The sequence below is a fragment of the Sphaerodactylus townsendi genome, linkage group LG03, assembly GCF_021028975.2.
Source record: "Sphaerodactylus townsendi isolate TG3544 linkage group LG03, MPM_Stown_v2.3, whole genome shotgun sequence".
In the NCBI taxonomy this organism is placed as follows: Eukaryota; Metazoa; Chordata; class Lepidosauria; order Squamata; family Sphaerodactylidae; genus Sphaerodactylus; species Sphaerodactylus townsendi.
In genome coordinates, this window is record NC_059427.1 from 18,380,341 (window position 1) to 18,451,514 (window position 71,174).

Here is a 71,174-nt window from a genome sequence, read left to right on the forward strand (position 1 = left end):
GCCTCCACAACTCAAGCGGCAGAGCTGGGAATCAAACCCGATTCCTCCAGATCAGAATGCACCTGCTCTTAGCCACTGCTCTTAGCCACTACGCCACTGCTGCTCTCTGGTCGTCCTCCCCTTCTCTTTGCCTGCTCCGTCGTCCTCGTCGCCTCCTCCTCCTCCTTGCCTGCTTATCTTGATCCCTTGGCTGCTCTCGCTCACTCTCATTCACTTTCAGTTTTGATTTTGCCTCATGAGGGAGGGGGGTGAAAAAAGGCTGGTATACAGCCAGCTGAGTCAGGAGAGTGGAGAAGAGATCATGCATGCCCTTCTGAAACTCGCATTGGTAAGTTTTGAAAGGAAATATAAGGTGTTCTTTTAGTTTCAGTTTTACAGGGGGCTTCACTAGGGGGCTAATAAAAACAAAAGCTAGTTTGTAGCTTTTACCTGTTTTCTTCCAGCATAAGCACAGTATTACATCTGTAAATTGTATTTGCATGAGATCTTTAGTTACCTGTGGCTATTTTGTTTTTGGTATAGTTTTTGACATGTAATTTTATAATACCGTGTCTCTCAAAGTAAGTGCATAATGTGGTTTTTCACTATGGATGGTGGAATGAATAGTTAGCTAAGGGTTCCAGCCTCCAGGTGGTGACTGGAGATCTCCTGGAATTGTTACCGCCAGGAAAATAGGAAAAATATTTTCCAAAGCCTGCCACCAAACTACACTGGCTAAGGATCAGAACAAAGAGACCAGTGTTGTCCAAAAGCCTCCACAAGGCTCGGAAAGAACGTGTACATACAAATGCGCTGATATTTTATATGGTTTCCTTCTTGCCTTAGTCCCTTTTAAGGTTTAATGTAAGCCCCCTCAATGTTGAATTTATTAGCTGCCCAATGTTTAGGATTATACTTTAGTTAATTTAAGGTTTTGTTACTGTTAATTTAGGATATTCTTGCTTATAGGTATATGTGCTTGTACTGTATTGGAGGTCCTTTAAGATTTCCTCTAATGTTTAAGTTTAGAAATGTTATTTTAAATATTTGTATCTATGGGTAAAAGCAACAGCCTGTAACAGCTGATATTAAGAGTCAAGGAAGCTCGCCTTGGAATTCAGGTTGGACCAACACCCGGTAGATCTCTTTAGCAGAAACAAAGACCCCTTTGGATTTATGAATTGAATCTGATAATGGAACCCCAGATATCCCAGCCGTTGAAGAACGTGCCAAGATCACCATTGGACCATTTGAACTTTCTTTTGTTGCGGGACTGAGGCACGGGAGCCTCAGGTCATAACTCAAGGAAGCAGCCCATCTGATAACCAGATTCCTGGGTGCGTTAAACAGGCTCACCCAGTTTTATGAATGGACTCTCTCCGCTATCCATTTCAGCACTAGCGTAAAGTCTCGCGGGAAGATGCCTGACAGCAAGATTTCATGGTCTCATTCACAAAGTTGTAATTGTATCTTTTCTTTTATGTGTTGATGTTTCTGTATTGTTGTACAGTAAGGGACCAGCCCCCTTACCTGCCCCTTTGCCCCTTTTGATGTATGTGTATAAGAGTTCAAGTGCTTGGCTACGAAAGCATGATTCCCCTGCCCGAGCTGTTATCACCACCTCCGAATAAAATACTTTTGGTTTTGACGAACACCGGCTTCCTGCGCCTCACTACATTGCCTGAGCTGAAATCACTTAATGTTACCTGAGCAGCAGCGGTAACAGAATTACAAATGGTTTCCAGGTACAGAGATCAGTTCACCAGGAGAAAATGGCAACTTTGTATGGTAGATTTTGCATTGCACTCCACTGAAATCTGTCCTCTCTCTGAACCCCCCCTTCCTTAGGTTTCACCTTTAAAATCTCCAGGTATTTCCAAGTCTGGAGCAGGCAACCCTAGTTCTGCACAATGTTGCATGTTTTAATAATAGCTATATCTTCAATGTTTGTGATGTCTACATTGTAAACAAAGGAGCCTAGAAGAAGGAGCAGGGGACACAAACACATAGCTGTGCATCTGGGATTGAAGAGAGTGATGTGTTGGAATGTTTGGAGTAAACTCCCCACAGTAAACTTTCTGAGGTTCAACAAAAAGGCATAGAGGCCAAAGTCTGATGTTGCCTCTTGACACTGGGATTCAGAGGTTTGCTGCCCCTGAATGTGGAAGTTCTGCACAGTTTCAGCACTCAAGACAGATTTTTCAAGTGCAAGTCAAGAAAGTAGATTCTGTGTTTGTGCCCACAGCAGCTCCTGGCCTTGGCTACCCAGGCTGATGAATGCTCACCATATAAATGCAAAAGAATACATGCACTCTTAGCAGTTAGAGGACAAATCTGCAGTGTTTGGAGTTCTTGTAGATACAAGTGTGAAATAGGCATTCAGAGAAAGAGATGCAAATTCAGGCTTGCTTGTACTGCGGCTTATTTGGGCAGGTTTGATATTAATCCAAATTGGCTATTATTTCTGGCAATGCTTGGGAGAAATGCAAAGGAATGAGTGGGGGGTAATAAAGCATTATTCACAGCAGTAATAAATCATTTTGAAAGCATTTTAAGTCATATGACACATAAAATACTTTTAAGAATTATAACAGTTGTTAAACATTTTGAAAGCATTTTGAAAATGTCAAATTTTTGTAATCTCTGCTGCGTGCCACGGCTTATTGCTGTGTTCAGATTTGTGAGTTGAGAAATGTTCTATAATGTGATGACTTGGTGCAAAAAATCATTCTTTGGTTGTAGTGGGGGAGGGTGGCCTTTGGTCATGGGGGAGGGTGGCTGCCCATGGGGGGGGGGGGTGGCAAAATTCAGATTTTGCCCCGGCTCCATTTTCCCAAGCTACGCCTCTGGTCTAATCAAACAGAGACCATGTAAACTTAGTGCGTGATTCTGTAAGACTATTGACCTTATCAAAAAGGACCTGGTAACCAAAATTGTACCTCCTTGAGAGGTAATTTTTCCTAGTCATCTGTCAGCACAATGAGGTTTGAACTGTTTGGCCCCAATCTGTGTAGAAAAATGTACCCCTCTCAGAGGTGTAGCAAGGGGGAAAAGCACCCGGTGCATTGGTGCATTCTCGGCCCCGCCCCACCTCAGAATATCCCTGCCCCGGAACACCCCCATCCTGGAACGCCCCCGCCACACCCTTGCCACACCCCCACAGGGGCGTGTGCGTGGTGCATCGTGCCCCCCACCTCCTTGGAGCTACACCTCTGCCCCCCCACTTCCTCAACATTGGGCAATGAAGTTAGCTCTGAGGCCCTCAGCACTGTTCCAGTCTTTGGGCTGTGTCTTGATAGTGTGCTCCAGCAACTGGCTTCAAAGTCATGAGATATGAAGAGTGTGTGTGTGTGTGTGTGTGTGTGTGTGTGTGTGTGTGTGTGTGTGTGTGTGTGTGTGTGTGTGTGTGTGTGTGTGTGTGTGTGTGTGACCCTGACTCTGCATCAGCCCTGCTCAGGGGACCCTTATGACTGTGCTTTGCTCTTACACCCCACTTTGGCTAATGTTACTTCCTCCTTCATATGACAAACTTTACTGGACTTCCCTTGCTGGGAAAGACTTGTAGGTCTTGTAAACTCTTTCTCCCCTCACCCCGCCCCCAACTCCATTTCTCTATTGATTCATAATATTTGCTTCGATTAGGATTTAGTAGAAGTTGTGATGAGAAGGAATTTGTATTGTCAAAGGCTTTCACGTCCGGAATCACTGGGGTGCTGTCTGGTTTCCGGGCTGTATGGCCGTGTCCTAGTAGCATTTTCTCCTGACGTTTTGCCTGCATCTGTGACTGGCATCTTCAGAGGATCTGATGGTAGTAAAGCAAGTGGAGTATATATACCTGTGGAATGTCCAGGGTCGGAGAAAGAACCATTTGCCTTTTTTACGTGTAAAGGGTGCACTTAGCAAACTTGATTTGCAGGTGTTGGGTGGGATCCACCCATTTAGTATGTGAGTAACCATGAAGATAGCATAATAAATTAGTGATCGGGTGTTTGCACTGATCAACTAATGTTATTTGTATACTTTTTCTGTTATTATCGATGTATCCATTCTTTATATACTATTTTAAAAAATTAAATCTAATGATCTAAAGACATAAGAACATAAGAACTTGCCTGCTGGATCAGACCAGAGTCCATCTAGTCCAGCACTCTGCTACTCGCAGTGGCCCACCAGGTGCCTTTGGGAGCTCACATGCAGGATGTGAAAGCAATATGCAGGAGCAGAGAAGCCATGTGAAATAGAAATGTTATGGAAGGACAAGAAGTAGTTGGCAACAAGGAGGAGGATGAGAGAGAAGCATGTAAAACAGTGTGAGGGAGTGTATGAGTAAGACTAGCTGGCTTGGCTGCGGGGCAGAGGGAAGAGGTCTTGGGCAAAGCTGTTCCCACTGGCAAATCTGTTCCACTCTGGCAGCAAAGCAAACTTAAAATCATGCTATAAGTAGATTTGCTTGCTGCAGACAGAGTGGAAAGTGAAAGCTGGACTAGAGGAAATACATCCATACAAAAAAAATCTTGTTGCAGTGGGCATACCTCCACCATGCAGTGAACATTTTTTTTTGCATAATTGACCATTAATTTCTCCCAATAACATCTCCAAATAGCAATAGTATGCAAAAATAAATAAACGAAGGGACGCTATGCATACCTGGGTGCATATTTATTCTTTCATTTCTCACCTTATCAAGAGCTTAAACCAAATTAGCTGAATACATGAGACATCAGGTAAACACTCTTAAATCACAGCCCTGGTCAAAAAAAGAAAAAGAAAGCCCAGAATAACTGGCAGAACCACGCAGTGAATGACCTCAGAGCTGAGAGAGAGAAAAAAGAACTTGGGCATCTTTGCCATCTCATGCCCCTCTGGCAGGCCTGGTACAGTTAGCAGGAGGAAAGGGAGCGCGCTTTCCATTGCATTTCTCAGTGTTGCAACAATCGATAATATGAATCGCGTCATACTCCATGTAAAATTCGCCACACTTCTGTTCATTCCATTGGTCAACACATCCATATATTACGTAAAGGAATTTTTCACCTGTGAGGGGGGAAAAGAATATTATGAGTATGATTTTGGGGATTGGCGGATGATGTCGCAGAGCGGCACAAGGGAGTGAATGGGGGGGGGGGCAGAAAATACGCAGCCATGGAGGACATTTCACATCCTGATCCAGGATTCTATTTACCTAAAAGTGCCAAATCCAGATGCCTTCATTCCCCAGACAATACCTAGGCTTCCATCAGCAGCAGCAGCACCTCTATGGTGCTTGTCCAAAGAGGGAGCTGAATAATAGTCCGATTTCAACAGTACTGACAAAATTAATAAAAAGACTTTCATGGCCAGACTCAACTGGTTGCTGTGAGCTTTTTGGGCTGTGTGGTGGTGGTCTAATAGATGTTGTTCCTAATGTTTTGTCTGCATCTGTGGCTAGCATCTTCAGAGGTGTATCACAGACAAAAGTGGAGATACCAGCCACAGATGCAGGCAAAACGTAAGGTACAAGATCTACCAGACAACCAGTGGCGTATTTACCTAGGGGACATGGGGTACCCTGTGTTCCCGGGTGCCCCCTAGTGCGGGGGGGGGGGGGCAAAAATTTCTGGTTCATTTGTGTGTTTTTTGTATTTTTAGCATTTTTTCAGTTTTTGGCCTGCAGGAGGTGTAGTGTTTAGGCTAGCAGCACCAAAATTTCAGGGATTTTTCAGGAGACCCTCCTGATGATACCACCTAAGTTAGGTGAGGTTTGGTTCAGGGGGTCCAAGTTATGGACTCCCAAAAGGGGTGCCCCATCCCCCATTGTTTCCAATTTTGGTGCTGCTAGCTTAACGATTGCACCCCTGACAGCAGGCACCCTCCAAATTTCCCCAGATTCTCATTTTAAATCCACTCCCTTTGGCATGGACTTAAAGGGAGAATGCGGGGTCCTCAGTTTAAACATTGAAAGTGATGATGTTTGCGGATGGATTCCACTGGAGGTGTTTTGTGAGAGATGATGCTGACATTTGTTTGGTAAATGTTTTGCTGGGGGTGATTTGTGAGAGCTTTACATACTTAATACCCACTTGCACTGGCTTGGAGCAGTTTCTCAGGCTAACAACCCACCTCATAGGGTTGGTGTGAAGACAAAATTAGGAAAGAGAGTTGGTAGGGGGAAAGCCATTTGGGGGGGGGGGGGGGGGGGGGGGGGGGGGGGAGGGGGGGGGGGGGGCCCCCCCCCGCGGGGGGGGGGGGGGGGGGGGGGGGCCGGTGGGGGGGGGGGGGGGGAGGTGGGGGGTGGGGGGGGTGGGGGGGGGGGGGGGTGGGGGGGGGGGGGGGGGGGGGGGGGGGGGGGTGGGGGGGGGGGGGGGTGGGGGGGGGGGGGGGTGGGGGGGGGGGGGGGTGGGGGGGGGGGGGGGTGGGGGGGGGGGGGGGTGGGGGGGGGGGGGGGTGGGGGGGGGGGGGGGTGGGGGGGGGGGGGGGTGGGGGGGGGGGGGGGTGGGGGGGGGGGGGGGTGGGGGGGGGGGGGGGTGGGGGGGGGGGGGGGTGGGGGGGGGGGGGGGTGGGGGGGGGGGGGGGTGGGGGGGGGGGGGGGTGGGGGGGGGGGGGGGTGGGGGGGGGGGGGGGTGGGGGGGGGGGGGGGTGGGGGGGGGGGGGGGTGGGGGGGGGGGGGGGTGGGGGGGGGGGGGGGTGGGGGGGGGGGGGGGTGGGGGGGGGGGGGGGTGGGGGGGGGGGGGGGTGGGGGGGGGGGGGGGTGGGGGGGGGGGGGGGTGGGGGGGGGGGGGGGTGGGGGGGGGGGGGGGTGGGGGGGGGGGGGGGTGGGGGGGGGGGGGGGTGGGGGGGGGGGGGGGTGGGGGGGGGGGGGGGTGGGGGGGGGGGGGGGTGGGGGGGGGGGGGGGTGGGGGGGGGGGGGGGTGGGGGGGGGGGGGGGTGGGGGGGGGGGGGGGTGGGGGGGGGGGGGGGTGGGGGGGGGGGGGGGTGGGGGGGGGGGGGGGTGGGGGGGGGGGGGGGTGGGGGGGGGGGGGGGTGGGGGGGGGGGGGGGTGGGGGGGGGGGGGGGTGGGGGGGGGGGGGGGTGGGGGGGGGGGGGGGTGGGGGGGGGGGGGGGTGGGGGGGGGGGGGGGTGGGGGGGGGGGGGGGTGGGGGGGGGGGGGGGTGGGGGGGGGGGGGGGTGGGGGGGGGGGGGGGTGGGGGGGGGGGGGGGTGGGGGGGGGGGGGGGTGGGGGGGGGGGGGGGTGGGGGGGGGGGGGGGTGGGGGGGGGGGGGGGTGGGGGGGGGGGGGGGTGGGGGGGGGGGGGGGTGGGGGGGGGGGGGGGTGGGGGGGGGGGGGGGTGGGGGGGGGGGGGGGTGGGGGGGGGGGGGGGTGGGGGGGGGGGGGGGTGGGGGGGGGGGGGGGTGGGGGGGGGGGGGGGTGGGGGGGGGGGGGGGTGGGGGGGGGGGGGGGTGGGGGGGGGGGGGGGTGGGGGGGGGGGGGGGTGGGGGGGGGGGGGGGTGGGGGGGGGGGGGGGTGGGGGGGGGGGGGGGTGGGGGGGGGGGGGGGTGGGGGGGGGGGGGGGTGGGGGGGGGGGGGGGTGGGGGGGGGGGGGGGTGGGGGGGGGGGGGGGTGGGGGGGGGGGGGGGTGGGGGGGGGGGGGGGTGGGGGGGGGGGGGGGTGGGGGGGGGGGGGGGTGGGGGGGGGGGGGGGTGGGGGGGGGGGGGGGTGGGGGGGGGGGGGGGTGGGGGGGGGGGGGGGTGGGGGGGGGGGGGGGTGGGGGGGGGGGGGGGTGGGGGGGGGGGGGGGTGGGGGGGGGGGGGGGTGGGGGGGGGGGGGGGTGGGGGGGGGGGGGGGTGGGGGGGGGGGGGGGTGGGGGGGGGGGGGGGTGGGGGGGGGGGGGGGTGGGGGGGGGGGGGGGTGGGGGGGGGGGGGGGTGGGGGGGGGGGGGGGTGGGGGGGGGGGGGGGTGGGGGGGGGGGGGGGTGGGGGGGGGGGGGGGTGGGGGGGGGGGGGGGTGGGGGGGGGGGGGGGTGGGGGGGGGGGGGGGTGGGGGGGGGGGGGGGTGGGGGGGGGGGGGGGTGGGGGGGGGGGGGGGTGGGGGGGGGGGGGGGTGGGGGGGGGGGGGGGTGGGGGGGGGGGGGGGTGGGGGGGGGGGGGGGTGGGGGGGGGGGGGGGTGGGGGGGGGGGGGGGTGGGGGGGGGGGGGGGTGGGGGGGGGGGGGGGTGGGGGGGGGGGGGGGTGGGGGGGGGGGGGGGTGGGGGGGGGGGGGGGTGGGGGGGGGGGGGGGTGGGGGGGGGGGGGGGTGGGGGGGGGGGGGGGTGGGGGGGGGGGGGGGTGGGGGGGGGGGGGGGTGGGGGGGGGGGGGGGTGGGGGGGGGGGGGGGTGGGGGGGGGGGGGGGTGGGGGGGGGGGGGGGTGGGGGGGGGGGGGGGTGGGGGGGGGGGGGGGTGGGGGGGGGGGGGGGTGGGGGGGGGGGGGGGTGGGGGGGGGGGGGGGTGGGGGGGGGGGGGGGTGGGGGGGGGGGGGGGTGGGGGGGGGGGGGGGTGGGGGGGGGGGGGGGTGGGGGGGGGGGGGGGTGGGGGGGGGGGGGGGTGGGGGGGGGGGGGGGTGGGGGGGGGGGGGGGTGGGGGGGGGGGGGGGTGGGGGGGGGGGGGGGTGGGGGGGGGGGGGGGTGGGGGGGGGGGGGGGTGGGGGGGGGGGGGGGTGGGGGGGGGGGGGGGTGGGGGGGGGGGGGGGTGGGGGGGGGGGGGGGTGGGGGGGGGGGGGGGTGGGGGGGGGGGGGGGTGGGGGGGGGGGGGGGTGGGGGGGGGGGGGGGTGGGGGGGGGGGGGGGTGGGGGGGGGGGGGGGTGGGGGGGGGGGGGGGTGGGGGGGGGGGGGGGTGGGGGGGGGGGGGGGTGGGGGGGGGGGGGGGTGGGGGGGGGGGGGGGTGGGGGGGGGGGGGGGTGGGGGGGGGGGGGGGTGGGGGGGGGGGGGGGTGGGGGGGGGGGGGGGTGGGGGGGGGGGGGGGTGGGGGGGGGGGGGGGTGGGGGGGGGGGGGGGTGGGGGGGGGGGGGGGTGGGGGGGGGGGGGGGTGGGGGGGGGGGGGGGGGGGGGGGGGGGTGGGTGGGGGGGGGGGGGGGTGGGGCGGTGGGGGTGTGGATGGTGGGGGGGGGGGTCGAGGGGGGGGGGGGTGGGGGGGGGGGGGGGTGGGGGGGGGGGGGGGTGGGGGGGGGGGGGGGTGGGGGGGTTGGCATGGATTTAAAGAGAGAATCTGAGGTCCCCAGATCTATCAGATCCTCTGAAGATGCCAGCCACAGATGCAGGCGAAACGTCAGGAGAGAATGCTGCTAGAACACAGCCGTACAACCCGGAAACCACACAGCACCCCTGTGATTCCGGCCGTGAAAGCCTTCGACAATACATTCTCCAAACCAAGGTTGATTTTAAAAGTGCAGCTCTCCTCTGTTCCCTGTACAGAACCAGATATTCTGGGGGAAAAAAAATCTTCTGATGGTGTTATATCTGAATTTGCTGCTGAGAAAAGAAGGAAAGGGGGAAAATGCACAAGTCTGGTGATACTACTGGAACCTTGCAAAAAGCACAAAACAATATGCAAGTTTTCAAGTTCTACAGAGCTCTTTCGGAGTTACAAGTGTACATTTTGCTTCTTGAATCTTACCGTCGGCTAATATCTTATGGTAACATTTTTCCTCTCCACAGGCAGAGCAATAGACAGGGTCACATGGTTCAAAAGACTTGCAGTAGTTAACGCACCACAGTCCCTGTGCTGAGAAAGAGACCGTTGTCAATTCACAGAATGTTCAATATGTTTTCATTGCTTCCTATTATGATTATTTCTTAGAAGCAGAGAGAGAGAAGCAAGCCTTTATTGGCATAGACAGCAGTACAACAATAATAAAAACAGATTAAAAAGCATATACAATACAGGATATACATGTTAGGACGAAGGAAATCTACTGGCATTTAGTAATTTCCAGGAGAAAGTCTGCCACTATCATATTATGATATTATGATTACCGATTTTACCAAATCAGCTGATTAAGAAGAGAAGAGTTTGGTTTTATATCCCCCTTTCTCTCCTGTAAGGAGACTCAAAGGGACTTACAATCTCCTTTCCCTCCCCCTCCCACAACCAACATTCCTGTGAGGTAGGTGGGGCTGAGAGAGCTCCGAAGAACTGTGACTAGCCCAAGGACACCCAGCTGGCATGTGTTGGAGTGCACAAGCTAATCTGGTTCACCAGATAAGCCTCCACCGCTCAAGTGGCAGAGCAGGGAATCAAATCTGGTTCTCCGGATAAGAGTACATCTGCTCTTCACCACTTAGTTGTCTCCACTAAGACAACTTGACATCTCATTCTTCTACTATCAAACGTGATGTGAGGTATTTCATGGTTGCTTTTTATATTTTAAAATTTCACATTATTTGCAATGGACTCATCCTGAAGCAAATCTTTGGGGTGAGGGTTCTTGTCTCTGCTCACTCTGCATATTTGATGGTAGTTTGAAAAGTGGTTAAGTGAAGCAAGCCTTTATTGGCATAGACAGCAGTACAACAATAATAAAAACAGATTAAAAAGCATATACAATACGGATATACATGTTAGGACGAAGGAAATCTACTGGCATTTAGTAATTTCCAGGAGAAAGTCTGCCACTATCATACAGAGAGAAGGATCAGGGTTGTCCAACAAGTAGTGTAATCTAATTAAATCGGGGAGATCGGGTAAATGTAAAGGAGTGAGATTCACATACTTGGATCTGATTTCCTTGAATCTGAGACAGTGTAGTAATTGGTGGGCCAGAGATTCAACTGAGCCATCGTTACATGGGCACAATCTTTTAGCCTTTTCTTGCTTATTAAATCTGCCATGTAACAAGGCAAAAGGCATAACATTAAACCTGGCGAGCATTATGGCTCTCCTTTGAACAGGGTTTATTAAGCAATACAGGTAGTGTGCCAAGTGGCCCCTGATAAGTGGTTAGATGGCCGTCATCTGGAGAACTAGGCTTGATTCCAACGCCTCTACGTGACTGACAGACTCTGATCTGCTGAAATGGGTTTGTTCCCCGATTCCTACATATGAGTCGTGCTAGGTGACCTTGAGCCAGTCACAGTTCTCTCAGAACTCTCTCAGCCCCCCCCCCCGGGGGGGGGGGGGAAGGGGGGGGGGGGGGGTGTTGGGGGGGGGGGGGGTGGGAGGAGGGGGGGGTGGAGGGGGGGGGGGGGGGGGGGGGGGGGGGGGGGGGGGGGGGGGGGGGGGGGGTGGGGGTGGGGGGGGGGGGGGGTTTGGGGGGGGGGGGGGGGGGGGGGGGGGGGGGGGGTTGGGGGGGGGGGGGTGTGTGGGGGGGGGGGGGTGGGGGGGGGGGGGGGTGGGGGGGGGGGGGGGGGGGGGGGGGGGGGGGTGGGGGGGGGGGGGGGTGGGGGGGGGGGGGGGTGGGGGGGGGGGGGGGTGGGGGGGGGGGGGGGTGGGGGGGGGGGGGGGTGGGGGGGGGGGGGGGTGGGGGGGGGGGGGGGTGGGGGGGGGGGGGGGTGGGGGGGGGGGGGGGTGGGGGGGGGGGGGGGTGGGGGGGGGGGGGGGTGGGGGGGGGGGGGGGTGGGGGGGGGGGGGGGTGGGGGGGGGGGGGGGTGGGGGGGGGGGGGGGTGGGGGGGGGGGGGGGTGGGGGGGGGGGGGGGTGGGGGGGGGGGGGGGTGGGGGGGGGGGGGGGTGGGGGGGGGGGGGGGTGGGGGGGGGGGGGGGTGGGGGGGGGGGGGGGTGGGGGGGGGGGGGGGTGGGGGGGGGGGGGGGTGGGGGGGGGGGGGGGTGGGGGGGGGGGGGGGTGGGGGGGGGGGGGGGTGGGGGGGGGGGGGGGTGGGGGGGGGGGGGGGTGGGGGGGGGGGGGGGTGGGGGGGGGGGGGGGTGGGGGGGGGGGGGGGTGGGGGGGGGGGGGGGTGGGGGGGGGGGGGGGTGGGGGGGGGGGGGGGTGGGGGGGGGGGGGGGTGGGGGGGGGGGGGGGTGGGGGGGGGGGGGGGTGGGGGGGGGGGGGGGTGGGGGGGGGGGGGGGTGGGGGGGGGGGGGGGTGGGGGGGGGGGGGGGTGGGGGGGGGGGGGGGTGGGGGGGGGGGGGGGTGGGGGGGGGGGGGGGTGGGGGGGGGGGGGGGTGGGGGGGGGGGGGGGTGGGGGGGGGGGGGGGTGGGGGGGGGGGGGGGTGGGGGGGGGGGGGGGTGGGGGGGGGGGGGGGTGGGGGGGGGGGGGGGTGGGGGGGGGGGGGGGTGGGGGGGGGGGGGGGTGGGGGGGGGGGGGGGTGGGGGGGGGGGGGGGTGGGGGGGGGGGGGGGTGGGGGGGGGGGGGGGTGGGGGGGGGGGGGGGTGGGGGGGGGGGGGGGTGGGGGGGGGGGGGGGTGGGGGGGGGGGGGGGTGGGGGGGGGGGGGGGTGGGGGGGGGGGGGGGTGGGGGGGGGGGGGGGTGGGGGGGGGGGGGGGTGGGGGGGGGGGGGGGTGGGGGGGGGGGGGGGTGGGGGGGGGGGGGGGTGGGGGGGGGGGGGGGTGGGGGGGGGGGGGGGTGGGGGGGGGGGGGGGTGGGGGGGGGGGGGGGTGGGGGGGGGGGGGGGTGGGGGGGGGGGGGGGTGGGGGGGGGGGGGGGTGGGGGGGGGGGGGGGTGGGGGGGGGGGGGGGTGGGGGGGGGGGGGGGTGGGGGGGGGGGGGGGTGGGGGGGGGGGGGGGTGGGGGGGGGGGGGGGTGGGGGGGGGGGGGGGTGGGGGGGGGGGGGGGTGGGGGGGGGGGGGGGTGGGGGGGGGGGGGGGTGGGGGGGGGGGGGGGTGGGGGGGGGGGGGGGTGGGGGGGGGGGGGGGTGGGGGGGGGGGGGGGTGGGGGGGGGGGGGGGTGGGGGGGGGGGGGGGTGGGGGGGGGGGGGGGTGGGGGGGGGGGGGGGTGGGGGGGGGGGGGGGTGGGGGGGGGGGGGGGTGGGGGGGGGGGGGGGTGGGGGGGGGGGGGGGTGGGGGGGGGGGGGGGTGGGGGGGGGGGGGGGTGGGGGGGGGGGGGGGTGGGGGGGGGGGGGGGTGGGGGGGGGGGGGGGTGGGGGGGGGGGGGGGTGGGGGGGGGGGGGGGTGGGGGGGGGGGGGGGTGGGGGGGGGGGGGGGTGGGGGGGGGGGGGGGTGGGGGGGGGGGGGGGTGGGGGGGGGGGGGGGTGGGGGGGGGGGGGGGTGGGGGGGGGGGGGGGTGGGGGGGGGGGGGGGTGGGGGGGGGGGGGGGTGGGGGGGGGGGGGGGTGGGGGGGGGGGGGGGTGGGGGGGGGGGGGGGTGGGGGGGGGGGGGGGTGGGGGGGGGGGGGGGTGGGGGGGGGGGGGGGTGGGGGGGGGGGGGGGTGGGGGGGGGGGGGGGTGGGGGGGGGGGGGGGTGGGGGGGGGGGGGGGTGGGGGGGGGGGGGGGTGGGGGGGGGGGGGGGTGGGGGGGGGGGGGGGTGGGGGGGGGGGGGGGTGGGGGGGGGGGGGGGTGGGGGGGGGGGGGGGTGGGGGGGGGGGGGGGTGGGGGGGGGGGGGGGTGGGGGGGGGGGGGGGTGGGGGGGGGGGGGGGTGGGGGGGGGGGGGGGTGGGGGGGGGGGGGGGTGGGGGGGGGGGGGGGTGGGGGGGGGGGGGGGTGGGGGGGGGGGGGGGTGGGGGGGGGGGGGGGTGGGGGGGGGGGGGGGTGGGGGGGGGGGGGGGTGGGGGGGGGGGGGGGTGGGGGGGGGGGGGGGTGGGGGGGGGGGGGGGTGGGGGGGGGGGGGGGTGGGGGGGGGGGGGGGTGGGGGGGGGGGGGGGTGGGGGGGGGGGGGGGTGGGGGGGGGGGGGGGTGGGGGGGGGGGGGGGTGGGGGGGGGGGGGGGTGGGGGGGGGGGGGGGTGGGGGGGGGGGGGGGTGGGGGGGGGGGGGGGGGGGGGGGGGGGGGGGGGGGGGGGGGGGGGGGGGGGGGGAGGAGGGGGTGGGGGGGGGGGGGGGTGGGGGGGGGGGAGGGGGGGGGGGGGGGGGGGGGGGGGGGGGGGGGGGGGGGGGGGGGGGGGGGGGGGGGGGGGGGGGAGAGGGGGCGAGGGGGGGGGGTGGGGGGGGGGGGGGGGGGGGGGGGGGTGGGGGGGGGGGGGGGGGGGGGGGGGGGGGGGGGGGGGGGGGGGGGGGGGGGGGGGGGGGGGGTGGGGGTGGGGGGGGGGGGGGGTCCTCATAAGGAAGGTGCTCCAACTCATCTGTATGGGGCTGCTAATTTATTTGTTTGTTTGTTTGTTTTCATTCTTATATACCACCCCTCCCCCAAAGGGCTCTGGGCGGTGAACAGCAAGATAAATAAAACAGACCAGTGTGGGAGCAAATAAATACAAGTTACAAGAAGATAGGCTCCACTTAATCATAACATTAAAACCCCATCAAACAGCGCCTCATTCAAAACAATCCAAATTTTGCATAAGTATGCAAAAGTATTGGCGTCCGACTTAAAACTCATTGATTTTAAATGGTTTCTTATATCCTGTTTACTTAGAAGCATAGTACTATCAGCATATTAATGGCACCTCACCCCCAAATTTCCACGTGGTTGCACCCAATAACACCATAGAGCCCAAAACGACGTGGAAAAGACTGGACCGTGTGAAACGTCACAAGAAAAACAAGACAGGGCCAGCCGAATCCAACCAAAAGTGGGAAACATCATATCCTTCATGACTTCAGCCTCAACGACCAGCACTTCCTCTGTTTCGTCAGGATTCGTTTTCAAATTTGTTCACTCTTAGCAATAATAACCACAGTAATACTTAGTTCTCAAACTGAGTGGTTGCTCCTGAGGGTTTTATGGAGAAATAAAATAGGATGGGAGATAGAAGAGCACCTCAAGGAACTCCAAAGGACACATCCCACACTGATATCCCTGGCAGCCACCTTTTGACTCTGATCCACAAAGAGTTTGTTGTATTTAAACCATTACAAAACGCATCCCTTAATATCTGTGTACTATCTGACAAAGACAGCTTTGACTCTTAATAACTTATGCCCAGAGGCATAGCAAGGGGGGAAAGCACCCTGTGCACTGGTGTGTTCCCCGCCCCTGCCACGCCCCCACCCGCCCCGCCCTGTCCCATTCTGGAATGCCCCCATCCCATTCCAGAATGCCCCCGCCATGCCCCCAGAACGCCCCCATCATGCCCTCATCATTCCCCACAGGGGCGCACACCAGGTGCATTGCGTGCAACCCTGCTCCCCCTTGAAGCTACACCTCTGCTTATACCCCAAAATCCTTTTCAGTCTCTTAGGCTGACCAAGGTGGACTTGCGGCCTTCCCTCTTATCCATTCATAGCCACACTGCTGTACAGTCAGCCAGTCTTTCTCACAGTTGTCTACAATCATAGAATCATAGAGTTGATAGTGATCACAAGTGAGTCTACTGCCCTGCCATGAAGGCACAATCAAAGCACTTCTGATGAATGGCCAAAACCTCCAAAACCTCCAAAGAAGGAGACTGCTCCACCCTCTGAGGCAGTGTATTCCACTCTCCAACAACCTTACCTTGAGTCCACCATTACTCCATTTCCATAGTCTCTGGAGCAGCAGAAAACAAGCGTGCTCCCTCTTCAACATGACATCCCTTCAAATATTTAAACATGCCTGTCATGTCACCCCTTAACCTTACCTTCTCTAGACATACCTAGCTCCCTTAACTGCTCTTCATAGGGCATGAAATCCAGACATTTTGGCATTTTGGTCGCCCTCCTCTGGACCCATTCCAGCTTATTTTTAAGAAACCCATGTTGACTTCCAGTGACCACAGCATTATCTTCTAAGTGCTTACAGACAGTTTAATTATCTGCTCTAGAATCTTTCCTGGGATTGATGTAAGGCTGACTGGGTGGTAATTGTTCGGGACATTTTTTTCATTGTTTGAAGTAGTTCTGCTTTTTCACCGTCCTCTGTTAGCAATTTGCCATCTTCTCCATGCAGTAACCCTACCGTATCCTTTTTCTTCCTTTTGCTATGGACATAACCAACAAAGCCTCTTTTATTGTTTTTAATCTCTCTAGCAAGTCTGAGCTCGTTCTGCACTAACTTTTCTGACTTGCTCCCTACACGTCCTGGCTATTTGTTTGAATTCCTCTTTGGTGATTCCCCACTTTTCCCATTTCTGGTACATGTCCCTTTTAAATCTTAGCTTGGTTGAAAGTTCTTTCGACATTCATCCAGGTTTTCTTGGACAATTCCCATTTTTTCCTCCTCATAGGAAGTGTTTGAAATTGTGACTTCAAGATCTCACTTTTAAGAAACTCACATCCATCAAACACTTCCTTCTCTTTTAGTATTCTTCACCACAGGATCATGCCCAGTAGTTTATTAAGTTTACTGAAATCAGCTTTCTTAAAGTCTAGAATGTCTGTCTGACTATGCTTGGCTTCCCCTTTGCACTGCATAACAAACTCCAGGAGGACATGGTTTCTCCCACCTAAGGATCTTACCGCTTCCCCCCCATTAACCAGGTCATCATTGTTAGGAGCAGATCTATAATAGCCAATCCCCTTGGTGCCTCTTCCACTTTCTGGACCATGAAATCGTCTGCAAGGCAAGTGAGGAATTTGTTGGACTTTATAGTCTTGGCACAGTTTGACTCACAACATAAACCATGATGGTTGAAATCTCTCATTACTACTTTGTCTCTCGTTTCTGAAAGTTTGGTCACCTATTCCAGGAAGGCATCATTCAGCTCTTCAGTCTGGCCTGGGAGCCTGTAATAGGTCCCCACAATGAGATCACTGTTGTAATCAACAAGATCACAATGAGATCACTCCCTTAATTTTTACCCAGGTGCTCTCAGCCTGGCTTTTCCTTCTGGTGAGACCAGAGTGAAGTAAAAGGCCAGAATCTCTATCCAGGGCCCTTTCCGCACGGGCCAAATACGGCACCCTGGGGATGGCAAAAACGCCGTCCCCAGGGAGCCGTTCGCACAGGGGGCACAGCTGCTTCGCAGCCGTGCCGCCCGAGCGGTGCGAAACCGCTGTTTTCTGACCTCCCTTCCCCAGCGAGGTTTTCGAAAAATGGCAGCTTCGAGCCGCTGCCGTGAGAACGGCAGCAGCTCAAAGGCGCCCTCCCCCCTTTCCCCCTCCACCTACCGTGTCTGTGGCCATCCAGTGCATCGCCGAGGCCTGGGGACATGCCCCCCTGCCCTGCGACGCCGGAGCAGTTGCGCAGGGCAGGGGGCGTGTCCCCAGGCCTCGGCGACGCACCGGACGGCTACAGACACGGCAAGTCGGTCGGGCAACGGCACTCTGCGGCGCCGTCTTCCCGGCTGTTTCTGGGATCGTTCGTGCGAACGGTCCCGGGGGGGTTGACGACGCCGACCCAGGGGGCGAACGGTCCCAGGGGGGTTGACGCCGCCGACCCAACCCTAATCGTGGCCGTGCGGAAACGGCCCAGGGGAGCTATTTCTTATATAGCTAAGCAAAAAAAAAGAATCTTAAGGATTTTGTAGCCTTTTTGGGGAAAGGTTTTTTTTAAAAAGTACAAGATAACAGGCCATGGTGAAGCTATACGAAGTCATTCAACAACCAGGCAATGACTGCCTATGTGGATATTGTTCAATGTTATTTGGTTGTTGTGAGCCCTTTGTTGTGGGACAATTTGATTTATGTTTCTTTGTGTAAATTATCACACAGCAATAAGCCTGTGTAGATATTGTTTATGTTATGCAATATAAAAGCTTATTTATAATTATTAAAGTATGTGTACATTGAATATTAGAGACACTGGTACATTAATACCACTAGCCACATAGTTAAACTCCAGGTAGGGCCTGGAAATCACACATAATTACAACTGATCTTCAGTCCATATACGTCAGTTCCAGTGGTGGGATTCAACTAATTTAACAACTGGTTGTTTACAAGCACCATTTTAACAACTCGTTCTGCCAAAGTGGTGCGAATCTGCTGAATCCCACCACTGGTCAGTTTCTGTGGAGGAGACGGCTGCTTCGGAAGGTGAACTCAATGGCATTAGACCGCACGTAACTGTATAAAGCAGATTAGAGAAAATGATCTATTGATCACTGGGTGAGGGATGCGGGGTTGGCAGGAATTCAACTGTATCTACTGAGAGACTTCTTATATTCTCAAGCAATTCCTGTTTGATCAGGATCACTGAACGCTGTTCAGTTACTGCTTACAGGTCCTGAGTAGGAACTCCCAATTTTATATATTTATACCACAGGCTGCACCCATTTTTCAGAAAATGGACAAGATCTGGTTCTCACCAACCATTACCCAAAGCTGTGCCTATTCAGCTCTGCTGGAGGGAAGATTTAAGAATATGGAACGTTCTAAAAGAGTTTGTTCATGTGATATGACTACGGTTGAAATACATGATCATTCTTTGTTTCTATGCCCCAAATAAGATACGCATGAAATACATGAATTCCATTTTCTTGCAATGTTCTCAGTGGCATGAGTGTTATAAGATACCCAATCTCCTGAACAGCTCTGATGTGCTCTTTTGTAAAACTGTTGCAAATTTTATACTGGAAATTAGTAATTTTAACTGTATTTCTTAACCTTGTTTTGTTTTAAAATTTTGCCCTGTTTTATATGCCAATAAAGGCTTGTGTTGTGTGTGTTGTGTGCCTATTCAGCTCCATTGTGATCCTGACAGCCATTCATGCTTGCGAGACCAGGAAGGCATCAACGTGTATCATCAACAGGCTTGACGTCTTCCAACAGAAGTGCCTACACCAAATCCTGAAGATCTGATATTAAGACCATACCACAAACGAAGAGGAGCTCCAAAGGAGTGGCATGTGCAAATTCCATACTATTGTTGCACACAGAAAACTTTGACTGACTGGCCACGCCCTTCGCATGGAGAACGGTTGGATCCCAAGGACAGCAACGAGGTGAATACCTCCAGATGCCAAATTACAGCAAGGACGCCCTCAAAACACCCGGAGGAGAACATTTGAGCAAGACCTGAAGGCACTGAATATTGCATAGGAAGAGGCTGAAACACTCGCCCAAAACCGGAACTACTGGAGAGCACTTGTTGGCCAATTTGCTATTTAGCATGGGAGGATCTAACTAACTAACTAACTAACTAACTAACTAACTAACTAACTAACTAACTAACTAACTAACTAACTAACTAACTAACTAACTATGGACCACAGAACTTCTCTGCAGGGTTCGCATACATTTTTTTTCAAAATGAACAAAACTGCAAACTACAAAGACCTGATATCAGGCCTCTCCCATTGTACAGTATGAATATACACAGCATGTCCTGGTAATAGAGTGGGAAGCACCTCCTTGAAGGAAGAAGTGGTGACATAACAATTCTAAATATACACTATTATGTCATCCTTCCACAGGGCTGACGAGTTGTTTCAAAAGAGTTGTTTCAATAGAGGGTGAGGCATGTACAGACTCCCCCGCATTAAACAAAAGGGTTTTTTTTCACTTATTGTCTGACTGTACACTGAGAGGACGCAGGTACAGCAGCCATATCAGTAATTACCTTTTCGACTTCCCATTCATTAACTTTTTTTTAGCAACTCAGAGGGGCAATACCGTGTTTCCCTGAAAATAAGACAGTGTCTTATATTAATTTTTGCTCCCAAAGATGCGCTATGTCTTATTTTCAGGGGATGTCTTATTTTTCTGTGTTCTGTTCGTCAGGCATGCTTCCAAACAAAAACTTTGCTACGTCTTACTTTCAGGGGATGCCTTATATTTCGCACTTTAGCAAAACCTCTACTACGTCTTATTTTCCGGGGATGTCTTATATTCGGGGAAACAGGGTATTATATGCCTAGAAACCCCAAGCCAAGAATATTATTATAAATAATATGTCAGAAGAAGTTTTAGCAAAACCAGCCTGGGACTGGGAGGGTTGGTAATATCTTTACTGAGGAGATTTCTCAATAAAGTAGGGTGTGTGTTGCTGGCTTGTTTTCCTTTGAAATACAACTTTTATTTCTTGACCAGTTGCTATTTTGCTATATTTCTCTTTTAACTGTGTACCTTTTAGCGTTATTTATTTATTTGTTTGTTTGTTTGCTTATTCAATTTCTATACCGCCCGATCCCCGAAGGGCTCCAGGCAGTGAACAACACAATTCAAATAACATTAAGCAGGAGCAAATCATACACAATACACAAATACATAGGCTCCATCCCATTAATAATCAATAAAACATCCTAAAAACTCATATAAAACAGCGGATAATTAATTAATTAATTAATTAATTAATTAATTAAGAAGAAGAAGAAGAAGAAGAAGAAGAAGAAGAAGAAGAAGAAGAAGAAGAAGAGTTTGGATTTATATCCCCCCTTTCTCTCCTGCAGGAGACTCAAAGGGGCTGACAATCTCCTTGCCCTTCCCCCTCACAACACACACCCTGTGAGGTGGGTGGGGCTGAGAGAGCTCCGAGAAGCTGTGACTAGCCCAAGGTCACCCAGCTGGCGTGTGTGGGAGTGCACAGGCTAATCTGAATTCCCCAGATAAGCCTCCACAGCTCAGGCGGCAGAGCTGGGAATCAAACCTCCAGATTAGATACATGAGCTCTTAACCTCCTACGCCACTGCTGCTCCAGAAAGAGGCGTCCAGAAAACCCCAATTAAAACCTACCCCAAGAAGGGGGACGGCGGGCCCCTCAATATGAGGGGACCCTGATGTAACAGCGCCAGGGCAAAGAGCAGTGAGGGGTTAAAGATATTTAAAATGGTAGGATGACTTGAATTTTCTGAGGCAAGAGCCAATGAGGAGAAAAGACCATTGAATGTTCTCTCTAGCATGTAGTCACTGGTTCAATCGGCTGCCTGAAGGGGGGTGAGGCGTCGTTGTTCAGTGTTCCCCGTGCTGCAGGACCCACCGTCTTCAGCATCTCCAGTTGAAAGAATATCACATGGCAAGTCCTAACAAAGACCTTTCTCTTCTGGGACCCTGGAGAGCTGCTGCCAGTCGCCGTCCGAGGGTGGAACTCATTCTGGGCGAAGCCCAATAATCACACCACACAATTTTAGCTGAGGTAAACCAATTGGCCATTCTTTATTAATCAAGCAGAAGCGTGAGGTCCAGCATGGGTCTTGAACTGATCATATAAACATCACTAAGAAGCTCCCGTGGGCGGATGCCCCGTACTTCGCTTCGCTCCACTGTGGGGGCTCTGCCGGGCGGACGCTCCTGGCAAGAGGTGCTTTCCAGGCACCCTGTTGGTAGGGAAGTAGCCCCTTACCTCTGTCTGCCATTCCCGAGGGGAAGGGGTAGCTCGCTAGCTCCCTTCCCCTGGCCCTTCCAGATCAATACCCATGTGCCAAAAACGCTGATGGCTATGACAAGGTAGCATGCATTCACAAGCCAGGCAGTGGTGGGATCCAAAAATTTTAGTAACAGGTTCCCTCGCCAGCCCCCCCTCAGCAAAGGGGGCAGAGGTGTACTTAGGCAAACCTGAGCTCTGGGCAAAACCTGAGTTGGGGCCTTTCCCCACTCGCCCCTATCCCCCTTATGCCGCGCGCACCGACTCTTCAGAGGATCTGATGTTGATGAAGATGCCAGCCACAGATGCAGGCGAAACGTCAGCGAGAGAATGCTGCTAGAACACGGCCATACAGCCCGGAAACCACACAGCACCCCAGTGATTCCGGCCTAAATCCAGCTCTACAAACAGCAATGACAGGACTTCTTAGCTAAAGATAGATTGTATTCTTGGCTACAGACTCTGCCTGCGAATACGGAAGGAGGCCCAAATATGAAATCACCCCTACATTGCAAAACTGTATTTTGGTGTTGGGGTGTTTCCCACAAGAGATGATTCTACCAATTGAATTAATCAGATTTCGGGGCCCAAGTCTCCAGCCACGACGCAGTTGCCATAGCTACCCTAGTGACTCCAAATGGAATGTTCACCTCAGACAAATGGCTTTAGTGTCCTTTGGTTCTGTACATGTATGGTATGCTGTAGGAGTGCAACAAGTCGGGTGCAACAAGAAGTCACAGTGAGGTCACTAGTACTGTAAGGTACTCAATAATTCGGGGTGTGGGACACGGCGAAGCAGCCCTGCCCAGAAACAACAACAATTATAATACCTTAGTCATTCACTGGTTCAGCAAATGTTTTATCTTCATCCCCATTCTCAGGGCTCCCCCAACCCCATTACTCCCCCCCCCCCCGCATCACTGATAAGATCCTCCAGTTGCTACGCAAGGGACACCCTTCTAGCATCTCCCCAACATACCAAGCCTTAAGGTCTCTCCAGTTCTGTGTCAGCCTTCCCAAATCTGGGCCATGATGGGTGTGTTTGGAACAACAACCCGTCCTCCACCCACTGTCACTGTGATGGCCCTGAGTTTTGACAGTGGATTGTCAGTTACAGGAACAGTATATAGGAGTGTGCCGTGATTAATCGCCCGTTTTTGTCCTGACAGGTTGGCTGCAGACATTTCTCCCAGCTTCCAAGGAGGCGTCTTTTTCTGCTTCCCGCTTGCTGCCGTTGCTGCTCCGTGGATATTTGACACTATGGCTGCTGCAACCTGGCTCTTCGCAGTGGCCTTCTTCCAAATGGGTAAGACATTACGGACGGTGGAGTTCAGTTAGATCTGGCTGGCGGCGACTCTGTGCCTGTAATTGTTACCCGTGCGTTGTCAGCCTCCAAGGCTGCAGTTTCTTAAAACCTTGTTTTATCTCAATAGTGGCATGAGAGTTGTTGGAAGAAGCCTACGGCTCTAATTAAACGTGCATGAAAATGTGTGCCAAGAAATCCTGACTGTCCACTTCATTGCTGTGTGGGGAAAGGGGGTGATTTTGAGTGGAGAAGCAGTGGGGAGTGGAAGAAGGCCTGCTTTACACAGACACCAGCACGGGCGACCAAGCACTCACAAGCAAGCAGTGAAAGGGTGTGAGTGCAGGCATCAGAGGAGATGGAGAAGTTGGCAGCCAATAGCAGTGGGCACTGCTGGAATCCATGGACTCTGCAGTATCCCACCTCAGGGAATATTGTTGATCCAATTGGGACTCCCAGACAGTGTGAATGTAACACCTGCATGAAACCTGTTAACCCCTCTGGAAGGGGTAAGAGACTTGAAAGGAAGACGAAGACGAAGACGAAGACGAAGACGAAGACGAAGACGAAGACGAAGAAGAAGAAGAAGAAGAAGAAGAAGAAGAAGAAGAAGAAGAAGAAGAAGAAGAGGAGGAGGAGGAGGAGGAGGAGGAGGAGGAGGAGGAGTTTGGATTTATATCTCCCCTTTCTCTCCTGCAGGAGACTCAAAGGGGCTCACAATCTCCTTGCCCTTCCCCCCTCACAACAAACACCCTGTGAGGTAGGTGGGGCTGAGAGAGCTCCGAAGAGCTGTGACCAGCCCAAGGTCGCCCAGCTGGCATGTGTGGGAGTGCACAGGCTAATCTGAATTCCCCAGATAAGCCTCCACAGCTCAGGCGGCAGGTTCCTCCAGATTAGATACACGAGCTCTTAACCTCCTACACCACTGCTGCTCAGGAGTTGCGAGGGGGGGGAACTGGAAAGGGGGGTAACTGGAGGGGGGAACTAGAAAGAGGAGAGTGGACCCCTTCCCCACCAATTGTTCCTCATCCTCCCCTCCCCCGAGCAGTGTTTTTAGCCCATTGCTTTTCAGTTTTTATGCACTGTTTCTTTAGAGGTGGAGAATAGCAGATTGGAGGTGCAGGAAGGGAAGGGAAAAGCGAGATGAAAGTTGGCTGCCGCTGGCGGGCAGCAGTTTTTAATCACCCTCAAGAGGCAGAAGATGTCCGCATATTTAATTAGCTTTTACATGTGTACTATGCTGCAGGGCAAATTTGTTTTCTGCTTCAGGGCTCCACAGCTCCTGGGATGCAGGGGAAAGGGTAAACAGGGGGGTTCAAAGCAAAATATTTCACTGTATGGAGCATCCTCCCCGCTGTCTGTACTCTGCACCCAAAAGAATCCAGATGTTGGGATGAAATTAAGATACGGGCAGCCCAATCCAGAATGGGGGGGCTGGACCCCTCTCTGGAGCTGGCGCAGCCCTGTGCTGGCATGGGCACCCACCCCGCCAGTGCAAGGGGCAAATGCATTGATGGAGAGGCAATTTACCTGGCCAATCCAGGAAGCCACTGCTTGCCCCTAAGCCCACTAGCACAAGAAGCTGCACCAGCATCCAAGAGAGCATGTCATGGTTGGGCTGGAGGTGGAGCCAAACTTACTCCCCTGCCCAGCAGTCATGTTGTGGTGTATCCCCATGATCCCCTAGGGGGGATTCTCTCAAGGGTTTCTTTCCCATTTGGGGGGGGGGGGGCTTCCTGCTCTGCAGGAAAGCCCTTTGGAGAGGGGAGGGTGGTGCCACAGTAGTACCAGCCCTGCCTGCCAGCACATTCTAGTTTTGTCAAAGGCTTTCACGGCCGGAAGCACTGGGGTGCTGTGTGGTTTCCGGGCTGTATGGCCGTGTTCTAGCAGCATTCTCTTCAGAGGATCCTGTGAAGATACCAGCCACAGATGCAGGCGGAACGTCAGGAAAGAATGCTGCTAGAACACGGCCATACAGCCCCCCACATTCTAGTTGGCTCATATTGTGTGCCTCATTCTGAACCTGATATTTGTGTAATTTAAAAAGGGGCTCCCCCCCCCCAAACACACACAGGAGCACATTGCTAGAATATAGCAGGCTGACAGTTTTGAAGCATTGCAATAGCACATCCATCCTTCAGAGGGAGACTGAGTATTTTGAATAATAACTCTTACCACTTACATTTTATTTATTTATTTATTTATTTATTTATTTATTTATTATTTAGACTTTTATACCGCCCTATCCCCGAGGGTGGTGTACAACATAGAATCTCTGTACAGATATAAATATAATTAAAACCTTTAAAAAACAGCAGTAAAAATAACAAGAGGCGTTCGACAAACCCTAATTTTAAATCCTCCCCAGGAGGGAGGGAGGGAACGGCGAGTCCCATTTGGTGGGAAAAGCCTAGGTATTGAGGGCTAAAGGGGGGGCACCTTCAGTGGCTGGTCCCTCCAAATAATACTGCCCATCACTGACATAATACTGTCAGTGATGGGCAGCTCAATCCGGGGGCAGGGATTGGCTCCTGGATCTGGCATGGTGCCATGCCAGGCATTTGCCCATCCCGCCAGCATAGCTGGCACTTACACCAGCAGGTAGGGTGAACAGGGAGGCAGACAGGCCCCAGGCTCCAGGGCACCCAACCCAGAAGTGCCTCAGAACTGCACCTGCCTAAACCTGGCCACCAGCACAGTGGGGGCGGAAAAGGGACATTCCCAGTATGCAGCTAACCTTAGTTGGAGCCACTTAGCCAACCTTAGCTGGAGCCATTTAGCCAACTTTAGTTGGACCCACTTAGGTCGAATCCCCACTTGAAATTTGCACGCAGATCCAAACCTGTTCGTGGTGAAACCGTGTCCTCTTCATCGGAGTTTCTCCCTCCCCATTGCAGCTAGCACACAGCAGACACACCCGGTTGCAGAACTCTTAGCAATCCCCACTACCAGGCGAGCTCACTTCGCCTGTCTCCCCTGATGGGGTGGGACCTTCTCCCACTGCGGAAACGTACATTGTAGGGGCACGATAAAAAAAACCAGCGTGTAAAAGTTTAACGTTTAACTGCTTAACTGTGCAAACAGTTAATCATCACCTGTGTAAACCATTAACGATTCAAAGTTACACGTTTGACTGTTTAACGTTTGCGTCCCCTTCTGCTGGCTGATCGCAAAAGCGGAAATGAAACCAAGGAAAGACTGCATGCGCATTGCAGCGCTGATTGGTTGCCTGAATTTCACGTCACACTCCAGGGCAGGAAACGAGTCAGGGGTTCAACCCTCATCCCTCCCCTCGGATCAGCCCTGAACCGTGTTAATGGGGTCTATGCCACTTGCAACCAGGTCCTGCCAGGAAAGCGGATTAACGGAAAGAACGAGCAACAGAAATGGAATCTGCCACGCAAGCAATGGGGAGGTCGTCCCTCAAACCTGGTTAGTTTGTGTTCTGAAACCTGGCTAAGACGATAGTGGGGATTCGACCTTAGTTTACACTTGACTTTCTGCCTGGGAATGCCCCCAGCACAGGTGTTGGACTTACGCCCCTGCAACATTTGCCGCAATGCAGGCTTTTTAGGTGGCCGGGGATTTTATTCTTTCCACTCCCTCCCTGCGCCACCTGGATCCCCTCTGGAGGTGAAGCAGCAGTGAAGTCACAACTGGCCATCGCAACCGTCTGGATTGGGATGTGCATCACTTCCTATGTACGATCTTACTGTAACCATTACCTGACCGAGATACGCCAGGACAGCCCGATTTTATCTGATATTAGAAGCTAAGCAGAGTCGGACCCAGACTCCCAAGAAGACCAGGGTTGCTAGCAGAGCTAGGCAATGGCAAACTACCTCTTGCTTTGAAAACCCTAAAGGGTTGCCATAAGTCAGTTGGGTCTTGACAGAAAAAAAAATCTTTGCAGCAGCCCTATAAGATGGGCCAGTATTACATTACAAACTGCCATAAGGCTGAGCAAAAGTGACTCGCTTACCTGGACAACCCAGGGCAAAACTGACAGTAGTGCAAATAACAGCTTGCCTGTTGGATCCGCCTTCTCCCCCAACCTGCAGATCAGTTTATTGCCATGGTGGCGAATCTTTGGCACTCCAGATGTTATGGACTACAATTCCCATCAGCCCCTGCCAGCATGGCCAATTGGCGATTGGCAACAGGCGATACCTCGCTAGTGTTTGCTGGAAAATTGGTGCAGAGCTACCTGAAATTAGCTGAAAAAATAGTGGATTCCGCACAGAACAATTTAAAATCTTGCAAATGTTTTAAAAGGAACCATTTTAGATTTTCACTCCAGCACAGTGTGGGAAAATAAAGCATTTCCGGCAAAAATGGTCCTTTTTCATCCCTTCAAGCTCTCCCTTCTGTTTTGTTGCACCTGCCATTTTGGGCCACCTTAACGGAGGGAGGGGGAGTGGCGGCATGCAAGGGGAGGGTTAAGCAGATAATATTTACCTGATGACATCGTTTCGCTCTATGTTATGAAAAGCTGCAGCTGCTAGTTTCCACGCATTAACAGTGCAGTCTTCGGCCAATCTCCATACATTCACAGTGTAGGCTTCAGTATCCTGTCGACCTCTACTCAATGAGATTTACAGCCAGGAAAAGAGATGTGTACAATTCTGCTACAAGTCTCTACCAAAGGGGCAGGACTTCTTTTTCCCAGACTGGTTGCCAACTTTAACTAGGGTAGAAACACAGTGTGGCAATACAAGACTTGGGAACACAAGGGTGGTATGTTTACTATAGCGTGTGAGGAATGCTTGTTGACTGACAAACGTGGCGAGTGTTGAGACAAGGACCCCAGAGAAGTTTCTATGGGAACAAACAGTAAGAGAGCATCATCCCGACCAATACTTCTTCAAAGATGTCGCAACATTGTGCTCCGCTCCTACTGCTCCCTTAGGGAGTGGTAGATACTTTAGGAATGACTCCCTAGGCAAGCCTTGGAGAAACAGGCAATGCAAATAGTTACTCTGAAAGGGTGCTCTCAAACCAGCCTACAAAAAGCTCCACAGTCTGCGGAAGATTAACTAAATGCCACCCCAGGGAATGGCCACGGCTCAGTGGTAGGACAGGCAGAAGGACCCAAGTTCAGTACGTGGCATCTCCTATTTAAAAAGGATCAGGGAGTGGGGAGATGAAATATTTTAATCTGCACCCTGGACAGCTGCCACTACTTGAGTGGACATTATTGACCTCAACGGACTAACGGTCTGATTTCATTTAAGGCAGATTCATGCGTTTAATTGTTTTGTGCCGCTCCACTTGCAGGCTGGTCTGTCTCTAAAACAGGCAGGTTTAATGAATACTAAGGTTATCTTACTAGAGTGTGCTGTGATTTAACAGCTATAGATTTTTTTAATTTGCAGATCGTATTGTTCCCTTGTGCCTCGTTTCCTTATAATATCTACATTCCCATCCCATCCCCCTTATGTCCCCGTATCTTTTCGTGTTCCCAGTTCTCTTCTGCTCGTAGATTCTTTTAGACATATATTTACAGTTAAAATATATTCTATACTTTTAATTGTAAGTTTCTTACTTACCTTGTGCTGGTCTGTGACCATAATAAAGACTGAGGGATGGATCATGTGTTCATTTGTGTCAAGATTCATCCCTCAAATTTGTGTTTTTTGAAGGTGTGGGTAAAGTAATGGAATGGGTGCTATTTTCCGAACCTTAAATGACTCTAAGGGCGATTCCGCACACGAGTAAAATAGGTTCGACCCAGTTCCCTGAGAAGGGTACTGACCTAGGTCGAAGCCATTGTTGTTCCCCCCTGCAACCAGCTTGATCCCAGCTCGGAGGGCGGAATCATCCTGTGCCTCTTCGCCGCTCCGTTCCGATTGGCTACTGTTCTACGGCCATGTTCCGTCTATCCCCACGCACGTTATAAAAAAACTGCCACAGGAATGGAGGGACGAAGGTGGCGTTTTTTGATTGGCCAGCTGTACGCATGCCCGAAACACTCAGCTGTGATTGGCTGAATGGGGGACTCCTGGCACCAGAGATTCCGCACTTTACTGGAATTGAGCTGAGTTCGAGCGTGGTTCTCTGAAAAAATAGTAGTTCCCAACTGGAGTCGGAAATTTGACCGTTACATGGGGCGAAGCTGGTACAAAACCACGTCGATCCCAGTGGTTGTGCGGAGCACTTAGGTCGAACGCAGCTTGAACTTAGGTCGATAACACAAGTGCGGAATTGACCTAAGGAACTCCTGCTTGCCCCACAGGAAAACAGGGTGTTGACAGGGCCCATGGGTATTGGTGCTCTACATGTTACTTTTCCCAGCTGGAAATATATTGGATGCTCAGGACTGTTTCAGATGGGGAAAATGGCACAGATTGCCCTTCCCCCGCTATGGAGTCATCAAATCCCGGTTGCATACACTTGAGGTCATGAAGGAAGGGACTTCATCTTCAATAGCATGCCTGGCCGTTGGGTAGGGTTAAGGGTTCAGGAAATTCCTGGTGATTTGGGGGCAGAGTTTGGGGAGGAGTGGGAGCTCAGTGAGGATGCCATAAATCATAGGTGTCAAACTCAGGCCCTCCAGGTGTTCATGGACTACGATTCCCATCAGCCCATGCCACCAGGGCCAATTGGCCATGCTAGCTGGGGCTGCTGGGAATTTTAGTCCATGAACATCCGGAGGTCCTGAGATTGACACCTATGCATAAATCCTGTCCTCCAGAGGGCGTTTCCCCACTTACCTGGGTGAGTGGTTGCTGCGCGCTACTCCCAGAGTGCGTCATTTCTGGCGCACTCCCGGGCTTCCCCATGACCCCACGCAGAGTCATCAAAAGGCACCGTTTGGAGGAGCGCCAGGAATGACACGCGCTGAGGGGGCGCGACAGCGGCAGCGTCAGGGCGGCTGCATTGTCGCTGCCCCTGTAGTGGGGAGTGCCGGAGGACCCCGCGCCACTTGCGGAGAGTAGCGCGCAGCAGCAGGTAAGTGGGGAAACGACCAGAGTTTCCATTTGTTCTGAGGAACCGATCCGTGTAGACTGGAGATCAGTTATGATTCCAGATCTCCAGGCTTCACCTGGAAGTTGGCAGCCCTAGCAGGATGATACAACACCCCCCCCCCAATTTATCTTGTTTTAGGCCTGAAGCTTGGCCCTCTTTGTGGCAGAAAGCAAGTGGAGTGTCTGCTCCTTCATGCTTGCAGAGACCAACTTCCCCCCGCCCGATGCAAGACATTCATTCATTTTTCTCCCTAACAGGAACCTGAAACAGCTTACAACAGTGGTGGCGAACCTATGGCACGGGTGCCAGAGGTGGCACTCAGAGCCCTTTCTATGGGCACGCGTGCACAGAGTCCATCATGTGGAGGGGCAGAAAATCACCCCCCTACACACACACACATAGGCTGGCCTGAGCACGATCCTTTACCAGGGAGTAAGCTCAGTTGCTAGCAACAGGGCTTGCTTCTGAGTAAACTCGCCTAGGGTCATGATTCACCCATTTGAAGCATTGCACAGTTGCTTCACCAAGCTTACTCCTGAGTAATGTGCGCCTCGGAGCCAACCGGTTTTTCTAAACTAAAACCTCAGTATTCAGGTGGGTTTTGGGTTGCAATTTGGGCACTCGGTCTCGAAAAGGTTCGCCATCACTGGCTTACAACATAATTCTGTCCTCCCATTTTTATTATCACAACCTTGAGAGATAGGTTAAACTGAGGAGAGCGATTGGCCCAAGGTTATTCTGCGATTGAGTTTCTGTGGCAGGGAGTGGATTTGAACCGCAGACTCCTAGATCCCCCTCCGACCACCGCCCAATATCCTACACTGGCTGATACAGCCTTCCCCCACTCCCTCTTCTTTGCCGCACTTCGACACCATTTAAAAAGAACATTGATTCAAAATAGCAATCTTTTGCGTTCCTGCAGCACCACTTGGCTTCCGAGTTAGCTAAGCGCACACAAGTACATGTGTGTCTACACTCACACGTATGTTTGCACAGCTATGGTTGCGGGGCTCCCACCTTAGCAGGGAGCGAGCTTTAAAAAATAAAGCACTTTGAAAGAAGGTTAGTTAAATTCAAGCATGACAAGATGCCAAGGAACAGCGGTGAGAAAAGAACTGGCAGGCTTCACGGGTGCTGAGTGATGTTTTGATTATTATTTTAAATATGTCTGCCCTGCCTTACCTCCCCCCAAAAAATGCCCGGAGCTGTTTTAACATGAGATATGCACATATAAAAGCGGCAAAGCATTCTGCACACACAAATCTTCGTCCTGCCAGTAGAAAGTGCCGGCAATTCCATCATAATTCCAGGGGATTTTTTTAAAAAAAAGCTTTCTGAAATAGGACAGAAGAATGGGATCAGAAGAAAAGACCACCTACTCCAGCATCCTGTTTGCCACAGTGGCCAGACTAAGGGGCTTTCCCCACTACAGAAGGGAGCTAAGGTCGATTTGGTTCCCTTCCAGGCACAGCAACTGAGTTGGCCCCCTGGAACTGAGCTAAGTGGGCGGGATCATCTTGGTGCCTGTTTCGCTCCTCGATCGTGATTGGCGCTTGTGTTACAGCAAGAAACAGGAGCGTTCTTCTTTTTTTACAGTTTTTACAGTTTACAGGTTACAGTTACATGCGCTTTCTGCCTGCCACGACTTTCCCGTTCTGCGCATGCCACGAAAGTGGCTCGTGATTGGTTGAACAGATGAGGTGTCATTTCTATGCTTCCCCCACTTCGAAGCTTCGAAGCTTTATCGACCTTGTTCCAGCAGAAAAGTGTAGTTCATAACTGCGACAAGGATGTCGCAGTTCGGGGCGGGGGAGGGAACTGAGACAAAACAATGTTGAGCTCAGTGGCAGTGGGGATTCACTGAGGCAAACCTCAACATTGGATGCTCAAGCGCTCAACATTAAAAAGGTGGCAGAACAGCTTTTAAACTGATCCCTGGGGGAAAGCCGACAGGAGCTGAGGTGACTTCGGTTCGGAATACAGAGTCCATGGGGATGCAGACAGAGAAGGAGGTTTTTTTAAATCAACCACATACAAGTGAAGAGCACAGCAATGTGATAAGTGATAGTGTCTACAAAAGGCTAGAGGGCAAAACACATAAATCCCAGGTTAGGGACAGAGACAGAGTATACAAGTGTCTCTATGCTAATAGTAGAAGCATTCGACCTAAAATGGGGGAGCTGGAGTACAGAGTTTTGAAGGAGGACATTGATATAGTGGGCATCACAGAGACATGGTGGAATGAGGAGAACCAGTGGGATGCTGTTATCCCAGGTTACAGGCTCTACAGGAAGGATAGGACAGGGCGTATTGGGAGCCCTCTACATCAAAGAGAGCATAGTGTCACATAAAATAGACAATGCAGGGGGAGCTGATTCCCCTACAGAAGCACTGTGGATATCAATACCAGGGGTGAAGCATAGTTTAACATTAGGAATATATTATCGTCCCCCTGACCAAAGCGCACAAGAGGATTCTGAGATGGAAAAGAAATTAGAGAGGCCAACAAAAGCAAAAATGTCGTGGTAATGGGCGATTTTAACTATCCCCATATAAACTGGAAAAATGCATGTTCAGGTCATAGTAAGGAGAGAACATTCCTGGATATGCTAAATGACTGTGGCTTAGAGCAGATGGTTGTAGAACCAACCAGGGGAGATGTGATCCTAGATCTAATTCTATGTGGGACCCAGGACCTGGTGCGGGAAGTCAGTGTTGTTGAGCCGATAGGGAACAGCGACCACAATGCTGTCAGATTCAGTATCTCAGCATGCAAACAAGTGACAACTACTAATGTAGTTACATTTGCCTTCAGAAAGGGAAATTTCTCAAAGATGAGGGGGATAGTGCGCAGGAAGCTGAAAGGGAAAATCAAGAGAGTCAAAAATGTCCAAGATGCTTGGAGGTTATTTAAAACACAGTCACAAAAGCTCTGCTGGAATGTGTTCCGCAGGTTAGGAAAGGCAGCTACCAGTCCAAAAGAAAGCCACCATGGTTAACAAGGGACGTTGAGGAAATTATTAGGAAAAAAAAGATGTCTTTTAGAAATGGAAGTCCAACTTAACTGATAAAGAATACCAGAGAGAACACAAATGGTGGCAAAAGAGAAGCAAGTTAGCTGTAAGGGAGGCAAAAAAGGATTATGAGGAACACATGGCTGTGAACATCAAAACCAGCAACAAACAGTTCTTCAAGTACATCAAAAGCAGGAAGCCAGCAAGGGAAGCGGTAGGGGTTCAAGTAGGATGACAAAGGAACAAAGGGTGTGCTAAAAGATGACAGGAGATTGCAGAAAAGCTGAATGAATTCTTTGCATCTGTCTTCACCCAAGAGGAGGTGAGGAAAATTCCTGCACCTGAACCAAGCTTCTTAGGAGGCGAATCCGAGGAACTAACAAAGATAGTGGTAGACAAGGAAGAAGTTCTGGCAGCCATTGATAAACTAAATGATACCAAATCCCCTGGCCCAGATTGCATTCACCCAAGAGTTCTTAAAGAGCTCAAGCATGAAATTGCTGATCTTCTCACTTTAATATGCAACTTATCCTTGAAATCAGGCTCCATCCCTGAAGACTGGAAGATGGCCAATGTCACACCAATCTTTAAGAAAGGATCTAGGGGACCCGGGAAATTACAGGCCAGTCAGTTTGACATCTGTTCCTGGTAAATTAGTAGAATCTATCATAAAGGATAAAATTATAAAACATGTAGAAAAGCAAGACCTGCTGAGAAAGAGTCGGCATGGCTTTGTAGAGGCAAATCCTGTCTTACAAACTTACTAGAGTTCTTTGAGGATGTAAACAGGCATGTGGATAAGGGGGAACCAGTGGACATTGTCTACTGGATTTCCAAAAGGCTTTTGACAAAGTTCCTCACCAGAGACTATTGAGAAAACTCAGCAATGAAGGAATAAGAGGGGAAGTCCTCCTATGGATTAAAAACTGGTTGAGAAACAGGAAGCAAAGAGTGGGTGTAAATGGGAAATTCTCACAATGGAGAGATGTAGGGAGTGGTGTCCCCCAAGGATCCGTATTGGGACCAGTGCTCTTTAACCTATTCATAAATGACCTGGAAGTAGGGGTGGGTAGCATGGTGGCCAAGTTTGCAGATGATACCAAATTATGTAGGGTGGTGAGAACCACAAAGGATTGCGAGGAGCCCAAGCGGACCTTGATAAATTAGGTGAGTGGGCTAAGAAATGGCAAATGCAGTTCAATGTAGCAAAATGCAAAGTGATGCACATAGGGGCAAAAAATCCAAACTTCACATACATGCTACAGGGGTCAGTGCTATCAGTCACAGACCAGGAAAGGGATTTGGGCGTCTTAGTTGATAGTTCCATGGGAATGTCAACTCAATGTATGGCAGCTGTGAAAAAGGCAAACTCTATGCTGGGGATAATTAGGAAAGGAATTGAGAATAAAACTGCAAAGATTGTCATGCCCTTATATAAAGCTGTGGTGCGACCGCACTTGGAGTACTGTGTTCAGTTCTGGTCGCCACATCTCAAAAAAGATATTGAAGAGATAGAAAAAGTGCAGAGAAGGGCAACGAGGATGATTGAGGGACTGGAGCACCTTCCTTATGAGGAAAGGCTGCGGCTGTTAGGACTCTTTAGTTTGGAGAGGAGACGTCTGAGGAGGGATATGATTGAAGTCTATAAAATTATGCATGGGGTAGAAAATGTTGACAGAGAGAAATTTTTCTCTCTTTCTCACAATACCAGAACCAGGGGGCATTCATTGAAAATGCTGGGGGGAAGAATTAGGACTAATAAAGGAAACACTTCTTCACGAACGTGTGATTGGTGTTTGGAATATGCCACAGGAGGTGGTGATGGCCACTAACCTGGATAGCTTTAAAAGGGGCTTGGACAGATTTATGGAGGAGAAGTCGATTTATGGCTACCAATCTTGATCCTCTTTGATCTGAGATTGCAAATGCCTTAACAGTCCAGGTGCTCGGGAGCAACAGCCACAGAAGGCCATTGCTTTCACATCCTACATGTGAACTCCCAAAGGCACCTGGTGGGCCACTGCGAGTAGCAGAGAGCTGGACTAGATGGACTCTGGTCTGATCCAGCTGGCTTGTTCTTATGTTCTTATGTTCTTAAACCTAGGTAGAAACCAGTTCAACTCTGTCAGAGGGGAAAGCCCCTAATTAAGAGTTATTAACCTCAGAGTTCTCCCAGATTTACATGTGATCTCCAGACAGCAGAGATCAGTTTCGCTGGAGAAAATGGCTCCTTAGAAGGGTTTACTGTATGCAGTGGAGGGATCCAAAAATTTTACTAACAGGTTCCGATGGTGGTGGGATTCAAACAGTGGCGCCGCCGCACACACGCACCTCCAGTCCCTATTGGGCAGGGAGGTTGCTTTAGTAACCCCTTCTCGGCACTCATAAAAAATTAGTAACCACTTCTAGAGAAGTGGTGAGAACTGGTTGGATCCCACCTCTGACTGCATGGCATTATTGGTCGAATCCCCACTACCGTCTTAGCCAGGTTTCAGAACACAAACTAACCAGGTTTGAGGGACAACTTCCCCGGTCAAATCCCCACTACTGTCTTAGCCAGGTTTCAGAACACAAACTAACCAGGTTTGAGGGACGACCTCCCCGGTCGAATCCCCACTACCATCTTAGCCAGGTTTCAGAACACAAACTAACCAGGTTTGAGGGACGACCTCCCCGGTCGAATCCCCACTACCGTCTTAGCCAGGTTTCAGAACACAAACTAACCAGGTTTGAGGGGCGACCTCCCCGGTCGAATCCCCACTACCGTCTTAGCCAGGTTTCAGAACACAAACGACCTCAAACCTGGTTAGTTTGTGTTCTGAAACCTGGCTAAGACGGTAGTGGGGATTCGACCATTATGGCACTGAAGTCCCTGGACTGAGTGATGGCTGACATGTGGCCCCTCCCCAGCCATTGGCAGAAGATGAGGGGGTTGGGTTGCCAGCTCCAAGTTGGGAAACACCTAGAGATTTGGGGATGAAGCCTGGGGAGGGCAGGGAGGGCAGTGGGGTGAAATGCCACAGTCCACCTTTCAAAGTATCCGTTTCCTTCAGGAGAACTGATCGTGATCTGGAGATGAATTGTAACTTTGGGGGATCCTCAGGTCCCACCTGGGGTCTGGTTCCCCGACTTCTGTCTCCAAACCCTGCTCTCCCCAGGCTGTACCCCAAAATCAGCACAAAAATTCCTGACCCAGAGCTGGAAATCCTACCCCCAGTGGAATATCTGAGGTATGGCATGCACGGCACATGCCTTGAGTGACACTTGAGGGTGAGCACAATCCCTGCCATGCAATCCATGTGCCTCACCTACCCAGTGGTGGGATCCAAACATTTTAGTAACAGGTTCCCATGGTGGTGGGATTCAAACAGTGGCGTAGCGCCAATGGGGCTGGGCAGGGCATGACGGGGGCGTGGCCGGGCATTCTGGGGGCGGGGCTGTGGCAAGGATGCAGCCACTGCACCGGTCCTTGGGCGGGAAACGAATGCACGCAGGCGCAGGCTGCCACGCACGCCGGTGCACCTCCTGCTAGACTGCTTCAAGTTCTGCACGCTACTGCTGAGGAGCGGAGGAGGGGCGTAACTGAGGCAAAAATCATGTGGCAAAATCACCAATTAGTAACCCCCTCTCGGGGTTACTGAACCAGCAACAAGGCACCTAGACAGCCAGCAGGAGGACCAACCCCTGGGCCAATCTACTTAAGCGGGGTGCTGAGGGTTACGCCAATGCCACAAATGCTATTTTCCACAGATAAGCCCCTGCTTAGCACCACTCCGCATATCTCTAGGGATTCCCAAGCCAGAACTGACCACTCTGGCTCAGGCAGCCAGTGAACTATCTCTCTTCCTAATGGAAAGGACAGGTTCCCCTTTTGTTCTGATGAAATCATATTGCGTGGATGGGGGGGGAGGGGAGTTTATAACAAGCAGGTGCAGATAAAGTAGCTCCTTTTCCCTAAGTCAGTGGTGGCGAACCTCAGAGCCCTCTCTGTGGGAACGCGCACAAAGAGTTTGTCATGTGGGAGGGGTGGAAAATCACACACACACACACACACACACATCTAGGCTGGCCTGGGCCGCTGGGCATGATGTGTAGATAACTCTGTTAAGTGCTGTTAAACCCCACTGATTTTCATGGGAAGAACTAAAGCACAATCCTTTACCTGGGAGTAAGCTCGGTTGCTGGCAATGGGGCTTGCTTCTGAGTAAACCCTCCTAGGGTCATTCACCCATTCGAAGCGTTGCATGGTTGCTTCAAAGCAAAGACACCGACTACCACCAAGCTTACTCCCGAGTAATGTGTGCCTTGGACCCAACCGTTTTTTCTAAATTAAAACCTCAGTATTGGCACTTTGTGATAAATTTTTGGGTTTTGGGTTGCAGTTTGGGCACTCGGCCTCGAAAAGGTTCACCATCACTGCCCTAAGTTGAGCCTATTTTCTGATGCTTTGATGGGCCAGTCCAGCTGTGGACTTCATTAACTGGCATCTCTGGGCTCACTCTGTGCTTCTGTTTATCCACCTCAGCCCTTTGCCAGGATGTGGAAAAGAAGAGCCTCCAGTGTTATTATTGCGGCTACGAACAAGCATGCGGGAAGACCTCAGTGCAGTGCCAAGAAGGAGAGAGATGTAGCACCATGTCGGGGAACTCAGGTAAGTTCCAGCGCACACAGACTCAACCCTTCGGCTAAGTAAATACCTCAGTCCCATCAATCGTCATGGCCATTCTGGCCCTAACTCTGCTTGTTCTTTTTATTTGCAGATTACAAAGTACACGACCCCATCTTCGGAAAGGGCTGTGTCTCAGCTGCAAAGTGCGGCCATCGTGACAGAATCTCACTGGGGCACAACCCGTACCGTGTTACCTACACCTGCTGCAACACTGATCTCTGCAACGATTGGGTCTCTGGGTCAGACAACAGGGTCATCACTTCAGTGGGCCACATTTCCGTACCTACCCACCTCCCTTGGCTCTTTGCAGCCGTCCTCCTGGCCGCTCTATCTGCCCTCTTATCCTGAGGACTAGAATCTGGCTGTTCCCTGAAGCAGGTGGCCACCAGCCAAGACTGAGCTCTGCCACGCACACAACTATGGCTAAGAGATCCTGTTGCCATATAGCAGGGCCAAATTAATAGCAGAGTTCTAAACAGAGTTATGCCTTTCTAGATGCTCTGAGGTCAGATAGAAGCGGATGGGCTTAGAAAGGTGGAACTCTGTTTATGACTGCATTGTGAGACATGTTTCAGGGGGTAGCTATACTGGTCTACAGTAAAACAGTTAGATTTGAGTCCAGACATCTTAGGGCTTTTTCGCACACACGGTTTGTTCTTGAATTAAGGCAATCCGCATCGACATCCTGACCTTTTTGTTGCTGTTTCGTCGCTCGAGATCATTCACACATCACCAGGTTGTTGTGGATGTTCTTGTTGCTTCAGAATCCCCTTGGTTTTGCTTTGCCCTGGAATGCAGTACAAACGAGAGTTCCGATCGGCTGTTGTGCCATCCAAGGGCATGTTCCGTGTGACGCTTGGCCCCCGTCATCACGAGCTAACGAGCTAACGAGTCAGTGTGATTTCACTATCTCAGTGTACCACTGCGTTGAGAACTCGCTATCTCGAGATATCGGGGCGGCGTTGGAAACAATGCACTGCATGAGCGACCGCGAGGAGGGGCGGGAGGAAAGTGAGACGGAAACGAAACAGTGAAATGTGCACGTGCAACTGGCAAGCTCTACAGCATCCTGATTGGTTGGAGGAAATCGCATCACACAGTGGCGTGATCCCTCGCAGTCGCTTGCTCCAGTTGCGTTTTGCACCTAGGCACCAGATTGTGGGGGGAATCCGTTTTATCCAAGAAAGTTGCACAATTATCGAGCGACAGGAAAAATGTGAGACAAAGGCTGAAATGAGCAACAGATTAGGGGTTGGGCCACATTATGGCTCAAGTGTGTGCGAAAAAAAGGTAGAAACTGTGACGACCTCATATATTAAATCAAGAACAAACCGTGTGTGCGAAAAAGCCCTTAGAGAGCCGCGCAAATTTCAAGGTATAAGTCTGAGACAGTCAAAGCTGCCTCCCTGTATGACAGTGGGAGGTTTGACTTATACTCTGAAATTCTTGTTGGTCTCTGGGGTTCTACGAGATTCAAATCTAATGGTAAGACATGCCGAGGTTCTAAGGGATGCCAAGTTTAAGTAGCTTCAGAGCGTTGACTTTGGCCATGACAGCAAGCTGGTTTGGTTACGTTCTGGTTTGCAATTGATCAAATCCTTCCCTTGCCTTTGTAGACAAACCCGACACTTTTAAAAGTTAATCTGTTTCTTACAAAAAGAAAACAAATTAGGCTGGAGAAAGGGGCAGAATTCACACAGGAGTTGCGGACATGGCTCTCAGAAAGACTCCTGGCCTGCCGTAATTCCCAGTTGGAATTTCACATCAGTTCTGAATTTGCAGTAGATACAGATATGCAGATGTCAAGTTGCAACTGGCTTACAGCAACCCCAGCAGGGGGTTTTCAAGGCAAATGAGAAGCAGAGGTGGTTTGTCAATGCCTTTCCTCTGCAGAGTCTTCCTTGGTGGTCTCCCATCCAACCACCAGCCCTGCTTAGCTTCCAAGATCTGGCAAGGTATACCCCACCTCCTTCTTTCTGAATTCTCAGAACATGGTCTTATCCAAGCTACTATTTTTTAGTTAACAACCCTCATAGTTTCTTGCAGCCGTACTGGCAGAAGGCTGTTGTCTGAGATCTTTTTATCTGGAGAGGCCCGGCCACTGGGCTTTCATCTCTCAAAAGGTGCCTGAACCAGCCACCTTCTGAACCTAAAGTACGTGGTCTAGCCCTGAGCCACGGGCCCTCCCCTAAATGACTGTAACAGAACCTTCTTCGTAAGCTTTAGATAAATTGTTTTTGTATATATCTCCATGGAACCAACCTGTTCGTTACTGAAACAGGAAGGCCTCCTTGGGAGGCTGTTCTGTACATACAAACTGAAACCTCTTGATGATACCTTGCAGCAATTCACCCAAAGTCACCCACAGCGCAGTCCCCTGCATACTTTTTAGCCTCCTGGCTTCAATGGGCCTAGAACAGAGGTGGGATCCAGCAGGTTCTCACCAGTTCCCGAGAGTGGGTTACTAATTATTTGTGTGTGCCGAGAGGGGGTTACTAATTGGGTCTGCTTTTCCATTAGAAATTCCACTAGGTCCAAAAATCATGAAGTCCTGTTTTTTCCTATGTGGCTGGTTAGCGAAGGTAGAAAACGGGATAATTCTCCCTGTTGGGCTGTTTTCAAAACATGTTTTAGAAATATGGTAAAGTTCCTGGTTTAAGGAAAGTATCCTTCTTTTGATTTCTAGAAACAAAATTAAGTATTTGAAAGTATTAAGGATTTGACAGGCTGTCAATTAGAGGAGAAGTAGTTGTTTCTGTTGGCAGTAGACGATAGGACTTGCTATAATGAGTTTAAATTATGGACAGAAAGATACCAGCTGGAAATTAGGAACTTGTTTTTTACAGTAAGAGTTTTTTACAGTAACAGAGAAATTATGAATGCCCCGCCCCCGGAATGCCCGGCCACGCCCCCGTCATGCCCCGCCCAGCCCCATTGGCACTACGCCACTCTTTGAATCCCACCACCATGGGAACCTGTTACTAAAATGTTTGGATCCCACCACTGGCCTAGAAGGGTGTAATTTAAGGTTGCCAACCTCCAGGTGAATCCTGTAAATCTCTGGAATGGCAACTGATCCTCAGATGACAGTGATCCATTCCACTGGAGAAAATGGCAGCTTTGCAGGGTAGACTCAGTAGTGTTATACCTGCTGAAGCCTTTCCCTTCTCAAAATTCTGCCCTCCCCAGTCTCCATCCCCAAATTACAAGGAATTTCCCAACCTAGAGCTGCTCAGGATTGTACTGCTAGTGAGGGTCACAGCTGAGAGGCAATTTGAACCCAGGTTTTGATATGGCCAAGTCCAGTAAGCGGACCACCACATTCCCTGCCAGTGGTTTTACCTGCTCTTACTTTATGGTGACCAGACATCCCGCTTTTGGTGGGACAGTCCTGCCTTAAAACAATTTGTCCCGCATCCTGTGGGTTTTTTGAACTGTCCCGATTTTTGGAAGGCTGCCACACTGCCTTCTGGGGCACGCCCCTGAAGGCAGTGCAGCAGCCTCCCGCACATGCGACCGCAGGAGCGCACTGCCTTCTGGGGCGCTCCTGGAAACGGGAGCGCCCCAGAAGGCAGTGTGCTCACACGGCCGGCCGGCTGGCCAGCCGGGTCCCGGTTTACAAAGGTGACAATCTGGTCACCTTATCTTACTTGTGTGCTTTCAACAGCAGCTTGATCTGTAAGCATTAGATGACATTGCTTACCTCTTTGCCACAAAAAGATTTCACTCCTGATTTCTGCAATCCATTTAAGGGCACAGCAACAGGCTGCTTTCTGATCAGTTGGCAATCCGACATACGCTATCAGACGTGTCCTTGAACTGGGGGGTGGGGGCGGATTTCTTGGGACTGATATTAAAATCCCTCCATTCATCTTCCAAACTTCATACAGTCCTTCTAATATGCTGTAAATATTATTTAATGTAGAGAAATAGTTAGTGCGCTGATACCACAAGTACATCTATTTCTGTTTACTTTTCTATGATTGTCAATTAAAATGTTACGAGCTTATTCAAGTCATTTTTTTTTTACTGGAATATTCCAGGACTACGGATGAGTCCACCAAACATGACACTGTTGACAGAGGGTGGTGAAATAAATGTCAATAAAGGCAGTAACAAGTGACTTCACTGTGGCACAGTCGGAACATATGAATCCGCTTCATGTTCTGTCTAAATACTGTCTGCTGTGATTAGCAACAGCTCTCCGGGGCTTCTGGCGGAGAAGGGCGTTCTTCTGCCCGAGATCCTTTAACTAAAAAAGCCAGCAGCTGAATCTGCAACGTATATCCTGGACCACTAGGCAAGACCACTCTCCCCTGACTTTGTATGATCCCCTGATCTCCTTGGAACTTTCAATTAGCTTCGTTTTATTATGGTTGCAAAAGGGTGCTCGATCTGCTAGCAGCCTCTCAGATCCAGAGAATCTGTGATAGATTTGCCACCACCCAGAGAAAATTAACCGTGGTGGAACTGCCGCCGCCAGGACAAAAATTAACTGTAGGATTTCCAGCTAAATTCTCAATAACTTGGGAGGAAGAGCTTTAGACTTTCAATATAATGGCTCTAAATTGTTTCCTTATCCTCATAGGCAGTGGTGGGATCCAGCAGGTCCGTACCACTTCGGCAGAACCGGTTGTTAAAATGGTGCTTGTAAACAACCAGTTGTTAAAATATTTAAATCCCACCACTGCTCATAGGGTAATACTACAGCCCTATTTATGCCACTGCTCATAGGGTAATACTACAGCCCTATTTACGCCACTGCTCACAGGGAAATACTACAGCCCTATTTACGCCACTGCTCATAGGGTAATACTACAGCCCTATTTACACCACTGCTCATAGGGTAATACTACAGCCCTATTTACACCACTGCTCACAGGGTAATACTACAGCCCTATTTACGCCACTGCTCATAGGGTAATACTACAGCCCTATTTACGCCACTGCTCATAGGGTAATACTACAGCCCAATGAGGCAAATTAAACATTGGGTTGCAACACAGCTTAAGTGGTACCCTAAGTCTGTGCAAATTCACACAAGTATGTTATTTCCTTTGCCAGATTCACATTTAAATTAAACTTCAGACCTGGTTTAGATAAGCAATAGAATGAGTTAGTGGAAGAGTGCTCCCTAATATGATACTTATTGCGATGGTGGTGAAATGCCTTACTCCCCAGGTTTAGTTCCAAATTCTCAACCCAAATGAGATAATTTTTAGATTACAGAGATTTAGACTCCTAGTGAGGGATAGGTGGCCGCCTCAGATGTTGAGGGGATTACAGTTCCCATCATCCCCTGCCAGCATCGTGGTGGCAGGGGATGATGGGAACTGTAGTCCATAACATCTGGAGGGGCGCGAGTTTGACACCTGTGCTGTAAAGGCACAGACGCTTTGGTGGATTCCACACAGCATATGTATAACAGGTTGCCATCATTACAAAGGAACCCGTTTTCCTTTTTCCCATTCACAGGTGTGCCCTTCACCTGTTCAGGCAGCGATTGGAGCCCATGGAAACAATCTGAGTTGCTTTCACGTCTTCTAATGGAGACACTTCTCTCTCTCTCTCTTCTTTTAATTTCCTGCAACACATCTGCAGTTATGCAGGTGTAACCTCTAACTGTGGGTCCTGTGGGGCAGAACTTGGAAGGAGTTGCACAGAACTAAATTTAAAACAAAACAGTTTACTTCCTTAACAAATAACACTTTTAACATTAACACTTAACATTAACAATTTCAAGTCCTTATATTTACAATCTACTGATAATGCCAAGTCCAATTCTTCCTGCTGGTGGTTGGCTTATGAAGACTTCAGAGGCTTGGTGAACGGGATCCAAGATGATGAAGGTCCCCAAAAGAACTCCCATCAACTACATACATAGCAAAAATAAACAACTACCTTCCCAGTAGTTCCCAACAACATTGCAGTTACCTTAACAAGGTGTTAAGGGCTTATACAAATCAAAGGTCCAAGTCTGGTAGCCTTGTCTCCTCCAAACTACATGAGCTCTGCAGCCTCCTCCTGCTTTCGGTCTCCACCCCTTTCTGGGTCAACCCATTCTGAGCATGGGGGTTACGCAGGCACACAGAAATGAACCCCCGCAATCATGCTGATTGTCCCACCATACGATCAACAGCACCTGCGTAGCTGCGCATGTGCAACATACAAAATAAAATGGCCGGGCAATAATGCAGTGCGTTGCTGTAGATCAGTCATACTCGCTGCCACAGGGAGAAATGTGCTTGGGGGACTTTGTCCCGTGTCCTGCACTTAGAGAATCTGCCCCCAACCTGCTGGGCAACTTGCACAGAATGCCAGGCAGGTGGATTCTCCCTGACAGCGGACAGTGCAGAACTTAAGGTGAGCGTGTGGAAGGGAGGAGGAAGAAAGCATCTCCCGCCTGTTGTGTTTATGCAGGAGTGCCTCCAACCCAGGATTGTGCAAAAAGACCACTGGTTTAGAGATCTTCGAAAATCCCAGATTGAGGGGAATAAAATGGGCCAGATTCATTTTGGGAACGGGATCTGTGCAAATTCCTCCCTGCCAAATGATAGATAGATATTTATTACGGCCTTTAGGCCAGCCAATAGTTTAAGAACAGAATACATGTGAATACATAGCATTCCATTTATACAAAAATATAATATACATTGTAAATCCATTATAAAATCTATTGATAAATAACAGTAACGTCAGGCATTATTACAGTCCTCGTCACACAGTACAGCTCTTTGTCTTAATAAGGAACTACGCTTGTTGTATACCAGTATACAAAATTTAGCTACCTTCTGTGAAATGGCGGAAACACGATCTTCTAATAGCATTCTTACAGCATTTGTATCTGAATTATCTATGAATGGATATACATGACGAGTTAACAATGGTTGGATTAACAGCTCCCTTTCGTGTAACTTGCAATGCAGTACCTTCGTGTAACTTGCAATACCTTCGTGTAACTTGCAATGCAGTAAGATATGTGACACTGAGTCTACTTCCCCTGAGCCGCACACACGGGTTCTCCTGTGCCTTGGAATATTTTGGAATCGTCCCATCAGGTTAGCTGACAGAAAGGCATCAAAGCGAGCCCTAGAAAAAGCCCATCGGCTTCTTGCTGACGTTATATCGGATAGATAAGGTGCAGCTGAAATACCTATCCATGATTTTAGTGGTTTATATAAAACAGGTAGCCGGGGAAAATCTGTTTGCATCTCGATGTCAGTAAGTCATTGGTGAACCATGACCATTGCTCTGCTGTTTCCAATCTCCAAAAGTTGAATTGGATCAAGACCACACTGTCTAAGTTTTGATATAATCTTTTCTAGCCATCCAGGGTAGGGTGTTGCCTCCCTGCCAAATGGTTTATATAACATCCTATATCTGTAATATTTGGCCTGTGAAGAATCCACCTATGAGGGGTTCTTTGCTAATTAGCAGGGGGGGAATGTGGAGAAAGCAATTGGGAGGGAGGACCTTAGAGCCAGCCGGAGCTATGGACATGTCTGTGACCATGGCCAGAGCAGAAGAAAAGGCAGGCAATGTCACACTTCATCCACAGTCATATCCAAACTTACACAGAGCTGCTAGAAATCGAAGTGCAGAAAAGACCTTCATGCAGACAGGAAGATAAAGAGCATATGCAAGGAGCGGGGTGGAATCCAAGGAGACAGGGAATACATTTTACATCACAAGGAGACTCCAGAAGACAGCCATGGCGGTGCTGAAATAAAAAAGGGTGAAAACCAGAGGCGTAGCTCCAAGGGTGTGTGTGGGGGTGTGCGCGCGCGATGCACCGGGCGTACGCCCCTGTGGGGGTGTGACGAGGGCGTGGTGGGGGTGTTCTGGGATGTGGCGGGGTGGGGCCAGAGGACGCACCAGTGCATTGGGCACTTTCCCTCCTTGCTACGCCTCTGGTGAGACCCCAGATAATGAAACCAAGGCAATGGATGGATCCTAATTGCCTGCAACTTAGACAATTAAAGAGCCTGTCCTCCTTTGCCATTGTTAAGGTTATGTAAGATTCAGGAAATGAGGACTGCATTTGCATGAGCTTTGTTTTTGGTCCATTTCCCGTCTGTTGTGTTTACACAAACTGTGTGCACTGTTTATTTTCTTATTAAACTTCTTTATATTTTTAATGTGGCTAGGCTAATCTCTGTGACCTTTGTTAAAGCCCCTGTACAGTTCATATGTATTAAGCGTAGGAGGGGCAAGGGATGCTGGTTAACTCTACTTCTCTAAAGAGGGCGACTAAGCAAGTTTGTCCCCTCTGAGACCAGGGACAAGACTCAAGCTCAGACCTAAGCATTTATCAGCAAATTGGCCTGAAAAATGAACTGGCTAGATTTTGAGGGTGGGGGGAGAACTAGGGAGTGGAGGAAGAAAGTCCTCTATGAGTAGGAGAACTGAGAATCATGGAAACATAGAGCGTTTTCCCACTTACCAGTAGCTGCGCGCTACTGTAGCCAAGTAGCGCGGGGTCCCCCAGCACTCCCCACTACAGGGGCGGCGACAACGCAGCCGCCCCGACGCTGCCGCTGTCGTGCCCCCTCAGCGCGCATCATTCCTGGCGCTCTTCCAAACGGCGCCTGTTGATGACCCCGCGCAGACCGCGGGGTCGTGGGGAAGCCTGGGCGTGCACCAGAAATGATGCACGCTGAGAGTAGCACACGGCATAGGGGGGTTGTGGCAAGTGGGGAAACGCCCATAGACTCATAGAACAGGAAGGGGCTGGACACGACAGGCCATCTTGTCCAACCTTTTGCTCAATGTAGAATCAGCCTATATGAACCCTGATAAGTGTTCATCCAGCCTCTGGTCGAGGACTGCCAGAGACTGAGAGCTCACCACCTCCCTAGGCAATTCTACTGCTGAACTACTGTCACTGGGGGAAAATCCTAATATTCATGGGGGGGCAGAGAAATGGAAGGGGCAGCAGCACCAGCATAACCATGTCACGTCCTTAAACATAATTCGCTAAGGGTTTGGAATGTCCGACGACAAACCCCCAGCCAATGGGCATGCAGGATTCACACAAAGTGAGTCCTGCACACCCACTGGTTAGAAATCGGTCCCTCACATTCCAACCACCCCCACCCCCCGTCTCCCTAAGACCTGCAGGCCTTGGGCAGGGAGGTGGGGGGAGAAGCATGCTGAGTCGAGCACAGAGGATCAGCCCCCCACCTCCCTTTCCTGTTTCCCAAGCTGTGCAGGTTTTCATGGAGGATTGGAGACCCTTCCCTGTTTCCCAAGCCATGCAGGGCTTTGGAAACAAGGTGGGAGCGGCCATCCTCACACCCCCGATGTCTAGAGACCATTTTATTTCATTTTAAAATGGGCTTTACTGCTAGTCCAAACATAATTCGTCTCCACACAAACCTTTTTAAAATTTTTGAGGCAGGAAATAAAACATTTCCTCCATGGATTCCTGCATTGTCTTTTTCCCCCCTTACCTCCCGAGAACATTTTATTTCCAACCGTAAAACATTTTTAAAGTATCTCCTTTTAAAACGATTCTTTGGTGGAAACGTTTTCAAAGCATCTCCAGTTGCCTGTGCAATCTGTTTATAACATTTTCCACACCTCTGTGCTGTCCCCAAACTTCCTCCTCACTCAGCACCATTTTCTGAACTCACTCCATTCCCCCTCACTTGCTTATTTTCACCAAATTGCAGTGAGAAGTTGTGAAGCAGGGAAGCACTGTTTCAATGCCTACTTCCAAAAAAGTAGGGGAAACATGCAATGGCAGCCATGAATCATTTTGAGGGGGTGAGTGCAGACATATTTCATGGTAAGGAGGGGGACTGAAAACATTTTAGAAATGTTTCAGGTGATTTGTGCAGCAAGGGGCATAGAATTGACAGCAGCTAGCTCTAGGAGCCATGGGTAAAATCTTAGAGTTTCCAGTGATTCCTAGAGCTATCCACCATCACTGCCAGTGACTGCTTTTTTTAAAAAAAGAAAGTTCCCTGCCTCATAGGCATGATCTTGGGTGTATATAACTTACTGTGTTTCTTTCCAAGGAATAATTTTTCCCTGGAGGCAAGGGAGGGAAGTTCAAAGATATCTCAGTGCTAGGGAGGAGACTGAGTTATGTAAGAGAAAAACAACACATTCAGAACAGTAATAATTTTAAAAAGCTATGGCATGCCCCAGGATGACCTATTCAAGAAGTATTAGATTGCCAAAGATGCTGTAGCAACCCAAGCTTCATATATAACAATATGGGGGTCCATTCACTCCAGAGCAAGAGAGTTTCCCAGAATCCTCTGCTGGGATTCTGCCAGGAGAGTTAGCACAACCTACGACTTCTATTTTTCCAAAGGAATTTGGGCGGCGGGCTCTGCCAGGAGAGGGTGGGGTACAAATGGAACAAAATAAATAAGATAAACATATCCAAATATCCCCAGTCTTAGTGAACAGGTATCTGGGAATGGATGAGTTACACATACAATTTATCACACAGGGCCTTATCTCCCCCCCCCCCACACACACACACACAAAGAATTGAGGAGTGGGAGAAAAAAATGGCCTCCACATAGCTATGCTTTAGAAATCCCTCCTAGTCTCTCTAGTTAAGACCAGAGCAGTGGCGTATCTGCCCAGGGACAGGGGTACCCCTTGTCCCTGGGCGCCACTAATCTGGTCACATGGGGGGGCTCAAAATTGTGACTAGGTCTGGCACGAAGGCAAGGCAGCAGGAAGTCCTTCGAGCTCCCTCAAAGGCTCCTTCGGGCTCCCTCAGCCCCGCCCATGTCATCATTAAGCTCCACCCCCAGCCTCAGTGTTTATAAAAGCACCTCTCAGTCTCTTCTGCTGTCCCCAGTAGGGAAAGCAGAAGCCAGGCTGCCGGCTGCGGGCTCCAGGAGCCTCGGGGGGGCGGCGGGTGCAGCTTGGGGGTAGGGGCAGAGCCCCACCCCCGGCACAGTGTGGGGGCACCCAGAGACCATTTGTCTTCAGGTGCCATCCCCCCCCCCGATACGCCTCTGGACCAGAGAGACCACACGGCATCATCTGGAAATAACATCACATCCTCTTGAACTCCAGTCCCTCCTTCTACCAAATCTCCCATGCAAGGCAGTGTTAGGAATTCTCAGGTGAGTCCCAGATAGAGTTGCCAGGTTCAGGTTGGGACGTACCTGGAGATTTGTGGGGGAGAAGGTGAAATGATCTTGGTCACCTGGAGATCGGTTGTAATAGCAGATCTTCAGTCGCCACCTGGAGAACGCCTTCCCTAGTCTCAGATTTGGGTCTGCTCATTTGCTCATCACAACCAGCACGGCGGGTACCCCCTCCCCCTTAAACGAGAACGAGATATGGAACCAGGAGGAAAGAAGCTGACCTCACAGCTTTACTGCTGCACTGTGAGGGCCTCCCAAAATCATGTTGGAAAGGTTACTTCTTCTGCTCAGACTCTGAGCTGACTACCCAGTCCTGACACACCTTATCTCAGGGGTGGGCAATTATTTTTTCCATGGGGCCGCATAAGAAACAGAAAATATTGTGGGCCAATCCGTCCCTCCAATCCCTTCACGGCAGCTGCTGGTAACGCCGTCCTCACCCTCGTTCTCAGTTGGGCAGCTACTCAAATTGAGCCCCCGGATTGGGGTGGGGGGTCTGTCCCTTCAAGTCTAGCCCTCCTCGCCCTCTCTCCCATGCAGGCCCGTAATCCTACGAACCCGGCCTGTCCCGGAAATCCCTCAGGCTCGCTCTGCTTCTTCCGCTACCCAGTCCGTTGCCCTCTCTTCAGCACAGCCTCCACCTCTCCCGCCCTTCCCTTTTATCCCCCGTGACGCATTACAAGCCAATCCGCAGCGGCTCCTGGCCCACCCCTTCCGGCCTCTGTGCTCCAATCCCCGTCCTGCCTTTTAAGGCAGGGGCGGGGCGCATTCTGGGGCAGGTGGGGCTTCCCCCGTCGCCAGGACTGGACCTTGCCGGTCAGGAGAGTCCAGGGGCGGGGCATGGGTGGGGCGTCCCTGTCGGCTGAGGCTGCTGGCGTCTTCTTCCCCGGGGCCAGTCAGGGTCATCCAGCGGGCCGGATGTGGCCCGCGGGCCGTATAATGCCCAGGTCTGCCTTATCTAGATATAGATATATCTCAATACCAGCAGCTGAAAGGGACTTCAGACTTGAGCAATTGTGTGGGATAACAGCTTGTCAAATGGTAAGTTGTAGTCACTGAAGCAATGTGTTTTTGGGGCTTCCTTGGCAGCATAATTTTGTTTAATTTGCCACAGTGTTGAAATGAATCTGTAAATGAAGATCAGGGGAGGCTTTGTTTTCCTAACATGAATCATGTTTCCTGTTGCTTCTGCTTCAGGAAGGGTAAATAGAAGGCTCCATTCGTTTTTACTTTGACTGCAATCTACCGTATGTCTGCCTTATAACAGGAAGAAGCACCCTTCTGTCCCTTGCTTCGTAGGCCAAATCTTACACTCAGTCTTTGGGAAGTTAAGCGGACATTTTCCCTCACAATTACACCAAGCATTTCTGAAGTTTAGAGTGATGTCAAAATGCCCCCCTTCCCCCCCACCCCAAATTGGCTGTATGATGAATACAAGCTTTGACTGATTTCCAAGGTGCGCGGAATTATTTTTTCCATAAAAGTTGCATTTCGTAAAAGGAGAATTTGAACAAGGGGTGAGGAAAGGGTGGAGATGGGAGGGAAAGTTTCAAAGCTCCCTCCTTGTTTATTTTAAAAGTTGCCAAGAGTCTTCCAGAGAACTGCTATGCACAGTCAAATGAATAACAAACGCAACTGCCAATCATGTGACTGGTGCCATCCAGGATTTCCTTCCGCTTGCATGACAGGACAGGAATAATCTTTCCCTTTCTTTTTGTTTCTTGTCTTAGCATCGCCATGGTGACATGTAGGCATCACCATGACAGCTACCAATTTCCACCAAAGTCTGTTGACGTTGTCCATGATGCTCGGAACTCAGAGTGACTCCACATGACTTTACAAAATTCAAGACTATCTGGTATTCTTTTGCTTCCCAAATTGTGCTGAACAAGGGGACGTTTAAATCCCTGTGAAGTTTATTGGGTGACCAGTGGGCGCACAGGTTCACATGGACCATTTATGTGGGACAGACCAAAGATGACATTTTTAGGGGGAGGGGAATTCAGGCTTTTTCATTTATGACATTTAAAGAATGAGAATTTGTGTTGGGCATAGTAAGATATCTGTTTATAAAATCATTGCTGGGTGGTTACAGTCCAGAAGTTGGGATGCTGTAAATCCCACTCACTTAATCTATCCAGATCTGCAGACCCGCGATTCCCTGTGAATCAAAATGAATTTTATCAAGGATACTTTCATCAGCCAGTTGTTCTGAAATGAGTCTTCCTTTAGATATTGTCTGTATGGCACACTGCTTAAACATTTACCTTCAGGAAGGTGTTTGTTCGTAGCACATCAAAATATTCTGCACATGAAAATAATTGTTCTTATTCCTCTGAGAGACAACATCAGGACTTACCGTGTTTCCCCGAAAATAAGACAGTGTCTTATATTAATTTTTGCTCCCAAAGATGCGCTGTGTCTTATTTTCAGGGGATGTCTTATTTTTCTGTGTTCTGTTCGTTGGGCATGCTTCCAAACAAAAACTTTGCTACGTCTTACTTTCGGGGGATGCCTTATATTTCGCACTTCAGCAAAACCTCGACTACGTCTTATTTTCAGGGGATGTCTTATATTCGGGGAAACAGGGTAGAAGCATGGACTTCTATGTCACTCTATGAAGATACTTCTGCTGCTTGTGAGGAAACCCCATTTCCCAATCAAGGAGGGATATCTTCATCCTTCCGTTGGTTAGTTAGTTAGGACATCATTTCTAGTCCTTCTTTCTTTGAAAGACTGAAGTCTTGTTACAAAGCTTGAAAATAAATAAATACAATTACAATTAATGAACATTCAGAAAAACACAAACACCATGACACAGAGGCGTTGGGGGGGAAATGGCGCCCAAGGCAACACCTGCTCCAACCCCCCCCCAACCACCCTCGAGCACCTGCCCTCCCCACATACCCCACTTACTGTAGCTGGCGGGAGCTTGCTGTGGGTCGCCCCTCAGCACTGCCCCGACCCTGCCAGGCGGCTCCTTCGACCAGCGGAGGCGCCACCGCCTGAAAAAGCAGCCTGGTGGGGCGGGCCCGAGGGGAGGGGTGTGGGGAGCGATTCTCTCGCTCCCCAACATGACCAGCTGGTGTGCACCCGGGAACATGTGATCCCCACATGTCCCTGTGAGTGCTCCACCTCCGCCATGACAACATCCACAAGAAAACAGCAACAGTGTCTGCTCTTTGTTTAAAAATGCTCTAAAACTTCCACACATGCAGGATAATGCACTTTCAATCTGCTTTCAACGCGCTTGCCAGCTGAATTTTACTGTGCAGAATAGCAGAATCCACTTGCAAACAATTGTGCAAGTGGATTGAAAGTGCTTTATTCTGCATGTGCGGAAGGGGCTAAAGTCCATCTTACACATTCTGCAAAGTAATGCTAGTATGGAAGACATTCTAACCCCTCAGGTAAACTTACTGTGTTGGATGCGGCCTAGCACTGAGAATGTTCAGGGGTAAGCAATCAACCACCTTATCTGGATTCTGGGTGGCACTTCAAATGGCCCTGCTCATTCAAGAAGCTGTCATAATGCACAGGGTTGCCAACTCCGGATGGGGGAATTCCTGGAGATTTGGAGGCTAGAGCAGCAGTGGCGTAGGAGGTTAAGATCTCATGTATCATGGAGGAACCAGGTTTGATTCCCTGCTCTGCCGCCTGAGCTGTGGAGGCTTATCTGGGGAATTCAGATTAGCCTGTACATTCCAACACATGCCAGCTGGGTGACCTTGGGCTAGTCACAGCTTCTCGGAGCTCTCTCAGCCCCACCTACCTCACAGGGTGTTTGTTGTGAGGGGGGAAGGGCAAGGAGATTGTCAGCCCCTTTGAGTCTCCTACAGGAGAGAATTTCCTTTCTTGGGGAAAAATTAATGGTGTGGCTTCAATTCTTAGGGGAAATTTGCTGGAATTTTTTTTTGGAAGGAAGTATTCGGGGGAAATAAATGTTGAGTTGTTCTCCTATTAAGGTAGCTTGCTTGTAGAAAATCCTAGAGCCCTTTGTTTTACTGTAGTTGCTCCCACACATGGAATGGACTTCGTAAGGTGATGGATATTTTATTTATTTATTTAGAAAATATGTATGTTGCCTCTCCATATTTGGGGGGGGGGGGGCAGGCTGTGTCTCAATGAAAGAGCTTCTGTTTTGCATGCAGAAGTCCCCAGGTTCAATCCCTGCCATCTCCAGTTAAAAAGATCAGGCAGTAGGTGACATGAAGGACCTTAACCCGAGACTCCAGAGAGCCACTACCAGTCAGAGTAGATTCAGTACCAATTCAATTCAATAAGCCTTTATTGGCATATAACACGATAGTATAAAATACAGTTCCAGTTAAAAAGAGAAAAGTAAAAGGCATAGGAGGTTAAGAGCTCGTGTATCGTGTATGGAGGAACCGGGTTTGATTCCCAGCTCTGCCGCCTGAGCTGTGGAGGCTTCTCTGGGGAATTCAGATTAGCCTGTGCACTCCCACACACGCCAGCTGGGTGACCTTGGGCTAGTCACAGCTCTACGGAGCTCTCTCAGTCCCACCCACCTCACGAGGTGTTTGTTGTGAGGGGGGAAGGGCAAGGAGATTGTAAGCCTCTTTGAGTCTCCTGCAGGAGAGAAAGGGGGGATATAAATCCAAACTCTTCTTCTCTTCTTCGCGTTTGTCATACATTCAGTTTACAAACTTCTGACAAAAAAACTTTGCCACTATAAGGCAACAATGAAAATCCTGACAATTTAAAAGCGTGACTACTTTATCTGATTCAGTATAATCAATCATAGAGGGATAACAAACTGGATCGGAGTTCTTGGTATAATAAGCAGTTCAGGAGAATGTGTGGATGGAATCCAGCTGTCCTATGCTACAGGGACAAAACCTCTTATCGCTTGGAAGACCTTTAAGTCTTCCTCTGTGTAGCGGAGATGGCATGATGTTAAATCTAGCCAGCATATAGGCTCTCCTGTGTATAGGGTTTTTGAGCGCTGTAATATAATAGGCTGGGTATCCCTGCGTGAAAGGAATTGACATATTCGTTGCCGAACAAGGTTTATTTGCCAAACTCTGCAGTTGTTGATAGTCCATTGCTAACTGCCTCTCTTTAATGAGGGCAAAAGTTTCAGTGAAGGTTAGCATATTGAAGGAGTCACTGTCATAACCCAGTTCTCCGACCTTTGCTGTAACTATTGTGCATCATTTTGAATGGTGGAGTTCACTCAAGGTAAGTTGGGTCAATGAATTTCTAGAGCTTCAGTAGTGAATATTTAACCAGAATTTTATAATGGTTAGCCAGATAGTGGCTTCTATAGAATATTGGCCAGATTCTAAACATAAAGCAGCTTCATGTGTATGTATTGATTTATTAAACCATTTATACCCCGTCTTTCTTTGCGGTTTGGCTTAATAATAGCTATGTTCCAGTTAAAACCAAACTAGAATAACAGACTACAAATATCTCCCCTCCCTCTCCTCCCTCCAGAAGATCTCCAAGGAAGGGGTTTCCCTCGCCTCTTTTGGGAGTGCATTCCACAGAAGAGGAGCCTTGATAGAGAAGTCCCAGGCTATATCAATGCCAAATGGGCCACCCTAAGTGGTGGGATCGCCAACAGATGCCTACCTTGCAAGAAGTTGCGAGAAGCATAAGAAAAAACTAATTGCAAAGCGCTGTCCTCTTTGATTATAAGCACCATTGTAACTTTTGAAAAACCTTGACCTGCCTTTAACAGCCTCGAAGTATTACGAGGCCAGTTACCTATCTAGAATCTGGCTAGCTGTTATCTTTGTGTTAAGATTATACTGCTGTGCCGTTCTAAACTGTATACACATTGCTTTTTTCATTACTCCAGTGGGAGAGATGTAATAATTTTTCCAAAACATCTGGTTATTGTGTTGTAAAATTATTTTGGTTACTTGTAAGTAAATTGCTACGCCAGTGGGAGACACAATTTTTGAAGTATAGTTATTGTAGCCTGGTTGGTACAAGTTTTCTCCTTTTCACCTTGGTTGTGTACCTTCCCCTTTTGCATAGCATGGAGGTACATAAAACCCATGGCTAGGCTGTGAAGGGCTTTAAAAGTCATAATCAGCCCTTTGGATTGGACTTGGGCACAGACTGGATACCAATGTAGTTATTTCAAAATGGGCAATATATGTTCCTAATGGCTAGCCCCTGGCAATAGATGGACTGCTACCTTCTAGACCAGTTGTAGTTTAAGAACATAAGAACATAAGAACTAGCCTGCTGGATCAGACCAGAGTCCATCTAGTCCGGCACTCTGCTACTCGCAGTGGCCCACCAGGTGCCTTTGGGAACTCACATGCAGGATGTGAAAGCAATGGCCTTCTGCTGCTGCTGCTCCTGAGCACCTGGTCTGCTAAGGCATTTGCAATCTGAGATCAAGGAGGATCAAGATTGGTAGCCATAGATCAACTTCTCCTCCATAAATCTGTCCAAGCCCTTTTTAAAGCTATCCAGGTTAGTGGCCATCACCACCTCCTGTGGCAGCATATTCCAAACACCAATCACATGTTGCGTGAAGAAGTGTTTCCTTTTATTAGTCCTAATTCTTCCCCCCAGCATTTTCAATGAATGCCCCCTGGTTCTAGTATTGTGAGAAAGAGAGAAAAAATTTTCTCTGTCAACATTTTCTACCCCATGCATAATTTTATAGACTTCAATCCTATCCCCCCTCAGACGTCTCCTCTCCAAACTAAAGAGTCCCAAACGCTGCAGCCTCTCCTCATAAGGAAGGTGCTCCAGTCCCTCAATCATCCTCGTTGCCCTTCTCTGCACTTTTTCTATCTCTTCGATATCCTTTTTGAGATGTGGCGACCCGAACTGAACACAGTACTCCAAGTGCGGTCGCACCACTGCTTTATATAAGGGCATGACAATCCTTGCAGTTTTATTATCAACTCCTTTCCTAATTATCCCCAGCATAGAGTTTGCCTTTTTCACAGCTGCCATGCATTGAGTTGACATTCCCATGGAACTATCAACTAAGACGCCCAAATCCCTTTCCTGGTCTGTGACTGATAGCACTGACCCCTGGAGCATGTATGTGAAGTTTGGATTTTTTGCCCCTATGTGCATAACTTTACATTTTGCTACATTGAACTGCAGTTTCTGGATGGTCTTCAAGAGCAGTCCCATGTAGAGTGTGTGGTGGTAATCCAACCATGAGATTACAGAAGCATGAATCAGCATGACTGAGTCTAGGTACTGAGAGAGTCGGTGAACCAGATGTAGCTTATAGAAGGTACTCCTGACCACCACATCGATTTTCTTTTCAAACAGCAAGGCACCGTCCATGGATACCCCCAAGCTTTTAAACTGCTCTAGAAATGCCAAGTCTGTTCCATCTAGGACAAGTGTGTTCAATCCCTAGCATATCAGCCTTCCTAACAAACATTACCTCTGTCTTGGCTGGATTCGGCTTCAGCTTGTCTGGTTTAGCCACCTGGTCACAGCTTCAAAGCAGGAATTCAGAACAAAGATAGATGCATCTGGTGGCTTGGATACTGCAATACAGAGTCGGGTGTCATTGGCATTTGATGGCAAATGTCCTACTTTGCCCAGCAATGCAACTGTGCAGGACTGGGCTGGGCCAGTAGATCAGTAAACATCAAGATAAGAGCTTTATTGAAAGAAATTCAAGAGGTTTCTTAAAGCAAATAAAATTACAGCCCGTCTCCTTGTGAAGAAGAAGAAGAAGAAGAAGAAGAAGAAGAAGAAGAAGAAGAAGAAGAAGAAGAAGAAGAAGAAGAAGAAGAAGAAGAAGAAGAAGAGGAGGAGGAGGAGGAGGAGGAGGAGGAGGAGGAGGAGGTTATTACCTTGTGAGGTAATTGGGGCTGAGAGAGTTCCCACAGAACTGTGACTAGCCCAAGGGTCACTCAGCAGGCTTCTTGTGTGGCAGCGGGGAAGCAAATCCAGTTCAGCAGATAAGAGTCCACCACTCTTAACCCCTGCACCACACTGGCTCCCTTGATGAGTGTTTGTGCAAAATGCTGGTCATATCCTGGGACTTTAATTTACCAATCCAGAGGCGGCCTTGGCCAAACTTTCCAGACTCAGAGCATAGTGCCCCCTCCTGTCTAGAAGGAGTGAAAAGCCTCCATCCTTCCAGAGCCTTCCAGATTAAGCAAATCGTCCCAATTAACTACTGTTATGGGAAAGTTTTCGCAGATAAGCTCAACTGAATACATCCTGCACCTGTTAACTCACTTAGCCACTTACAGCTAGGAAATTCCTTGATGGTAACTATTCTCTTGACAGAACTCTGAACTGCCTGCATGCCTGCCTGCCTGCCTGCCTGTCTATCTATCATAAAGTATAGGAGAGATGGTAGAACCCTGTGACCAGAGGTGGGATCCAGCAGGTTCTCACCAGTTCCCGAGAGTGGGTTACTAATTATTTGTGTGTGCCGAGAGGGGGTTACTAATTGGGTCTGCTTTTCCGTTAGAAATTCCATTAGGTCCAAAAATCATAAAGTCCTGTTGTTTCCTATGTGGCTGGTTAGCGAAGGTCGAAAACGGGATAATTCTCCCTGTTGGGCTGTTTTAAAAACATGTTTTAGAAATATGGTAAAATTCCTTGTTTAAGAAAAGTATCCTTCTTTTGATTTCTAGAAACAAAATTAAGTATTTGAAAGTATTAAGTATTTGACAGGCAGTCAATTCGAGGAGAAGTAGTTGTTTCTGTTGGCAGTAGATGATAGGACTTGCTATAATGAGTTTAAATTATGGACAGAAAGATACCAGCTGGGAATTAGGAACTTTTTTTTTGTTACAGTAAGAGTTTTTTACAGTAACAGATAAATTATGAATGCCCCGCCCCCGGAATGCCCGGCCACACCCCCGTCGTGCCCTGCCCAGCCCCATTGGCGCTACGCCACTGTTTGAATCCCACCACCATGGGAACCTGTTACTAAAATTTTTGGATCCCACCATTGCCTGTGACACTCAGCAAGAAAAAATCCACCCCATCAATTTATGCTCCTCTGGTGGAGAATCTTTCTGTCTGCTTAGACAGAAAAGAGTGAATCTACCAAAAGGCCTCAGCCTGAATACCAACTCCTTATATTCAAGCCAGTGTGGTGTAGGGAGTAAGTTTAGCATCTGGGAAACCTGGGTTCAAATTCTCACTTGTGACACAGAAGCTCTCTGGGTGACCTTGGACCAGGCACATTCTCTCAGCCTAACTTTCCTCACAGGGTTGTCGCGAGGATAAAATGGAGGAAAGCAGAAAGATGTATGCCCCTTTGGGCCTCCGTTGAGGAGACAGTGGAATACAAATGATTTTTTTTTTAAGCCAGCGGATAAAAATGGAGTGGTCAGCTGTGTCAAAGACCGTTGAAAGATCTACAGGGAAGACTGTCCACTCTCCCACTTTAAGCAAAGATAACTCCACCAGTGCAACTAAAGCCATCTTTGTACCAAATCCAGCCCTGAAACAAGATTAAAATGGGTCAAGGACATAGGTGCCATTCCAAAAACCCAGGATCTAATCTACCACCACATTCTCTAGTACACAGGTGTCAAACTCGCAGCCCTCCAGATGTTGTGGACTACAGTTCCCATCATCCCCTGCCACCATGTTGCTGGATGGTGGGAACTGTAGTCCATAACATCTGGAGGGCCGCGAGTTTGACATCTATGCTCTAGTACCTTTCTTGGAAAAGACTAGAGGTGAGGAATTTTGAGGGGGTTTTACTGCATTTTGTATGTTTTTTAATCTTAGAATTGTAAGCCTACTTGAGCTTTAAACCAAGATGGCGCCCGCAACGGAGCTCGACAGCGGGGCTCCGTTACAATAGGTTTTAAATTTGAACTTTTCCAGTAATTTAGCCTAGAAAGGGAGTTTTATTTTGTTACTGTATTGTGCTGTACTGGGGAATGGAAATTACGAGAGGCTTGAATTAAACAGCAGTAAAGTGGAACGGAGCGGAACGAATTAAGAACAGGACTGCATCGGCAAAGAGGTACCTGGCTTCCACTCTGAGTCCTGTGTTTTAAACTTCCTCGCCTTCATCTCTGCGGTAGTCTCCCCGCTCCCCACCATGTCCATTTTCTTCTGTCTGGTGGAGGCTGGTGATTGGAGACGGTGGATTCTAAGCGGCAGTATTGACCCAGAGTCGGTGGCAGTAACCCCTCCCATTTTTTCCAACTTGGTTCCTGCCGAACCGGGAGACCAGCGACCAAAATAGGAGTAGGCTGGCCGGTGCCCGGAGACGGAGGCGACTCGGTGGCAACAACATCGGGGGTTGGTGGCAGGAACCCCATCTGGCCCCCGAGCGGGGACTTCGTCGTGCCAGGAGCTTCGTCGCCAGCAGGAGCGGAGCGCAGTAATCGCGCCCGCTGCGGGAGGCTGCATAACCGCCGGTTTTTTAGGCGACTCCGGCGCTTTGGAGGCCGCGCCTACAACGTGAACGTTGGGAACGCGGCCCCAGAGTGTGCTGGAGTTTGGCGCTTTGAAGACCGCGCCCATCACGCGAGCACCGAAAACGCGCAGCCCAGGGTGTACCTGGAACTGAGACAAGACCTTGATTATTCGAGAGAGGCATGGACAGTGGAGGACGGCTCTCGGGGCTAGTGGTGCAGTCCAGGAAAAACGATAAAGCTGTTAGCCCCGATTAGACAGACCCGACAGGCTGGCGGTGAGAGGCCGGGCCAAACAAGCCGTGATGGCTTTCAAGATGCGATTTGTACATGTCGTGGACTGGATGTACGAGTAGTTTACTTGCAGGGTGTGCAGACCCCCTGTTTGCCGCTTGGCTAACGCTTCCACTACTGTATGTATTGAGGAGCACAGTGGGAGAAGGTCTGCATAGAGGAACTAGCAACAGCAGTTCTTTCTGCTACCCGTTGGTGCCCTCTACTGGCCCCCTTACTGCCTCCTTTTGTGACTACTCGACACCTTCCAAAGCCTGGTTACTGATATTTACTACCGTCCAACTAAATCTCATTACATCTACAGTACCCCTGTGGTGAGGGGCATTGGGAGACTGTTGGAGAACCTGCTGAGGAACCGTGGAAGTTCCACCTCCTTCGCCCTCATATATTCATGTTTCACCTGTAACTTAGAGTGAACTGTAGTCTTTAGTGGTTATAGGTTAAGAAAAATGAGAGCTAGTAGCATTATTCCAATACATTAAATGTAGAAAGTAGTTTTAGTCCAGCCTTGCCTGTGGCAGTTTAATATTAAGTCCCTAGTTAGATTAGTGGAAGTTATCTGTCATCTGAGTGCACTAGCACTTTATTAGCTTAGTTAGCTTAAGCTAATTATAGCACTTTGCTGGAATTTATTAGTATTACTGTACTCTATCTGTGAGCTGTGGCTGCCGGGACTAGGATAGCAGAAGTGCTGGGATGACCCTAGGCAGCCATGATCAATCAATAGTTAAATAATTAAATAATTTATTACCTATCTATCTGTATATGGAGTTGTAGGTTAAGGTTAGAGTAGGTTTTACTATAAGGTAATTGTTAGTCTGCTAGGCCTGCTTTATGGGAGGAGACGGCAGCGAGGGGGGCAGTGCGGGGGGGCGGAGAGATCCCAGTAGTGTGGGGAATTGGAGGTAGATACGCGGGTAGGAGGGGGCCATATGAGAGAAAGGGGAGGAGATACAATTATGCTCAGTCCCCTTTCTGGCCCTCCGACCTATCCCGAGAGATGCTTGAGCAGAGAGACTCAGGTATACCCTGCTTCGAGCCTGGGTGTTGATAAATGCCAGGTCCATTAATAATAAGACCCAGCTGACACTTCGAGACTTTCTCGAGGCGCAGCTAATGGACCTGGCCTGCATCACCGAGACCTGGAGTGCGCGAAGGCGAGACAGTCGCCTTTGAGATGCGATCACGCCCCCAGGTTATCATGCGTGTCCACCAGCCCGCCGGAACACAGGGGCGGGGGGGAGGGGTGGCGACAAGTTCATCCGAGATTCTATTGCCTTCCAGGGAGAAGTCCCTTGCCCTCAAATTCTCGGATTCGGAGTGTGCCGGATTGGGAGTGGCTGTCTGGGGAGAGGTTGGCCGTTCTCCTGGTGTACCGGTCGCCTAAGCGCAATTCAGGCTTAACGTGGACCTGCCACGGCTCGCTGGAGGCGGTGGCCCGAGTGGGCGTTGCGATTCCCCCGACTTATTGTTTTGGGGGACTTCAACGTCTGTGTGGACGCCGCCTCTTGTTCAGCGGCAGTGGACCTGGTGTCATCCATGGCTGCACGCTAGTGACTCCTCCCTTCTAAAACACCGACGCCCACTCACGAAGCTGGTCACATCTCTTGGATCTGGTCTTTGGGGCAGGAGTGAATATGAGTCGCATTATCCTCTGTTAGCTTAGAGTGCCATGCTCCGACCATTTTGCCCTGTAAGGTTCGGGTGGACCCCGCCCGTCTCCAACCCTGTCTAGGCTGACAGGACTTATTTTTGTCCGCCAGCGAAGACTTATGGAACCGGACAGGTTCACTGAAGTGCTCATGCGGGACCCTGAGCCTCCTGGCACCCTCGGATGAGCAGGTGTCAGACTGGAATTCCAGGCTCGCCGACGCCATCGAGGAAATTGCTTCCTAGGCGCCCTGCTGCGCCCCCGTTCCTGACGAAGCTCCTTGGTATACCGAGGAGCTGCGCCAAATGAAACGGGAACTCAGACGGGCTAGAGCGAGTGTGGAGGAAGTTTCAATATCGGCGATGTGGCCTTGAACAACTTATAGGACGTTTATGAAAGCTCTATGAGTTGGCGACACGGAGGAGTTAAGAATGCCCATTTCTCGTCCTCCCTCGCGATCTGCTAGCTCTCGGGCCCGGCACAATTATTTCCGGTTGGTTCGATCCCCTCACCTCTTTGGTGGAGGGGTCTACAAATTCCCTCACCATTGGCAATTGGCTGTGAGGCATTCCAAGAGCTTCTTTGCAGATAAAGTCAGCGTCTCTCCGCCCGGGACCTTCCGGACCACAATTGATACAGTAAAAGTTGAACTTCGAGGCTCGCTTCGCCCGTCTTTGGGTCCAAACTTGGACCGGTTTTCCCTACTCATGCGAGTCCGATGTTGACAGGGAGCCCCTAGCTGCTGTTAGACCTACTACCTGTCCCTCTGGATCCGTGCCCCTCCTGGCTAACTAATAAAAGCTTGCCGGAGGAGTTGACGCACCCCACCTGTTGAATATAGTCAACTGCTCCCTTGAGCAAGGAGTGTTTCCAGGGTGGGTTGGAAGGAGGCAGTGGTCCTGGCCCCACTCTTAAAAAAAGACCATCTTTAGATCCTGGCGGATCCTGGCCAATTACCGTCCCGTTTAGAACTTGTCGTTCCTGGGGAAGGTAATTGAGAGAGTGGTGTTGGAGCAGCTTCAGGGTTTTCCTGGAGGACGCATCGGTGCTTCGATCCCCTTCCAGTCCGGTTTCCGTGCTGGGCATGGGACGGAGAACCCGTCCTCATTCGCCATCACAGATATACTCCGCATGCAGCTAGACCAATGCGGATCGGCGCTAAGCTTGTGTTACTTGACCTCACAGCAGCGCTTTGATGTGGCTCTATCATGACCTTTTGATCCACCGCCATGGCAGCCTCTGGAGTATGGGGCACCGTCCTTCAATGGATTGGCTCAAGTTTCTCCAGGGTCGGGGTCAGTAGGTGTGGTGCGGGATCTAGGCTTCCCAAAGGGCTCCACTTAGCTGTGGGGTTCCCCAGGGAGCCTTACTTTCCCCGCTCTTATTTAATATCTACATGCGACCCCTTGCTCAGCTGGAAAGCGGAGTTTTGGGCTGGTCTGTCACCAATATGCGGATGACACCCAGCTCATTCTGTTGATGGAGAGGGGATCTAACTCCTAGCCTCTGCGGCTCTACAGCATTGTTTGGACGAGTCGGGTGCTGGTTGGTTGAGGCAGAGTAGCAAAACTTAATCCAACAAAGACGGAGGTCCTCTGGCTACCGGGGGGAGAGACCGAGGGATTTCCAGTCACCTATTCTAGAAGGGGTCACTCTGGCCCCGACCATCCCTGGCTCAAGCAGTTCGGGGGGGTCCGCCTGGACTCTGCCTTGACAATGGAGAGCCAGGTGGCCCATGTAACCCAGGGTTACGCTTTTTCATCTCTCGCCAGGCTGTTGGCCCCCTATCTCTCCTCCGGCCCCACCTAGCCACTGCGGGATCCATGCCACGGTCACCTCGAGGCTAGATTACTGTAACTCGCTTTACGCTGGCCTTCCCTTGGCGATTGATCCGGAAGCTGAAGTTGGTCCAGAATGGAAGCGGCACGGCTTCTGGCAGGTGGTGATTATTCAGATCATATCACCCCTGTGCTATGTCAGTCTGCACTGGCTCCCAGTGGAGTTCCTGATCGCCTCTCAAGGTGTTGGTAATAACCTTTAAGGCCCTACGCTGCATGGGGGCCCCCCATACTCCCACGGGACCGCATCACCCCTTATGTCCCACGTAGGGCACTACGCTCAATGCTGTGGCTGAACTGCTGGTGACCCCCGGCCCCGCGACGGTGCGGCTGGCCTCGACCCGGGCCAGGGCCCTTACGGCTCTGGCCCCTGCCTCGTGGGAGGCTCTACCTCCATCAGTCCTGGCCCCAAGGGACCTTGGTGAGTTCCTAGGGCCCGCAAAACAGAGCTATTCCACCGGGCTTCTTGGAGAGGCTGGCCATGCGGTTTTACTGCCCCCCACTGAAACATCGGAATTGAAACCGAGGCTGCCATTCTCCATCCCTTGTTATTTCGGGTCGGGCCCACTGCTGATCTCTATCTGGGGCCGCCGCTCACACCTTTTCCCTCCTTCTATTATTTACCTCCCTTTTAGCCCTTGGGATTAAATTCACGTTTTTACTGGCTTTCATTGGTTTATTGTCAACCATATGATTGTTGCTGGATTTTAAATGTGTTAATTTATGCTGGATTTTAAATGTGTTAATTTATGCTGTTGGAGCTGCTGTCAGAGAACAGCCATGTTGGAAGCCGCCTCGAGCCCCTTGGGGAAGAGGCGGCCTATAAATTTGAAATATAAATAAATAAATATAGAGAGAGAGAGGGAGGAAGGAAGGAAGGAAGGAAGGAAGGAAGGAAGGAAGGAAGGAAGGAAGGAAGGAAGGAAGGAAGGAAGGAAGGAAGGAAGGAAGGAAGGAAGGACGGACGGACGGACGGACGGACGGACGGATGGACAGATGGAAGGAAGGAAGGAAGGAAGGAAGGAAGGAAGGAAGGAAGGAAGGAAGGAAGGAAGGAAGGAAGGAAGGAAGGAAGGAAGGAAGGAAGGAAGGAAGGAAGGAAGGACGGACGGACGGACGGAAGGAAGGAAGGAAGGAAGGAAGGAAGGAAGGAAGGAAGGAAGGAAGGAAGGAAGGAAGGAAGGAAGGAAGGAAGGAAGGAAGGAAGGAAGGAAGGAAGGAAGGAAACTGCAGGCAGTGTATTTCCGTAATGGGTAACCGTTTGGAGCATTGCTGGCACTCAGACAATGGCCCCTGAAGAGTGCACAGGGCTTTCAAAAATGAAGAGGGATGTCTCTGTTTTCATCCCCAGCATTTTAAAAGGGCATGTCCTTTGCACAAAATAGAGTGCCCAGAAACAGGCAGGTGTGCCTCAGCGAATCACTACTAGAACAGGACCAGTTCTGGGATGGTACAATGATGGTGCTGTCATGCTATTGGCGACTGACTAGCTCTTAGTCTGCAGCAGGGTGGGAAGTAAGAGTTCCAAGTCTTCTACAGGCCTACGTCACGATGTCCCCCCTGGTACAAGCCCAGAAGTTATGTCACTACGTATGGAGTAATGCTCTAGGCATCAACTGAAACTGCCACTTTGAGCCTGCTGTGGTGAAGGAGAGTGGGCCAAAACCAAACAAACGATCAATGGATTTACTCTCTAGGATTCACCCCAAACTCTGTGGTAAAACTATAGAGCATTACCATCACATGGGGTTGTCACTTCCAGGTTTGTATGGAAGTGATGTTGCAGCATTGCTGCTATGCCAATCATGTTGTTGTTGTTGTTGTTGTTGTTGTTGTTGTTGTTGTTGTTGTTGTATTTATAAACCACCCTTATTAAATAGTTATTAAATATGGCTCTATATGTTAAAATCGACCCCCATTAAAATGCAGCATCTATCAAAATTACCGATGGCGTCCTACTCGTAGTCCCCTAAGAAAAGAGGGGGGGGGAGGAAAGAAGAAAGAGGGGGAACGGCAGGGTCCACAGATTTTAGAAAGAGGGGGGGCATCAGCGGCCGGGTTTCTCAAAGGCGTCTGTGGAACAAAGCCTCGGCTTTGGGTAGGCCCTGCAAAATTCATTAAGATCCCGCAGGGGCCCGCTGTGAAGCTGAGAGGTAGAGCTGCCCACCAGGGCAGGGGCCAGAGCTGTAAAAGCTCTGGCCGGAGGGGAGGCCCGCCGCATCATGGAGGGGCCAGGGATCACCAGGGGATTTGCCTCTGCTGAGCGCAGAGGCCGATTTGGGACATATGGGGCAAGACGGTCCCGTAGGTACGAGGGTCCCAGGCCGCGCAAGGCCTTAAAGGTCAAAAACAACACCCTGAAAACGATTCGGAATTCAATCGGTAACCAGTGTAGGCGGCACAGCACAGGCAAAATATGGTCTCTGGCGGCATGTTATCACCACTGCTAGACTCTCCTGCTAGTTGGCAGGACTTGGCTGGCATTAGTAGTGGGAGGTGATGGCTGTTATCCAGGGGTGGGCAATTATTTTTTCCATGGGGCCGCATAAGAAACAGAAAATATTGTGGAGGGCCGGGCCAAAAGGCTGAACTCAATTCTGCATAATAGGGGCTGATAAGTGACAGACAGGTGCACAGATCAACTTGGAATCAGTGGCAACAGTTCTGCATACAACACTACTTGGCACAAAGAATCACAGGCTTAACCTACCTGCATGGTTGTCCACTGTGACAATCAAGCAAGTGGGGAGACTTAAGTCCCTTGACCTACTGTTTTCATCGACTGGTGCTTTTGAAAGCCCCGCAGAAGCCGGCTGCCTTGGTTGCCGGCTTCTGCGGGGCTTTCAAAGGCGCCTCGCTCCCCAGCAAGACAACCGGCTTCTGCGGGGCTTTCAAAGACGCCTCGCTCCCCAGCAAGGCAGGGGGGCCAGTCAGGGTCATCCGGCGGGCCAGATGTGGCCCGCGGGCCGTATAATGCCCAGGTCTGCTGTTATCTCTTGGTGCTGTTCCCCACTTGTTAGCTGTGGCTTAGCTGGCTCCTGATTGGTAATGCAAGGTGGGTCAACAGGCATAATTTGGGGCTGTTACGGCCTCTAATGCCTTCACTGCTACTTGGCTTGTTCTGGGGCAACAGTGGTGCGGGAGGCAGCGATGGACATACCTTGCTTGAGGTGACAGGATAAGTTGAACCAGTCCTACTTCTAAATTGCTGGTCAGCAACTAGTTTTACTGGAGGGCAACTCTGAGGAAGGAGCGGACGGTCCTCGGGTCCTTCCAAGGGCTGGCGTGTCCCGTGGTTAGAACCGGTTCTGCTTCTTGCTTGGTTGCTGAATACCTTGATATGGCCCCTTTGGGCCTGTTGAGTGAAGTTGCCAATGCTCTTGCTAAGTCCTTGAAATACATTCCTTCAGTCAGTCCAAATAAATCAGTGTATGCCCAGTCATGCATTGTTATTCTTTTTTTATATCATACATCTATGACTCATTGTTGCAACAGGGCAGTATCAACGACGTTACCACCAAGTTGCGGAAAACATTGATGTTATATAAGAGGATGAAGGCAGAGATACCAGATGTGCAAATATTGCAGAAGGTAAAGGTGGGGGTGAATGTTATCAGACTTTCCCAGCATTTTGAAAGGTCAGTAATGCACTATGCACTCTTTCCCCCTTTTTGCTTTTCAGGGCTGCCCCAGAAGCACTGGCAGGATGTGTGTGTGTGTACATATTTGTGTGATGCTGTAGGAATTCCTAGAGTTTCATTTCACTTCCATACAAACCTGCCAAGGATCCGTTTTGGGACCAGTGCTCTTTAACCTGGAATGACCTGGAAGTAGGGGTGAGTAGCGTGGTGGCCAAGTTTGCGGATAATACCAAATTATGTAGGGTGATGAGAACCGCAAAGGATTGCGAAGAGCTCCAAGCGGACCTTGATAAATTAGGTGAGTGGGCTCAGAAATGGCAAATGCAGTTCAATGTAGCAAAATGTAAAGTGATGCACATAGGGGCAAAAAATCCAAACTTCACATACACGCTCCAGGGGTCAGTGCTATCAGTCAAAGACCAGGAAAGGGATTTGGGCGTCTTAGTTGATAGTTCCATGGGAATGTCAACTCAATGCATGGCAGCTGTGAAAAAGGCAACCTCTATGCTGGGGATAATTAGGAAAGGAGTTGATAATAAAACTACAAAGATTGTCATGCCCTTATATAAAGCAGTGGTGCGACCGCACTTGGAGTACTGTGTTCAATTCTGGTCGCCACATCTCAAAAAGGATATTGAAGAGATAGAAAAAGTGCAGAGAAGGGCAACGAAGATGATTGAAGGATTGGAGCACCTTCCTTATGAGGAGAGGCTGCAGCGTTTGGGACTCTTTAGTTTGGAGAGGAGATGTCTGAGGGGGGATAGGATTGAAGTCTATAAAATTATGCATGGGGTAGAAAATGTTGACAGAGAGAAATGTTTCTCTCCTTCTCACAATACTAGAACCAGGGGGCATTCATTAAAAATGCTGGGGGGGAAGAATTAGGACTAATAAAAGGAAACATTTCTTCATGCAACGCATGATTGCTGTTTGGAATATGCTGCCACAGGAGGTGGTGATGGCTGCTAACCTGGATAGCTTCAAAAGGGGCTTGGACAGATTTATGAAGTCGATCTATGGCTACCAATCTTGATCCTTCTTGATCTGAGATTGCAAATGCCTTAGCAGACCAGGTGCTCAGGAGCAGTAGCAGCAGCAGAAGGCCATTGCTTTCACATCCTGCATGTGAACTCCCAAAGGCACCTGGTGGGCCACTGCGAGTAGCTGGACTAGATGGACTCTGGTCTGATCCAGCAGGCTCTTTCTTATGTTCTTATGCTGTGATGTCACTTCTGGGTATGAAGCTGGAAGTGACGTTGTAGCATTATGTAACTCCCATTTGGCTCCCGCTGTTCTATTGAGTGGCACCAGGAGTTCAGGGTGGGGGCCAGAAGGTTTCCACCAGAGCAGGCAGCCCGGCAAGCCTATTTTTCAGGGCAAATTACTGAGGTGTGTATGTGGATGCACTGTTGGGAGAATTCCTGGGGGCATAGAAAGGCTAGCCCTTTCTCCCCTTGTACCACACTCATTGTCTGCATAGGTTTGCCACCACTGGCATAGGTTCTCCCTAGGAGCTCCCTAGGAGCAGCAGTGGCGTAGGAGGTTAAGAGCTCGTGTATCTAATCTGGAGGAACCGGGTTTGATTCCCAGCTCTGCCACCTGAGCTGTGGAGGTTTATCTGGGGAATTCAGATTAGCCTGGGCACTCCCACACACGCCAGCTGTGTGACCTTGGGCTAGTCACAGCTTCTCAGAGCTCTCTTAGCCCCACCTACCTCACAGGGTGTTTGTTGTGAGGGGGGAAGGGTAAGGAGATTGTAAGCCCCTTTGAGTCTCCTGCAGGAGAGAAAGGGGGGATATAAATCCAAACTCCTCCTCCTCCTCCTCCTCCTCCTCCTCCAAACTCCTCCTCCTCCAAACTCCTCCTCCTCCTCCTCCTCCTCCTCCTCCTCTTCTTCTTCTTCTTCTTCTTCTTCTTCTTCTTCTTCTTCTTCTTCTTCTTCTTCTTCTTCTTCTTCTTCTTCTTCTTCTTCTTCTTCTTCTTCTTCTTCTTCTTCTTCTTCTTCTTCTTCTTCTTCTTCTTCTATGGCCATAATTAGTGGCCCTTTAAAAAAAATCCCAACAGCAACCACTGTGGAAACAGCCCATCACAAATCTGTTAGTGTCCTGGCTGTTTAAGATCCTGTGTCTTCTTCAGACCTGCCTTGTTGCTTCACATACAATCTCATAAACATAAAATTGTCTCCGGTTGCACCTATGCAGATGAACAGCCTGCTCAAATGAATCATTCAACATTTCACAACTATTAAAAGCATGTTGGGTTTCTTCTTCCCCAAGACACTTCAGAGAAGACTTTTCGTAGCAAGGCAGCAAACCCACAACAGGATAATGACAGGAGTTTTAACAAACTAATCCAGGTATATATGCAGAGACAGAAAAATATATAGGAGGGTGAGACCACAGGAACGCAAACCGGTTCTGTTAAATGCTAGGATTTAAAATGGTCTTAAATCCAGTTGCTATCTGTGCAACAGTCCTGCCAGCAGCGTTGAAACCCCTTTGTCATCGCATGAACTCACAAGCACACCATCACACATGACGTTGCTTTATAGACCATTGGTATATCATGGTCAGAATCATCCACTTATACTGCTAGTGGCTCACCAACATTTCAGGTGGAAGTCTAGAGCTCTGACTATTGAAGCTATGACCTATGGATGTACCTGGGCAGGGTTTTGAGTCATCTGTGAGGTTTTTTTCGCCCTTCCTCTAAGCAACTTGTGATAACTTGCATAGGAATCATCCGAAGTTACTGCCGTGAAAAAGTATGCCCCATGCCCAGGTGGTATGTCCAACAGCCCTGGCGTTTACATTCTAAAGACAGAACTTCTGAGAGCTGCCTTGGGTCTGCCCCCTGCTCACACCATACCTGAACAAGACATAAACATAAATAATATAGCTTGTTTCGTTTCATGGACCTCTTAGGATGCTCAAGGACCCTGAAATGTTCTCTGTCTAGCAACCCCAATCCCTGTAGATGGATTATAGCCTCTATCCACACGGTGTACAAGGCCAGCATTTACACAGGAAGAGTGGGAGTGAGCACCATTATGTGTGTTCTACATCTGGACATAGTAGGTGTCCGGGCTCAGCTGCAGCACCCGGACTTGCCCCGCTGGGTCACGCACGGGCTGGCACCGCGGGAGATGGGAAGGCTGCAGAGGAGCCTCTTGCAGGGAAGGTGGAGGCCTTAGAGGCCTTGTTCAAAGAGGAGGGCAGGGAACATGCACGTAGGTAAGGGGGCGGTCTCGGGTTTGAAAAAACCCCCCCATTCATGTCCGAATCTCCGCCCACCCGTTTGTGGGTTTTTAAAACATTTTTAGTGTTTTTCGGTTTTTGGCCTACAGGGGGCACATCGTTTGGGCTAGCAGCACCAAACTTTCAGGGATTGTTTGGGGGACTCTCCTGATGATACTACCCAGGTTGGGTGAGGTTTGGTTCAGGGAGTCCAAAGTTATGGACTCCCAAAGGGGGTGCCTAAACCCATCCTCCATTGTTTCCAATGGGAGCTAATAGAAGATGGGGACTACACTTTTGAGGGTCCATAACTTTGGACCCCTGAATCAAACTTCACCAAACCTGGTATGCATTATCAGGAGAGTCTCTTATTGATACCACCCAGGTTTTGTGAAGTTTGGTCCAGGGGGTCCAAAGCTATGGACTTCCAAAGGGAGTGCCCCATCCTTCATTGTTTTCAATGGGAGGTAATAGGAGATGGGGCTACACTTTTGAGGGTCCATAACTTTGGACCCCCTGAACCAAACTTCACCAAACCTGGGTGGTATCATTAGGAGAGACTCCTAAAGATACCCTGAAAGTTTGGTGCTTCTAGCTTAACCATTGCACCCCTGCCAGCAGGCACCCCCAAAATTTCCCCAGATTCTCCTTTTAAATCCACCCCCTTCGGCATGGATTTAAAGGGAGAATCTGAGGTCCTCAGTTTAGAAGAAGAAGAAGAGTTTGGATTTATATCCCCCCTTTCTCTCCTGTAGGAGACTCAAAGGGGTTTACAATCTCCTTGCCCTTGCTCCCTCACAACAAACACCCTGTGAGGTGGGTGGGGCTGAGAGAGCTCCGAAAAGCTGTGACTAGCCCAAGGTCACCCAGCTGGTGTGTGTTGGAGTGCACAGGCTAATCTGAATTCCCCAGATAAACCTCCACAGCTCAAGTGGCAGAGCAGGGAATCAAACCCGGTTCCTCCAGATTAGAATGCACCTGCTCTTAACCACTACGCCACATTGAAAGTGATGCTGTTTCAGGGTGGGGGATAATCCACCCCAAAACAGCATCACTTTCAATGTTGTTTAACTAGGGACCCCAGATTCTCCCTTTAAGGTGGATCTAGTTTAAACACCATTGAAAGTGATGCTGTTTGGGGGTGGATTCCTGCATCACAGCGGCTGCCCTGGGGGGGGGGGGGCGCAAAACTCAGATTTTGCACCAGGCTCCATTTTCCCTCTATGCCTCAGCCCAGAGGGGAGGGGCAGGGCAGGGCAGGGCAGGGCAGGGCAGGGCAGGGCAGGGCAGGGCAGGGGAGTCTGCAATCCCCGACCTTGGAGAGCTGCTTTTATAAGCGCTAGGCCATGCCCTAGGGGTGGGTGGGGGTGTGGCCCCACCCTGGGGGGGGGGGTGGGGGGGGGGGGGGGGGGGGGGGCGGCGCGGGGGGGGGGGGGGGGGGGGGGGGGGGGGGGGGGGCCTGGGGGGGGGGGGGGGAGGGGGGCCCCCCCCCCTAAAAAATCTATACCTACGTCCCTGGCAGGGAAGAGAGGAGTTTTAGGCTCACAGCTGAGGCGGCTGTAGGAGATGGGCTGGGGAAGCAGCTGGGACGAGGGAGAGAAATGAGAGAGCAGAGGGGATATAAGGAAGTGGGAAAGGGCGAGTCTGGAGCTGCCGCAGCAGCAGGGGACGGTGGTGTGAACAGACAAGGGAAAAGGACAGCTCAATGGTGGGAAGTGGGAAGGAGGAAAGAGGACCCTGAAGCCCCGACCCCCTGCCAGAACCTCGAGCACGGTTTAGGCTGGTCCCATCCCTGTGCAGTAACAGGGGAGAGCCCTTGTCAGGCAACAGGGGAGAGCCAAACCCCGGGAAACTCCTCTCCCTGTGAAGCAACGAGGGAGAGAGAGAGGGAGGGTGTGAAACTCTCAAGCCAGCCAGGGGAAGGAAGGCGGAGAG

General features: G+C 51.5%; 1 protein-coding gene across 1 annotated transcript; it reads left to right on the top strand.

Moving 5' to 3' along the window:
- The first annotated feature begins 22,287 nt into the window (after positions 1 to 22,287).
- On the top strand, positions 22,288 to 38,065 carry LOC125429954 (sperm acrosome membrane-associated protein 4-like). The gene is made up of 3 exons (XM_048491569.1): positions 22,288 to 22,452; positions 36,958 to 37,083; positions 37,193 to 38,065. Exons 1-3 carry the CDS (start codon positions 22,407 to 22,409, stop codon positions 37,447 to 37,449), a joined length of 429 nt encoding a protein of 142 aa, XP_048347526.1. The 5' UTR covers positions 22,288 to 22,406; the 3' UTR covers positions 37,450 to 38,065.
- Positions 38,066 to 71,174: the final 33,109 nt, after the last annotated feature.

Coding starts and splice junctions, on each gene's coding strand:
- LOC125429954 (XM_048491569.1), top strand. CDS start 22,407: ATGGCTGCTGCAACCTGGCTCTTCGCAGTGGCCTTCTTCCAAATGG. Junction 22,453..36,957: donor AGTGGCCTTCTTCCAAATGG/GTAAGACATTAC, acceptor TATCCACCTCAG/CCCTTTGCCAGGATGTGGAA. Junction 37,084..37,192: donor CACCATGTCGGGGAACTCAG/GTAAGTTCCAGC, acceptor TTTTATTTGCAG/ATTACAAAGTACACGACCCC.